We start from the raw sequence: 72,089 nt of genomic DNA on the forward strand, positions 1-72,089 counted from the left end.
ACCTATGAAATCAACATCAAACCATGCATATATGAATCAAAACAATACAGTAAAATCATGGTTATCAGATAGCACGCTCAGTAGATGTAATTCGGCTCATCCATTTGCCACGAAATATGCTTGCTCCTTTTTAGTTCATTGATACTCCTCTTTTTCTTTTGATGCTACAAATCCATATTTTAATATTAACAATAATTCAAAATCGGTTTTAAAAAAATATCTCCATGCATTTCTTCCTAGATGCAAATTCTCGCTTGAACTTTAGTGGGTAGATTGTCGGTCCGGTCATCATTTCGGTGCTTCAGTCGGTGGTTAGTCCTTCTAAGGCATCCTGACTTTGATACCACTTGTTGGCGCAGCGGGGCCGACATGAGGGGGTGAATTGCTTGTCGAAATAAAACAAACACCTTTCCCATTCTTTCGACTCTAATTAAAAGCAACAATAGTGATAAATTAAAATAACGACTAGAAAAAATAGCCACAAGGTTTACTTGGTTACAACCTAGATGGTTGTTAATCCAAGGCAAGTGAAAGCACAATAAAAATTTCCTTTGTTGAAGGCGGAGAAACCTCTTACACTTGTTGAAAAGCTCAAACAATTGTTAGGAAATGATTACAAGAGTTTATTTCTATTTCCTAGGTCCAGGGGTTGTTTTATAGCCCCTGGGAAAAGTTATCCGTGGCTAGAAAGCGCCTCCAATAGGCTGGAAGGTGCCTCCAACGAGGTACTGAAGGATAAAGCTTTATCCTTTGGCAACGACAATATCAGCTTGGTCGAAGGTGCCTTCCATAAGGCTGGAAGGCACCTTCATACTGTCCATTGAAGGAGCCTTCCAGCCATGGAAGGCGCCTTCCACAGTGAAAGTGCGACGGCGCGCAAAGGCGCCTTCAACTCCCTTTGAAGGTGCCTCCAGCATCATTTACAGCCACCTTTTGCTCTTCTGCTATTCCGATCGCCTGGGTGATCGTGCCCATCTGGGATATGGCTCATCTGAACCCATTTCCCGATCTTATCCTTGAGCAGACTTCATCTCTGACTTCTCATCCCTCGAAACATCGCGCACATCCTTCTCATCCATCGGTGTACTCTTCCGCAGCAGCTCATCCCTCGAATGCACAGAGTCCGTCGACTCTCTTCTCATGTCATCCTTCTCGCTAACTGCATCCTCTGCTCAACTTCTTATGTTCCTAATCTTCTGCACACTTAGACACAAGGTTTAAACATAACAGGACCTAATTTTAACTTGGTTGATCACATCAAAACTACCACGGAGTTCAAACAGGTTTTTCCTTCTTCCTTGTCTCATAGAATCCCTAACGGAGTGGTTACAAAGCTAGGGATTCAAGTAGAGGGAGCAACAACAAGCTCCAATCATTTCCATCTCACTGAAGTGGTTCTCCGGTGTTGGCCTCCACCTTCTGTTATCTCTTCAACAGTCCTTGCCTAATGTGGTTTGGAAGAGCAAGGAAATCGAGCACGATAGTGAGTTCACTTCCAATTCACCGGCTATAAACCAATCATGCACAGTCCATCATCTCTCTTTTGAAGACTCCCTTGCCGAAGTGGTTGTAAGGATAGGGGTGTTCTGAGGGAGTTCCATCAGTCACCTTCATCCGCCAGGTGAGTTTCCACAGTGTCGAGTTCCTCTCTGAGTCCATCCGATCTAGCCAAGCAAGCTCACCATGGTTCGCGTGGCCAGAAGTCCAGATCAACGAGTGAGGATAGCACCTTCGCATCTCCAATCAACTTCCATCAGAGGGGTTCTTCAGTGGAAGATTCACATTATCGTCGTTGTCGAAGCAAGCCCCGTCAGAATCTTCATTGTTGTCCACCGGAGTTGGTGGTTCAATCTCCGGGTTCCCTTGTGATGGAGGGGGTAGTCATTTGGAGTTGACCGTGGATTGTGGTTGAATAGTTTAGTTTACTTTTATGGTTGATTGTTTCATGTTTAGTTATAGTTTATTTTCGTGTTTGATTTTATGGTTGTTATGATGCATGTTAGATTTGCTAGTTTTGATATTCTGTTTAGTTTCGTTTGTGCATGATTGTAGATCTTGAATTATAGGGTGACAATGTCATACAAGTTTAGCTTTTATGTATAACTAGATTTTTTTAATTGCTGTTAGGTTTGTTTAGTCAACTTTCATAATTTAGTTATATGTCTTGTAATTCTATTTGTTTTCGTATTATGCATATTAATGATGATTCTTATGTCATAGCGTGACAATGCGGTGCAGGGATACTCATCGATAGTTAGATAGAATTTTAGTTTCATTTCTCACATGTTATTTCTGTTTATGGTGTTATTTATAGTATAGAGTGACACTGCGCTACGAATTCATTGTTGCTGGTTAGTCAGGATTTCATTTATAACATTAGGTTTAGAGAACAATCCCAAAACAAACCCACTTGGTTCAATTTGGTCTGAAAATAAATGTCCTACCATTAGTTCCATGTGAGAGACGACCCAGTCCTCTACTATACTACCTTAGTGTAGGTTAAGGGGTTCAATAAATTAGAAATTAATTAATTTGATCTGAGCAAGTGACAGTTGCGCACATTATCAAATTTTGACGTCGTTGATGGAGAACTCAGTGGTGTTCGTTTATTTTTGAACTGTACATAAGTTTTATCTTTATCTTGTTCTTACTTTTCTACTTTGTTATTTTATTTTTCTTTTATTGTAACTATCAGTATCTCCCTTTTTGCTCTTGAACTTTACAGGCTGAAGGAAAATGGAAAGGGGAGTAATACTACAGTTATATCATGAATAATGACTTATTTTGGTCAATTACATCATTTAGACAACTATTTCAATTTTTTAATATTTTACATTTCATTTTTTTTTATTTTATTCTCTCTTATTTCTGTTTCCTTGGTGGTTTAAAAAAAATCAAAAATGTTGTTAGGGCTTCATTATTCATCGCTTGTATGTATGTGTGTTATCATATATATTTCTTGAGTCCTTTGATTGTATTTGCATTAGTGTTTCAAGTAAGACTAGGAAATTCTTGTGTGTTATTAGCAGTTTCAGAGTTTCAGTGTGATCAAGAATTTAAATTTGATAAGCATTATAAAGGACAATACTGAAAAAACTCTTGGAGAGCTTTGAGTGCCAAATTTGTCAGATGATTCATTCCGCATTCAATATTCTGATTAGAGACAGATTTCGAGCTATGGAAAATTGTACATTTATTATCGAAGTTTCATGGACTATTTGGTGAGGATCCCAATAGACATATACAAGAATTGGATATAGTGAGCTCTACATGGAACCCACATGGCGTATCAGAAGAACATGTTAACCTTAGAGCATTTCCATTTTCACTGGCGGATTCAGCAAAAGATTGGTTATATTATCTTCCACCCAACTCTATCACCAGATGGTTTGAGATGAAAAAATTATTTCTAGTGAGGTTCTTTCCTGCTTCTAGACTACAGCTATTCGGAGGAGTATTTGTAGAGTTCAGCAATTCACAGTAGAACCGTTTCAAGAATTTTGGGAGAGATTTAAAGGACTTGTTGCTAGTTACCCTCAACACCATATTAGCAATCGGCTACTGATTATATACTTCTATGAGGGATTGCTTCTCATAGATATGAGTATGGTTGATGCAACACCTACTCAGCCCAAAGAATTTATTGATATTATAGCTGCAAATTATCAGCAGTATGAGACTAGACTGATGATTACCAAAGGTGTTCATTCCTTTACTAATATATTCCCGACCAGGATCCAGTATCATCAACTATTCCTCATATTATTAGACTTATTAGCAGGACAAATATAATTCATTTGAATGATTTAGTTATGGGAACTCACAACAAGGGATTTCTGAGTGGCGCTAATATTATCAGCCTTGCTTTTAGTACCATCAGCCTGAGCAAGATTTTAGGGAGTGGTCACAAAAATTTTGGAAACATCAAGAAACACAGCTCCAGCCAAGAACACATTCATCGACACAATTACAGTCGTTATCAGATCAACTTACCGCATCAATCTTCGATAAGATGGATTGTAGAGTTTGTGATATTCCTGACTTTGATTCTGCTACTCTGCATATCTCTTCTAGTTTTTTATATCGTGATGTTGTAGTTGATTCTAATAATACCATTGTTGATGATATTACTGTTCCAAAAATTCTTATTATTGTAGGTGTTGTTGATAGACATGGAAGTGTACGGACTAGTGCTATGGAGACAAAGCCCTAAAAATCACTTCCTTTAATTACATTACCTCCTAAGCCAGTTGAGTCAGCTATTCTACTTATTGACGATGAAACTGTAAAAATGACCCTAGAATCACTTCTGTTGATTGTATCTGATCCAGAGCTAGATCTTTTATCTAACCAAGAAAATGCCACATACACTATTCTAGACCCTCCAGTTACCTTTAAGTATGGTAAAATCAATATTTCTTCTGAATTTTTAGGAAATTCCATGGAGGTAATTAAGTTTGATTTTATTAGATGTGACACTTCTCTTGATTCATGCTCTATTAATATTAATATTATTTATAGTCCATCTGACACAACATGTGTGCAGAAATTGCATTCTATTTTAGTGCACAAGATTTCTATAGACATTTCTTTTGCAGTTAATCACGCAAGGATGCATTTTATTATTTGAAGAAGGTCTTAACACCTTATGAAATAATGAAGCTTTTGGAGTGGACACTTCAACTGAACCGTTTTTAGGCATTGAAGAAAATTTTTGAGGAGTCGATGGTGGAGGGAGTAGTCCTCACCTCACCTACATTTATCCCACTTCTAGCATGACTCAGGGAACTCAATCGACTCTGACCATCAAAAATTTAGGAGAGTCTGTTCCATCTCATTTCTTCTTTTTTCTTTCTACTTGTATATATATCTTTGCTTTGTTTGTTTTTGCTTGATAGTTTATTTTTAGTTTGTCTTGTTGGTTTTCATAATACATTTCCTATGTATTCTTTTTATCATCTTAGAAATTATGGAAGCTAGTTAAATTTAATTGTCGAGTTTGATGATTTATTGTCATGATTAGATTCATGGATTGCATGTGGTTACAACTTGATGATAGATTCTATGTTGGTAGATTGAGATGATAATTTTGTTATACGTAGTGAGGATTTTTAAGCTTATTTTTCATTTACGTGTGATGCACTTGTGGTTAATGTTACTCTAGAACTTACTTAATTCTTTTGAGACCAAATTATCGTAGGATTGTATGATTTTTATGAAAGCTATCTCACTTACTTTTATTCATTCTTTTTTTATCACATATTTCTTGAATAAAATCCATATCATCCATCATAGCATTTGTTTTTATTTCACTTTATTCTTGTTTTACATGTGGATAGTTTTGGATATTCCATGATGAGTGTTTTACCTGGGATGGACAAAAATTTTAGTGTGGAGGAGAGGAATAGCTTAGTAGAATTTAAGAGAAGCATAGGTAAACTATACTTGATCACCATAGGTAAGCCATGCTCTTTACCTTTTTATTTGAGCTGATGATGATGCTGCATAGGAAAGATGCACAATGTGTTGAAAGAAAAATGGGAAAAAAATCTAAAGAGAAAAAAGGGAAAAAAATCAAATCATAAAATGAAAATGAAAAAAAACAAAAGAAATGAAAGAAGAGAAACTCATGGGGAACAAATTAAAATAAAATAAAATAAAAAAGAAAATAGGGAGAGAGAAAAAAAATGCTTTTGACATGTTATGTCATTTTATACTGATTTGTGATAGAATTTTTTATGAGTGACAATCTTTATTGTAACACATTGAAATTTTATTATGTATCATGAGTGGATTTTTATTGTGAAAAACTATAGTAGAGGTTGTTCACATTTTTATTGAGTTATAAAAAACTAGCTTGGAAGTTTGGATGAGATATTTTTGGGGCAATATTATTTTCTTGTACTCATCTATGTAGCATTCCATTATGTCCATGTCTTCCACCATTACCTTGCTTTATCTTTCTCATTTCTTTTCTTACACTATTATTTGCTTTGATTTATGTTTCTCTTATATAATTAATGTCTTCATTATTTTATTGTGCACTCTTATATATATGGTAGTGGGGGAGATTAGAAGTAAAGCAAGCATATGGTAGTGTATAAATCATGAGTAGTTTGAGTGAGCTCCACTATTGCATGAATATGAGAGGAGAGCCACCATCACTTACCTTGTGAGGTTTAATTTGTTATCATTCTCAATTTATTTATTATGGATTGAAGTCATCATACTCATTAATTAGTATATGAATTGAATCCATGAATACTTGAGTCGTTGGAATTTGACAATCCTAGGTAATTTTCTTTTATTATTTTCTAAGCATTATTGGGAATTGCTAGGGGAATGCATATTAGTTATTTTCTTATTTTGTTCACTTGTTCGAGATGAGAAAGAATAAGAGTGGGGGATTTGATAACTAGCATTTGGACCTATTATTTTAGTATGATTTATCAGTATTTTTATCCTCTTATGTATCAAAATATGTGCTTTTAGTATGTTTCATGAGTTTAGATTTTTGTTAGTTTTCATTTCAATTCTTGTACATTTGATGGATATTATGGATATTATTTGATTATATTTAATTTTACAGGAATTGAGGGAGACAACAATTGAGGAGAAGAGCACCGATTTGGTCCAAAGATGGTCTGGATCAATTACCAAATAGTTAGAAGAGAGTAAGAGAAAAAGAGGTCAATTTAAAAGCCACTGTAGACCATAGACCATGTTTTGAACCAAGTGGGTATAAGACGAGTGAAAGGAACGAGACACGACTTACTGTAGCAACTGAAGGGTTTAGAATTAATTCTAAGATCAACTATGATTTTTTGACTAATTGGGGATCATGATGTACTACTAGGTGTCACTCATGATCTTTTTATAATTAAGTAGTTAATTATAGACGGTCAAAATAAATCGGGAACCTATTGGATCACACGCACTAACGAGTCTCTAAAAGACCTAAAACAAGTTAAAGAATATGATTCTTAGATCAAGAGATAAATGTTTGGTTGGACCATACATAAGATAAATATGGAAATATTTGTCACAATGGAAGCGCGGATGAGCCACATCTCTTAAGAAAGAGTTGGACCATATTTGGTTTAATCATGAATTAGTCATGAACCAACTTGGTTTAGTTGTGAACCAAACCAAGGGGTTAATGAGCTAATTTTTGGTTAAGGGATAATGAGTTGGATTTGAGCTTTCTAGTCTAATTCATTAATGAGGGCTATATATATTGATATAGTTGAGAGAAAATATACACATGAGGTCATTAATTGGTTTGTAAGGTTTTTGGAAAACCTTAACCCAATTTCACTTCTCCTCTCCCTCTCCCCTCTCTCTTTGCTACCGCCAACAAGGTGAAGCCCTTCCCCTTGTTGTTGTGACGGCCACAAGGAAGAAATCTTTTTCTTGTGTGCTTCTCTTCCTCTTCCTCTTGATTCCTCTTCTTCCCTCGTGGCTAGTAACTTCTGAAGAAGAAGCTTGTACTCAAGGAGTTGTCTTGAGGAGCTCGATGTGGATATGAATAGAGGTGAGGTTCGACAACGTCGCTACGGTTGATGCCCTTCTCGTTATAGGTCATCTGTAAGGTACACCTAGCATAAATTACATTGCAGAAAAAATTTAATTATGCGATCATGTTTGGCTTGTTGTATCCTCGTATTCACATGGTTTGTGTGATGTAATAATTTAAAAATTATTAGTTTTTTTATTTTCTGCTGCACATGTTTACGTAACATGTTTTAGCACACATCGCATTGGGCATATTCCAACAGTGGTATCAGAGCCTGATCATGCTTCAACATGATCATAAAATTATTTTACGGTTCGTAATTTGTGTTATAATTAATTTTAAATTTTTTTTTGAAATTATTAAGATTTTTCTATTTTTAGAAAATTTCCTAAATTGTTAGGAAATTCCATTTTTAGAAAGTTTCTGATATAATTAAAAAAAATAAATTTAGAAATATTCTGTTAATTTAGAAATTATCATTTCTAGAATTTTTTGAAATTTTAAGAAATATTCTATTTTTGAAAAAATTTCTAATTTGTTAGGTAATATCAAATAGAGAAAGATTTTGAAATTAAAAAAAAAATCAGATCTGAGATATTATAAATTAAATTATAGATTTAATTTTTTCTAGAATTTTCAGATTTATTAAAATATTCCATTTTTAGAAAGTTTCTTAAATTGTTAGGAAATACCAAATTTGGAAAGATTTTAAAAAATCATAAAAAAATATAAATTTGAGATATTCTAAATTAAATTATAGAATTAATATTTTCTGAAATTTTTTAATTTTTTAAAAATATTCCATTTTTGGAATGTTTCCTAAATTATGAGGAAATACCAAATTTGAAAAAAATTGAAAAATCACAAAAAAAAAAATCTAGATTTGAATTATTATGTTATAAATTATGAAATATTTATTATTTATTTCTTAAATGGTTAGGAAATTAATTTGAAAATTTATTTCCAAAATAATTAAAGATTCTTGATTGATAGAAAGATTCTAGATGAGAAATGTTAACTAAATTTGGAAATTAATTTCCTAATTTAATTAGATAAATATTAATTTATTAAAATCAAATTTATAATATATTTTTATTTCTAAAATAGAATTATAATATATATAAATTTATGCAATCAACACATCATATTGTATGTCATGTAGATGCATTAATTATGATATGATTAGATTTCGTCATGCATGTGATGTGATTAGATCTTACAATATGTATGATATGTCATGCTATGTCATGCGTGTGATGTGTCATGTTATCATTTATGTCATGCGTGCGATGTGTCATGTCATCATTTATATCATGCGTGTAATGTTATGTAGATAGAATTTTGCATGATGTAGATGAGACCTAAATCTCTTACTCAATATTAAAATCTACACCTTCCATTAATATGGTAAGAACCAGGGTTTAAGTTCTTGTTTGAGTTATTGGCCAAAGTCAAGCTCAACTTGAAATTAAACATGTTCAAACCATAAAGATACAATCTCATGATTAACGGATTGGTTTTAAACTTGAAGCATTGATTTGTTGTGCCAAAGTTATAATCAATATGGATAGAGGTGAAGTTGGATGATGTGCATTTGATGTATACTTGTTAATATGTTAACAACCCGATGTTTATGCGAAGATCAATTAGTTGCTAGCATAATGTGATAATTGCATATAAGTGATATGCAATCGGTAAATATGTTATCTACCGCTATAGCTAAGAATGGCTTGTTGGCCAAATTCAATATTATTCTTATCTATGGTGGATATCAACCCACTTAGAGAAAACCTATCATCTCCCGAATTCAAAATAAGGGTATTTGAATTTGATAAATAAGCAAACTTTTATGTAAATTATTTACATAAATAAAATCATGTCTCTTATACATTCTTGTTTTTTTTTTCTAGGTAAATCATTTAATTATGACTTTTGTTAATCTGCGTTCGATTTTAAAATCGAACAAACTGACTGGACTGAACTTCTTGGACTAGTTTTGAAATTTGAGAATTGTTCTCAAAACTAAGAAGCTAGCTTTTTTCCTTGATCAACTTCTTCCCACCAGTCTTGATGCCGATGCAACTGCGAACCAACTGTTGCCCCTTCAGAAATATAAGGATGATTCTGTACTTGCTAGTTCCACATGCTAGCCACTATGACTCTTGAATTACAAAAATAACATGAGCATTTGGATGCTTATGATATTATCTATCGTCTTCGTGAGCTATTTGATGAGCAAGCTAGATCCGAAAGGTTCGAGGTCTCCATGCTTCTCTGTTGCTCAAAGATGTAGGAGGGTTCGTCTGTAGTACAATACGTATTAAAGATGAACGGCTACATAGATCGTTTAGCATCACTCTTTTTTACGATGGATCATGAGTTAAGTATTGACTTAATTCTACATAGTTTATCGAAAAGTCATTCACAATTTGTGATGAACTATCAGATGATCAATTTGGAATTGACCATCCTCGAATGATAAATATGCTCAAGACTGTGGAGCCTTTTGTTAAGGGTGAATAAAAAACTGTGATGCTAGTAAACTCCTCCAAGAAAGGTTCTAAAATGAAGCCAAAATATCATGCTAAAGGGAAGAGCAAAAAGGCCAAGATAGTAGAACTGGCACAAAAGGGTCCATGCCATCATTGTGGCAAGATGGGACACTAGCGAAGAAACTACAAGATCTATCTTGAGTTCGTGAAGAAGAATAAGGCATCCGATGCCCCATCCTCTTCAAGTATTTTCATTATTGATTGTCATGTTATTTACTCACACACTTGGATATTGGATACTGGGTGTGACTCACATATATGTAATGACATACAAGGGCTAAGGAATAGCAAAAAACCCATCAAGGGAGAAACAAGTCTGCGAGTTAGGAATGGAGCAAAGGTTGTTGCAGTCACCATCGGAACATACTTGTTAAAGCTTCCTAGTGGACTTGTCTTAGAACTAGATAATTGTTATTTTGTTCTAGCATTAATAAAGGGCAGTGTTTCTATTTCTTGCTTTAATAGAAAATATTTTTATTTAACTTTTAGTAACAATTATTGTTATATAACCTTAAATGACGTTCTTTATGGCACTGGAACTTTATGCAATGACATCTACGCGTTACATATATCTAGTGACTTACTCAATATCGAAAAGAGAAATAAACGTGCTTGAATAGATAATCAATTAACCTCTTACTCGTGGCATTGTCGCTGTGGCCATATAAGTAAGAAACACATGTCCGAATTTCAAAAGATTGCAATTTTCAAATCATTTGAATTAGATACGTTTGATACATGTGATTCATGTTTAAAAGACAGGATGACAAAGTTACATTTTTTTTTGAAAGGGTGAATGAGTTGATGAGTTACTTGGGCTCGTTGTCACGCTCCGCAAGTGTACGGAAATGTCGCAAGTAATATAAAAGATTATCGTATCCACAGGGACTGGAATAAGCACTAGAAATGTCTCAATGCGAATTACCTAAACAACTATCCAATCGTTTCAAAAGCAAAGTAAAGGTAAACAAATCTAATATTAGAGATCAACAAACAAGAGTTTAGTGTTTTGTGTTATGATAAAGGGAGATTCTAGGAGTTTCGGTTTCTTTGTAAGATTTCTTGAATGTAAATGGTTCACCAATTCTTATTCCTCAATTGCCAAGCATGTAGAAAGTTGCCGGTTCCCTCTTGCAATAGACAACCGGCTAAGGACTGAGAAATGTATCTAAATAGGATTAATTAGACATGAACCTACGTTGTCCTTACACAGAAGCGCACCTATTACTATGCCTTCCTCGGATATCAACATAGAAGCCCACACCTTATTAATCTATAAAGATACAAGAAGCTAATCATAGAATTCATCCTACTCTCTTGAATATTCCTATTTCCTCTTCAAGATTATCTCTCAAACGTCCTTACACGGGCTTGCACCTGTCACGTGGATCCCTCGGATGATCGAGTGAGAGTTTATCTTTACTAAGTCCATAAGAAATCCAAACAATCAATCAAGAATGAGAATTAAGCACAAACCACCATCAATCATTCAAGATCTAATTGATACAAGCAAGATAATGTCATTGAAACAAGAAAATGGCAAATCCATAAGAGATTACATCAATCAATCATAACAATACTCCCTTAATCCTAGAATACAAGATCTACTCCATGAATCGAGGAAGAAAACCCGAAGAAATAGAGATTACAAGCATTCCTTGAATCCCCAATCCAAGAAAACAAGAAGAGGGGAAAAGAGAAAACTTATATACGAAGAAGCCTTGTCTTCGGATCCAATCCTCGCTCCGGAGTCGAAATCATCGAGATCTCCCTTAGAATTGCCCCGAAATCCTCCCAAGAATGGGAGGAAACCACCAAATCTTGCTTTCTCCCAAAGGGGGAGAGATCCCCTTTCAATTCATGAAGAAGGGTTTAAATAGAGGAGGGAATCGGGCGCCACACGGCCCCTCGACACGGCCGTGTGAGATCCACACGGCCATGTCCAGTTCCTTCTCTGCCAATGCTGCACGGCCGTGTGGTGCACACGGCCAAAGACCCTTCTGCTCTCTGGAAATGCTACACGGCCGTGTGGTGCACACTGCCACCACCTGCTTGGCCTCTGGAAACCTCACACGGTCGTGTAGATCCACACGGCCACCACCTGCTTGGCCTCTGGAAACCTCACATGGCCGTGTAGATTTACACGGCCATGTAAGGTTTCAGCACTAGATGCCATACATGGCCGTGTGCAGCTCACACCCCCTTGCATGGCCCTTGCACACCCTTTGTCTTAGCTTTGAATAGTTATGTTTCATTGCAACATCTTTTATGCCACCAAGATGGGGTTTCTCCTGTTTAAGTCTTCATCAAAGTTGTAGATCTTGAAGTTATCTACAAGTCGGTATAAAGAACAGCCCAAATCTCCAACCGAGCACAAAGTTATGACCGTTTTAGTTTCAGTCTGCAGTGCAGAAAACCTCACACGGCCTTCACACGGCCATGTGAGGTTCACACGGCCTTAACACGGTCGTGTGAGGTTCACACGGCCCCAACATGACCCCTACACGGCCTTAACACGCCCATGTGAGTTCTACACGGCCAGAACATGAAGAAAACATAGTTTTGCATGCCCATGTCACTCTGGAAGCTTTAGACTTCATTTAAACTCTGTTTTTACTCCAAATCACGTCCTGTCAATCAAAATAAGCAAAGAGTAGATCTCCGAACAGAATATAATGAAAGTATGACATTCTAATGAAATAGGGTGCAATAAACATAGATTATGTCAATGAAATACAAGTAGATGTGCGTCAAAGTATGCATAAAAGAGTATATAATCTACGCACATCACTCGTACATACCGATGTATGTGGAGCAATGATAACTCATGCATTAGGAGGTTATAACTACTTCATTACTTTCATTGATGATCACTCTCGTTATGGGTATGTGTATCTAATGAAACACAAGTCTGAAGCCTTTGAAAAGTTTAGGGAATTCATAAGTGAAGTAGAGAAATAACTTGGCAAAAATATTAAGGTACTTTGATCCGATCGAGGTGGTGAATATTTAAGCCAAGAGTTTCTAGATTATCTAAGGGATAATGGTATATTTTCTCAATGGACTCCATCTTATATGCCACAACATAATGGTGTATCAAAAAGGTGTAATCAAACCTTGTTAGATATGGTTAGATCAATGATGGATCATGCAGATCTTCCCAAGACATTTTGGGGTTATACACTCATGACAGATGTTTACTTGCTAAACTGAGTCCCGACGAAGGTAATCTCAACTACTCCATATGAGGTATGGACTAGTAAAAAACCCCTCATATCTTATTTGAAGATATGGGGATGTCCTGCTTATGTGAAGAGGACTACATCAGACAAGTTGGATGCCAAGTCTAATAAGTGTTTATTTATTGGATATCCTAAGGAAACTAAGGGTTACCAATTTTATCACCCCTTTGGACAAAAAGTATTTGTTTCAAAGCATCCTACCTTCCTAGAGAAAGAATTTCTCTTACAGAAAGTAAGTAGAAGTATGGTTGAACTTGATGAAATTCAAGGGACTCTAATAAACACTAATGAGATGTATAGTCAAGAACCGCAACCGATTATAACACAACCTCCTCGTAGATCAGGTAGGACACGTAATATTCCTAAAAGATATAGATCTCTTATAAGAGAATCGAATGATATGTTACTCATTGAGGATGAGAAACCTACTGATTATGAAGAGGCTCTGAATAGTTTAAAAAAGGACAAGTGGCTTATAGCCATGAAGTCAAAAATGGATTCTATGTATGAAAACCAAGTTTAGAACTTGGTAGACCCACGTGAAGGCATTACGCCTATTGAGTGCAAATGAGTTTTCAAGAAGAAAACTGACATGGATGGTAATATTATTACCTACAAGGCAAGGTTGGTGGTGAAAGACTATCGTTAAAGGCAAGACATTGACTATGACAAAACTTTCTCACCTGTAGTCATGCTTAAATCCATTCGGATACTCCTGGCCATATCAACTCATCATGATTATGAGATATGAGATATGACAGATGGATGTAAAAATAACTTTTCTTAATGGAAATCTGCTCGAGGATGTGTATATGACATAGCCCGAAGGCTTCACATCTGTTAACAAGAATAAAGTATGCAAGCTTCAATGGTTCATTTATGGACTAAAGCAAGCATCAAGGAGTTGGAATATCTGTTTTGATGAGGCGATTAAATAGTTTAATTTCTCACAAAATCCAAACAAACCTTGTGTGTATCAAAAGGTTAGTGAGAGTGTAGTTGTATTCCTAATATTATATGTTGATAACATATTGCTTATAGGAAATGATGTGTTAGTTCTACAGTCAGTTAAAGTTTGGTTATCCAATATATTCTCCATGAAAGACATGGGAGAAACAACTTATATCCTAGGGATGAAAATTTATAGAGATAGATCGAAAAGGTTGCTTGGTCTTTCACAGTTGACATATATAGACAAAGTGCTAAAACGGTTTAGCATGTCTGAATCCAAGAAATGTTTCATACCTATAAGGCATGAAATTCAACTTTCAAAATCTATATGCTCACACACAGAAGATGAGAGGATTTACATGGATAAGATACCTTATGCGTCCGTAATATGATCTATCATGTATGCTATGTTATGTACAAGACTCGATATATTATATGCTTTGAGTGTTATGAGCAGATACCAGTCTGATCCATAAATGGATCATTGGGTGGCTGTCAAGATGATCCTTAAGTACTTAAAAAGAACTAAGGATATGTTCTTAATTTATGGAGATGATGATATGACCATATGCGGATATACATATGGTAGTTTCTAGACGGATAAGGTTGATTCCAAGTCCTAGTCTGGGTTCACATTCATATTAAATGGAGGTGTAGTTAGTTAGAAAAGTTCCAAGCAAGACATTGTTGCAGATTCTACCTGTGAGGCAGAATACATTGCAGCTTCAAAAGCAGCAAAGGAAGCGGTTTGGATCAAGAAGTTCGTTACTAAACTTGGAGTGGTTTCATCCATTGTTGAAGCATTACCTATTTACTATGACAACATTGGAGCCATTATGCAAGCAAAGGAACCGAGGTTTTATCAACGATCAAAACATGCGCTTCGCTGTTATCATCTGATCAGGGAGATCGTTAATAGGAAAGAAATAAAACATGAGAAAATTCCCACTGAAAGGAATCTAGCGGATCCTTTGACAAAGACTCTACCACAAAGCAACTTTGAGAGTCATGTCTGTGCTTACGATTTAGGGCACCGTGGCGATTAGCTTTAAGCCAAGTGGAAGTGTTAAAATTTGAGGGATGTCCTAAGGCAATCGCTTTAATTTTTTTTCTATTTATTTGATAAGTATAGATTATATGTTTGATTGTCTTAAACTCATTTACTGAATGTTCGAAATATAATTTATAGCATGAGAGAATTTGTGATTAGATCGCAACTAGTGATTATCTCTACATGTGCAATTATGAATTTATTGAAATTTCTCTAGTCGTCGAATTGATGCATTTAGACATCATCAATTCTATAAGACTAGCACGGGTTATTCTCCTTAGTTCAACCAAGCAGTTGTTTTCTCACTGGCTAGAGACATTGGGATGTCGAGAGTTAAACGTGGATGCTGATTATAGTAACTAGTTCATTGGAGTGACTCGCTGTAAGACTTCATATGATTCTCTACATATATATATATATAGATATGTCTGTGAAGTTTTTACTGTAGTACGAGTGCAAGTTTCCTTCGACTTGAGGTGAGGTATACAAGTCATCTTGGTTATGGAGACTTATACTTTGACATCTTAAGCAAGAATCTCATTGAGGTGTGGACTCGGGATGATTGGGTATAAGTTGAAGTGCCCGAAGGTGTTTGGATAGCTCACAAAGGATTCATTGCTCCATGCGAGGAGATGTATACCATATGCCCACTCGTTAGGATTATCACTCAAAGCCTTTGACCAAAGCATCACATGTTAAGAGTACGAGACTCTTGTGCACATGTACGAATAATTTGAATCCATAGAACGAGGAAGTATTATTTGGACTAGGTGTGACGTAGTCAACCTAGTGGGGACAAGATACATAGACAATGTCATGAACCAAGTGAGTATAAAATGAGTGAAAGGAATGAGGCACAACTCACTGTAGTTGCTGAAGGGTTAGAATTAATTCTAAGATCAACTATGATTTTTCGACTAATTGGGGATCATGATGTACTAGTAGGTGCCACTCATGATCTTTTTATAATTAAGTAGTTAATTATAGATGGTCAAAATAAATTGGGAATCTATTGGGTCACACGCACTAACGAGTCTCTAAAAGACCTAAAACAAGTTAAAGAATATGGTTCTTAGATTAAGAGATAAATGTTTGGTTGGACCATACATAAGATAAATATGGAAATATTTGTAACAATGGAAGCGCGGATGAGCCATATCTCTTATGGAAGAGTTGGATCATGTTTGGTTTAATCATGAATTAGTCATGAACCAACTTGGTTTAGTTGTGAACCAAACCAAGGGGTTAATGGACTAATTTTTTGTTAAGAGATAATGGGTTAGATTTGGGCTTTCTAATCCAACTCATTAATGAGTGCTATATAAATTGATATGGTTAAGAGAAAATATATACATGAGATCATTAATTGGCTTATAAGGTTTTTGGAAAACCTTAACCCAATTTCTCTTCTCCTCTCCCTCTCCCTCTCCACTCTCTCTTTGCCGCTGCCAACAAGGGGATGCCCTTCCCCTTGTTGTCGTGACCACCACAAGGAAGAAATATTTTCCTTGTATACTTTTCTTCCTCTTCCTCTTGATCCCTCTTCTTCGCTCGTGGCTAGTAACTTCCGAAGGAGAGGCTTGTACTCAAGGAGTTGTCTTAAGGAGCTCAGCGTGGATATGAATAGAGGTGAGTTTTGACAATGTCGATATGGTTGATGCCCTTCTCATTACAGGTTATCCGTAAGGTATACCTAGCGTAAATTTACTTTTGGTAAAAAAAATAATTATGTGATCATGTTTGGCATGTTGTATCCTTGTATGCGTGTGGTGCGTCTGATGTAATAATTTAAAAATTATAATTATTTTATTTTCCACTGCGCATGTTTACGAAACGTGTTTTAGCACACACCACATCGGGTATATCCCAACGCAACGATCATGTCAATATCCCCTTGAGGCACATTATTACGGTTTTCCTCCTGTCACGTTGGGAGATTATCCTATTGCGCTTGGGCGGGGGCCTAGGTCCAGTTTTCTTGCTGTCGAGGTGTTCTTTGATGCTATATATATATATATCTATTGTTCACGGACCTTGCAGTACTAACATTAGAAATATTCAAATTAAATAAAACAACTTCAAATGATAATGTATTACAAATTGGTTCAACTTGAAACCAAAATAAATTTGAGTTTGAAGATCATAATAGTAAATAAAATCTTCAAAAGAATAGAGAGTGCAACTAATTATTGAAATGAACTCAATTGACTATCAAAACAAATAACTCAACTTCGACTAGAGGACTCAACATCCTACTATAAGTAGAAAAGTAGATTAATAAAAGAAGCCCTTGGGTGTGCATTGACAAGTATAAGGAGGCTCATCCATCAAGTTCTTCCGTCTCCTCATTACCTGCACCATATGGATCTAGTGTGTCTAAAGACATAGCAAGTTCAACCTTTATATAAATAGCATCTATTCACATTTAAGAGAAATATTTTGATAAATTACCATGTTAAATATCAACGGAGTATAACCTCTAACTTTAGTTTCATAAATCTCCAAACTACCCTAAATTAACATTTAATTTTAACCTTCATTATCTTTTATTTTACTTGCAAGATTTGTAAATTACAAGAATTTAGATCATCAGGTGGAGCTAATTTAGACCTTAACTTCTGATCGTTTGGCCAAATCGTTTATCCTAGTACTATATTGGTAAGGTTCATCGGACCCTTCTTAAGCCAGATTCACAAACCCCTTTGATTTTTGATAAGGTTCACCAGACCCTTCTTAAACCAAATTCCAGAACCCCTCTACTTTGGTAAGGTTCACCAGATCATTTTTAAGCTGGATTCTCAAACCTATACTTTGGTAAGGTTCACCGGACTCTTCTTAAGTCAGATTCCCCTACCGTTACAATGTCATATATGGATCACATTATTAAATAAAATATTATTACTTTTCATGCCTATCAAGCATTGTTACATAAGTTACTAGTTCACTTTGCATATCAAACGTCATTAGCTTGAATGCATTCACATCTTACTAACAATTACGGTAATAGAGTTCAAGGTACTAATACATGTAGGAAGTAAATAATAGCTTAGGACTGATGTGTTAGGACTCCAACCTTTTCCTACCTTACTCGACCAGCTCTAAACAAAATTCCTAGTTGAACCTCCCTACCCACCAAAACCGCCAAAAACAAAAATCCCCAAACATGACCTTCTCCTTCACCTGAATAGCCATGACAACATGCCCCAAACCGGACCTCCTTATTCACTAAAATAGCCCGGTAAAACTCCCCTAATAGAACCTTCTCCCTCACCCAAATAGCCATGAGATCATCTTCCCAGCTGGACCTCCTTACTCACTAAAAAACTCCCCAAAAAGGACCTTCTCCATCACCCAAACAACTATGTGATTCCCTTCTCAGCCGGACCTTCCTTACTCACTAAAACAACTAAAAAAAACTCCCCAAACAGCAGCAAAATCCTCCCTTCCAACTGAACATCCTCCCTCACCAAAACAGCCTTGAAAGCTCCCAAAATGTACCTTCTTCCTCACCCAACAACACCGAAATCAACCTAGAAATCAGAAGAAAAAAAACTATCACATCTTCATCGAAACGAATCCGATATTAAACCCATTATCCACATATCCCACAACAATCACAAAGACCTTTTTACTATGGTTCGTATACATCAGAAAACCATGTTAAAAAAATGTACGATATACATCAAAATATCATACTAAAATCCATAGGGTGCATAAATTCAAAATCAATAAAAGAGAACTTGCCTTGGTGTTTTACATATAGGAGATCACCCATGAGACGAAGAAAAGGTGACCTTAAGCGTTTTGACAAAGTTCTTCCTCTATCTCTTCCAAAGTCACTAGGATTTGGATAGAGGAGTGGGGAGGCCAATGACTTCAAGGGTGAGGGGAGGAGAAAAAATAAAACTTGTATTTAAAAGGATAAGCCAGGTCGGGTTCGTTAACCTATTAATACATTAATTACTTAAACTCTTTAGTATTAAACTATAACATAAATCTTGGTTTGTTTAAGTGAAACAATTTTTTTTATATGCTACAGTGTTATTCTCTTCAAGGCAGCTCGTCTGGCCTCCGATAGTGATGATAGTTGGGAGACGACGACCAATGGAAGAACGCTTTGTTGGTCGCCCGACGCACCTCCCGATTGTAATGATAATAATTTTGAGTGTTATGTGTCCCGGATTGATGATATGTATAGAATTTTGGTAGAGTCCATCTAGGAGGCTTAGAAAATCTTCTCTGCTCGACCTCCATGTGTTGTACAGCTTGAGACCGCAACTCTTGGTGACGAGGCTGAGGACCTGCTCAGGGTCCTTTATGAGGAAGAGGCGGAGGAGGAGCTCGACGCTCTACAATAGGCGATGGAGCGGGTATAGTGACCTCCTTCTGAGCGGATTAGGCTTCCTCTACATCAATATACTTGGTTGTCTAGCCAAGTAGCTGATTGAAGTTCCTTGGGACTTCCTAATCAGGGAGCGAAAAAACTCATTATTTGCAAGACCTTGAGAAAGGTGCTCATTAAAATCTCAAGGGTGGCCGAGGGAACATGTATGTCCATCTGATTGAACTTTTTTGATGTAGGCACTGAGTGTCTCCTTGGGCCCTTGCTTGAACGAAAAGAGGTTTAGGGTGATTTTGTGGTAATGTCGACTGTTGGCGAAATGGTGGAGAAAAGCTTTGCGAAAATCCTTAAAACAGTAGATGGATTCAGCCGACAGTCATTTGAACTACCTTTATGCTGCATTAGAGAGTGTGGTAAGGAACACTCGATACTTCACACCATCCGTATATTGATAAAGGAGGGTGGTGTTTTTAAATATAAAGAGGTGGTCTTCTGGATCAGTTGACCCTCCATATTCCCCTCTTGTCAGGAGGCGATAATATTTTGGCAGCTTGCCTCCCAATATTTCCTAGGAGAACGACATGCTTACTCTCTCGGGAGACCCACTGGGCCTCGATGTCTTTCCCCTTGTGCAAATCTCGCACAAGTGCCTCTCAGTAGACAACAATTGGGGTCTTTCCTCTCAGCCCATCTCCTCGAGAGGAGTGTAGAATATTGCTGGGTGATGTGCTATCGAGGATGGTGGCACAGGTGGTAGGTTAGCTCGTTGGATGGGTGGTTGTACGAACTCAGTTGCTGGTGGGGGGACCGGTTGAAACCTAGTCGGCCCTTCTACTCAAGTCCTTTCAATACGAGGACCCGTCCTAGACATAGCCCAATCATGCGATAAGGTACTAGCGACTGCTTGCTGCTGTTGCACTAACTTTTATGCTTGAGTGGCCACCAATAACTCAAAATCTTCTTGAGACAGGGTGACAGCGGTGAATCATCCAACTTCTTCCATCTTTACATTTCAGATTCAAGCAAAGTTCACATGGATGGTGCCAAATTTGATGCTGTTTGAAACTAGAGGAGATGATGCGTTGTGCAGGTGGCGATGTTGTTGACTGGAAGAAGACTTTGCACGGGAGAAAAAGATGATGAGCTAGAGCAGAAAAAGGGCTCTGAGTGCCTTCCTCCTCTTTGCACACACTTAAACGAGCCAACATAATGTTAGGACAAAACTAGGGAAGGGGTCCCTGACGTAGGCTCTCTAACGCTCAAGTTAGTAGATGACCCCCACTTTTATATGGTAAAATTGAGTGAGTGTAATAGAGAGAAAATCTTGTGCTTTGGTAAGTAAAATGTGTCAAAACGTACCTCCAGCGGAGAGAACCCTCTTTTTATATCACATCTGATAACCTTGTAATAATGAGGTGACAGGAATATTTGGTGTGAGAAAATGTCGGATAATAGAAGGTGTATAATTTAGCATTTATACAGTTATCCTCTGAGGATTTTTCTGTTATATGTATATAAACAGTCTCGTATAACCTCCGTAATAATGATAGAAGTTGTATAATCACCTTCGTAAGAAGGTTCTATTGAATGTATATATTGTAACTGAAGAATATTCTCTGACAAATGATTATTATTCCCTGATAAGTTGTTGTGATTCTCTAATAATGTTGTCTCTTGAAATTATCTTGGCTGGATCTTTGGCTGACCAGATGTATGTTATACTGCATATTGATATATGAGCACTTGGGTACCAAGTCCTGTAAGGTCGTTCGGCTCCTGAGACGTTCGGTTATATATTACGTGGTGCTGAGGATTTGACATTGAAGTAACAAGGGGTCAAGGCTCCAAGGTCCGACCGACTCTATGACCGACCGAACATATGCTGGGATACTTGCTTCTGAAGAAGGGGGGCAAGTCCCGGGAGAATCCAGTCGAATCTGTAATGAGAATTGCCTGGCTTCTGTTCTTGTATTCATATAAGAAACATGAATACTGAGATGTATAAATCTGACCTGCATTATGATCGGCCGACTATACGGAGGACTGGTATATGAAAAGACCCACAGGTTTAACTAGCTATTGAATCAACCATCTATATACTAAGAGTCATAGTATAAGTGGAGAGTTGTTTTGTATGCTCAATCGGATATATGCCTCATCGGTGTAGTAGTAGTCCGATCATCCCTTAAACCTAATCAGCTTACGATTGATTGGATATATAATAGGCATCAGTATAAGAGTGAAGCTCTAGGTCTCTCAAGTTAGACCGACTCTTGGTTTGGTTGTTCTCCCATTGAAGACTTTAGTACTGGATGAGGAGCAAAGTTCTATTGAAAGTAACACGCTGACTATCACCTCCTCTTAACTTTGACCGCTACTTCATTTTGACTTTGACTGCCATGCTATGTGTAGGTCTGCTAATAACACCCTGTATCAACGTCATAATATAATCGGCTATTAAAACGATGAGGAAGGGATGGTAGTGGCATGGAGAAAGTTAATTTAATAGTGTCGCATGATCTGATATCTTTTGAAACTTATCGATGTACTTTCCTTTGAAGGCATGGTATGATGATAAGCGGAAAGACAAATAACCTAGGCAGCAATGAGAGGATTTAATTCTTATGTAGCGCATTCTTGAATACACAATTATAGTTAAAAAGTGAAATTCATTATCCCAGCAATTTTATATGATCGATCAATAATCATCAATCAATAAAAAAAAAATTAAGAAGCTACAGTTAACTAATACTTAAAAGGGATTCTTCATTCGAACATCCTCGAATGCACAATGACCATTGGGCTGGAGACATTCGCTTTTCAAATTTACATAGCTAGTCAATAAAAACTGACGAGAAGGCAGAGAGCCTATCAAGAATTAATCGGATAGTAATATTGGGATCAAAATTAGGGGTGTAAACGAATCGAATAAAGCCGAATATGCAAAAAAATCTAAGGCTCGAATTGGGCTAGAAATAGGTATATTCGAGTTTGAGCTCGATTCGAAAAATTTAAAATCTTGTATTCGAGTTTCGTTCGAATTAGGGCTCGGGTTCGAGTTCGGCTCAAAAGATTCGAACATGTTCGTAAACTATTCGAATTATTACTCGAAAATAAGTACTCAAAAGACTCAAAATTTATTTATTTAATATATATTTAACTTATATTAATAAAATATTAAAACTCGTGAGTGGCTCGTGAATTATCGAATAATATAATTTGGGCTCAAGTTCGGTTCAAAAAAAAATTCGATCATTATTAAATTCAATTTGAATTCGATAAATTTAAATATAAATTAAATATTTTTTAAACCGACTTGAAAAACTTGAAAATCCATTTGCAACCCTAATCAAAACCTTTTAAATAACCAAAGACGAAATGGTCACTGAACCCAGATGCGATCCGGTGTCGCCTCATCCCCGTATAAGATGATGAGCGTTGGTAGCCGCGCACCCTCTCCCATTTCTCCACCCCTTCGCTGCGCAGGCAAATTCCTCTTCCGGAGACTCGTTTGTTGCCATCTCAGTCACCGCGGATCCTTTTCCTCTGGCCGATAGTAGAAATCAAGGATTCTTAGGAAGTGGGCGAGATAAGCGTTCTTGCTACCAGGGTTCGTTTCTTTTCATCCTTTTTTTTTTTTCCTTCCGGATTCCCAGAGCGTTTTAGGGTTTTCCGTCTGTGCTGTTTTTGAACGTCTTGCTCACTTGGGGTTCTGAGACGAACTGTGCTTCCTTTGAAATTTTTGCATCTTCGGCGATTTGTTATGGTTGGTGGGTTTTGGCAGGTAAATTGCTGGAGCTTCTGGCCTTCTTTTTTTTCTTGCGGGGTTCTTTGATCGGGTGAGTTAGGCTTCCAGTGAGGGCGTTTTTCTAGGTGAATTTTCTTAGAGAAGACGGAAGAATCTGGTCTCATGAGAATTGTCAGGGGAACTCAGAGATTGGTTTACGGCAAGGGGGAAACCGTGCTGGGACAAGACGAATCAATTGGTTGGGATTTCGCGATCGGTTCTGCTAAGGTCAAAACTCGTGATAAAGGGATCATTTGGGCTGTGGATCTCTAAGTAGGGAAGCGTTTGAAGGAAATCAAGAGCAGCAGACGAGATACTTTATACAGAGAACAATGACTAGAATCTTTGTTCAGCGTGGTTCTTCTTCCTCAAATTCTAATCGATCTCAATCAAATTCGGGATCGCACTCTTCCCAGGATTCCTCTAGTTCTAGGGAGGACTCAGAAAAACAGATTGTTGAAGATCGGAATCCAATAGAAGATTCTGGAGATCGCTTAGAGAATGTCGAGGATAAAATCTTGAACTCTGATGGATCTTCTCAAGGAATTAATGTTGAGGGTGGGACTAATATATGTGCTGAAGAAGTCAAGTTTTCAACTAATGATGTCCTGGATTCTGCTGTTTGTAAGGGAGAAACTAGTGAGCATCATTTGGGCCAAGAAGCTGCTGTTCGATCCAGCATAGCTACATTAGTAATTGGTTCATCTCAGATTGCTACAAGTGCTTCCTACCCTCCACCGCCTCCAGCCCCACCATTGAATCCTTTTTCAACTAATCAGAGTTCTAGGAGAATGGGATTAGGATTGTCAAACTCTGTGAGGATTGGTTCTTCAAGAAGGCAATCAGCTTGGCCAGTTGTTGGAACACGTTCACCTTCAAACTCTCATCCTTCTTCCCCCAGGTTATATGGTGAAGGGGACGGTTACAACAGTGCTGATGAGCAAGGCCCTGGCTATGTGGCCTCATATGGTGATCCGGTATGATACCTTCTAATAGTGATTTTTTAATGAAATTTCATTTCACGCTAAAAAAATCTTATATGTGCCTTTATAACATGTAAATGTAATTGAAGTCTGCATTTGAATAAGGTGCACTTCACTAGTATATGAGAATTCTTGCATTCAATAACTTATGCACATCATAATAGTAAATAATTACTGGTATAATTTTCTACTTTGCATGTTGTGTTAGGGGAATGTAGTATGGTCACTGAAAAACATTCCACCCATTTGATAATTTATAAATATTTCTGTAGAGAATTAGGCAATTCGCCAACCAAAAATAACTTAGGACTCATTTTTTCTATTTATATACTAAATAATGTTCATTTGTTCCATTCAGTGAATATTTAATAGTAGTGACTGCTTGTTTATATCAACTTTAATTCTTTTTCTTTCACTCTCCCATGTTTGATGTCAAATTCTAAATCGTTTTGCTTGTCAGGAGAGAGAAAGACTGTTTGAATTTGAGATACGACGGACAAAAGGTTTTGAAGTGAAAAAGATGTTGGAGGATGGAAATTGCCTTTTTCGAGCTGTTGCGGACCAAGTTTATGGTGATGTAGAAGCATATGATATGACACGGCAAATGTGTGTTGATTACATGGTATATATTGTGATTATAGCAAAAAAAAACATTTTAGAATAGTAGCAATTCTTATATATATATGTCTACATGATATTTAGTTTGCAATATGATGCAATATGATGGAACAAATTATATACTACAATTGTTACAAAAGATAAAGAATCAAACAAATTTTGTTGCAAATGTCGGCAGTCAAATAGTTAAGGTTGATGATCATGAAATTCCTAGAAATTGTAGTTTAGTTAAGGTTGACGATCATGAAATTCCTAGAAATTGTAGTTTGCATATATTGAGTATATATTATTCAACAATAAGGTTGATAAAAATGAGTAATCAAGATGGAATGGAGCATTTTTTGTTGTGCATCTTAAGCTCAAAGGAAAATTTTATAAACTATTGTCAGTGTACTATTCTCCATATTTTATAGAGTTAAGAGTGTTGGACTTTAAAGAAGCAACAAATTTAAAAAGTTGATGTACCTGTGATATGAATGCTAAGATAAATGTGTGGAGATTTAGAAAGAGTAAAACAAAAGTACTAACATCCAAGAGCAATTAGGTCTAACTCTAATATGTTGTAAAATGAGAGCAGATAGGTTGAGAAGGGATGAACATGTTGAAAGAGTTGAAAGAGTTGAATCTATTAGACATGAAGATGAAAACAGTGGAGGGAGAGTAAACAAAACAAACATCAAGCAATATAATTAAAAATGCCTTAATTGATTTGAATATTAATAATCATATAGCCTTGCATAGAGTTCAATAGACAGATAAGATTCACTTAGACGGCTCCAACTAATTGGGACCAATATGACTTGATGACAATGCTGGCAATTTGAGTATTAATAGTCATATAGCTTTGCATGGAGTTCTATTGATGGATAAGATTCATGTAGACATCTCCAAATAGTCGGGACCAACATGTCTTGATGACGATGTCATGACTTGATGACGATGATGACACTAGGGTTATCCCCCACCCTTGTATTTTTTCAATTCATCTATATTCTATGTGTTGTATATAATAATTTCTATCAAACTGTTAGCAAACTCTTATTTTGTTATCATTATTATGAATCCACTAAATGCATTATAGTTCATGACCATGAAGTTATTATTTAAGTCATGTGAAAATTTTGGTGCAAACCAAATTATTCCAATATTGTTTCAAGTAGTGCTTTGGCAATATCTTTAATGTTACATCATATTTTCCTACTTTCCCTTGGCAACATGGTGCTTTCTATGCCCTGGTGATTCTCTATCTAGTTGATACTTTACATTAATAGGATTTAATTCACACAATTTGACTTGTTGTGGAAAGATAGATGTTCCATTAAGCAGGATTATGTTTATACTATTTGGTTTGGTGTGGAAGTGTGATAATGGAAGTTCACATTGAGCTTTTTATCAAAACAAGATACTTCATCTATTAGGCAGTCTTTTCTTGTTTGGGCAGCTCGAATTAATTAGGACAATAGAATCTTGGTAGCACACCTCATTGTTCATGGAATCTTGTGGTTATTTCAATTTATGCTGTGATCCCTGACATTTGATTAGGCTATTGAAATTCTGAATACATGCACCAATGGTTTTAGAAAGTGATTAATGTAGCTGCCTATGCAATTTAGTCTTTTTTGGTTCATCTGTGAGCTAGTTTGGTTCAGACTGAACTAAATTGGCTTAAACTCTAAGCTAATTTATTTGTCACCTTATAACCTGGAGCCTTAGTTTTGTATAAATATATTTCATGTGATATGAAATTGTATAATTGGCACATGTTTCTTTTTAGAACCATAAACTAGATGTGTTTTTAAGATGATTTATTATATATATACTACTATAATTCGCTATGTTTTAATATGATTCACATGCTCGTCCATACTATTATGAACTATGCAATGAGTTTACTTCAAGCATCCTGCATCTACTGTTGTGAACCTTGCATGCACCTCTATGTTGATGATATGGCATGAGTTTACTGAAGTTTCTTTTGTATCTAGGATTATTTTTATTCAGGCTATTGGTAGAATTTCTCTAATATATTTGTTTTTTCAAAAGTGAAGTTAACTTTTGAAAAACTTGCAAGTACAAAATTTCACCACCAGGATGAGCATAAAGTTATAGGAAAGCTACCATTACTAATCAAGTCATTAAGAAGTTTTGTGCATGGCAAACTCCTTTAGCTATCCAGTGCTCTTGTAATGCTCACATGAATGACCAAGTTGATCATAACCATGCATTAATCATCCTCATCTTTTTTAATTTTCTTGCATGTTCTGCACTTTTTTTACATCAGTATTGTAGATGTTTTATATCTATTTGTACCTTTTCTGGCACAATTTGATGCCATCATTTTTTTTGTTATAATGCTTCCATTTACTTAGCATTTATTACTTTTATTTGTTTGCATTCTTGCATTTATACCATTCCTTGAGATATCACAAGCATCTTTGCAATTTCTTCATTTTGGAATCCGTAAGTAGCAATTCCACATTTTTATCTGTAATTTTGGTGAAGTCACTGTGCTAGGTTGGGATTTTTCTGCTACTGTCTGAGACATACTCTCACAACCTTGGTCATGATGAAATTTGTAACTTTAAGATGTCTCTTGTGTAAAATGGATTTTGTTATTATTATTTAGTAACTATGCTACTGATCTGTCATATTTTCCATTTTATCAATTTCTTAAACAACTACAAGTTTCAATTTTTAAAACTGAGGCATATATCTACCAGAGCAGTATGTTATACCCAGATATTGCATTTCAAACAGAAACTTTTTATTAAAAATTTGGTTCTTTTAGTTTTGCAAGCCTACACTCCTGAGCTTGCCTCTATTTTCTTTTCTCATCAGGAAAAGGAACGGGATCATTTTTCTCAGTTTGTAATTGAAGGCTTCACATCATACTGCAAAAGAAAAAGAAGAGACAAGGTATTTGGTGCACTGCCTCATCATTTTGATCATTGCTTATGTGATTTTCTTTGTCTTTATGCTAGCCATTCAAGCAATGCCAAATCCCTGGCTATTTTGTTACAAGCTTGTATCCAGTATTATGTTTTTGCATGTGGTCCACATTCTGCAATGCAGTCCATGTTTTTCTGTAAAACAATGAACTAGTTTCATGATTTTATACCTTTTGTGCTCCAGCCGTTTGTGGGCTTTAGCTGTTCATCTAGATTTAGAGCTTATAGCATTTCACCAGTCACACCAGAAAAATAAAGTAGAAGCTATTTCATAAATTAAAAGGATTTTGTGCTAATATTTTGAAAGGGAGCCTTGGCGCAACGGTAAAGTTGTTGCTATGTGACTAAAAGGTCACGGGTTCGAATCCTGGAAACAGTCTCTTGCAAAAAGCTGGGTAAGGCTGCGTACAATGGATCCTTCCCTGGGACCGTATGGCGGGAGCTTGCACCGGGCTGCCCTTTTTTTTTTTTTGTGCTAATATTTTGTTGTCTATCCAATTATATTCATATTCATGAATGTTACTCAATCGTCATGAGAGCCATGTTCAAGAATGATCTTTGGTTATGAAGAAACTTTGAGATCATAGACTTGTATTCATTTACACACTAAGGAAATTCAGCATGATTATTAGGATACTAAATTTGTGTATAGGTATCATTGTATAGAAACACTTCTTAAATATCAATGTTTCTTTTTCCTTGTTGCTATTTTTACCATAGTTATTAGAGCTGGACAATTTGCTAATCATATCTTAACACGTACATGGATCAGATGTTTGTACTATATATATGAAACAGAATTTGTTAGGACAGCGTCAATTCCATCTGGGTTAATAAAACTTGTTGTATTACTGGCTTATTTTAGGTCCATGGAAACAACATTGAGATCCAGGCATTTGCAGAAATGTACAACCGCCCTATACATATCTACTCCTATAGCCCTGGTATGATCTGATTTGTTGTTTTTTCCAATTGATAGTGAATTTCTTGTAATTTCCACCTTTTATTTCTATATGCAGAACCTATTAACATCTTTCAAGGGAGTTATGTCACTGATGTTCCTCCTATTCGGTTAAGTTATCATCATGGCAACCATTACAACTCACTTGTTGATCCACGTAGGACGACAGTGGGTGCAGGTCTTGGATTCAGTAGTCTTCGAGGAGTAAGTTACTTTTTTTGCATCATTCGCAGTTTTTCAACAAATTATTCTCTGTAAGTCTGTAACCTCTTGCATTTTTGCAATTATAAAGAGAAGTGGGGAGTACAAGGTCATGCTCTGAGTTATTTTCAGCTTTATCATGCTTTTGTTTGCTCCCAGTCATATTCTAACTAGCTTTGCTCTTACATTCTTCCCAATTGATCTTCCTTTCTTTTTAGAGAAACATAAACACGGATCAGGTGAAGGCTGCCATTAAAGCACAGCAAGACCAGCAAATTGATAATGTGTGTATAGTTTCTTCTAAATTTGTTTTTCTGGTAGATCCTTTGTTTATCATCTTGTTGAACTTAATTGTAGTTGTATATTTTTCATAAGCTGTTCTGACTTGCAAACTAGAAGTTTGCCTTTTCAAATGATAAGAACCATAATTATTTCTAACCATCATTGTTTTTGCTTAATATCTAAATCTTTTGATGTTGATGTAATGCCATTTCACAGTAGTCCTCACTTGCTCACTAGTTGGTATTAATATAAATATCATGGTTGCTTATGATATCTTTTTTATTTTTATTTTCTGTTTCAATCAAACTTTTACATGTACCTTAGTAAACACCTTTCAGTTGTAAAGGATTTGATTACATGTGCTTCGAATGCAAAAAAACATCCTAGACAGTTAATTGATGCATATTAAACTTTTCTTGCCAGGTACTTGTGTAGGAATTAAATTTGTAGACGTAATTTGAACCCTTAAATTTTTATCAAATATCGGATGAATTTCTAATTTAAACCAGTGTATTCAAGAACTTTGCAACTTCTTAGGCTATAGCAAACAGTTTCTCCCCATATCAAAGAACTTCGATATTTTGATAATCTTGAGCCCCCTTTAATATATTGCAAAAAAATTGATGTACTACATAAATACACTGGAATCTCATTAAATCTCAAATGCCTTCCAAAACTCATCTTTAGGGTAATTACAATGCAGGTTATTAAAATTCGTTTAATTTGTCAATTAAATGTCCTAAAGCTGTAATTAATGCATAAATATTGCTTCCTTCCTACTCATGAACCAAACACTGTAAATCTTGATAAAAATCTGTTTACTAAATCCACTAAGTCAACTTTGCAGTTTCAGTATAATGTGGTTAGACTCAGGCTCTTTTACTTTCAGGCACTTGTGGCTGAGGGGCGCTTCTACTCTGATCTGGAACTAACCGAGAAGGAAATTGAGAGGATGGTGATGGAGGCTTCACGAGCTGAGTATTTGGCTAAGAAGGTGAAGCAGTATCCATCCTTTATCGAGTCATCGACATCCAGGGCAGAACCATCATCTTCTGTGGCTAGTATGTCCCTTTCTGTTCCTGCCAACTATACTGGTTCATTTTTCATCTACTGATGGTGGAAACTCATCTTTGTGCAGAAACAGGGTCGTCACAATCTTTATTAGAGGGCGAGGATGAGGTCTTGTTGCCAGAGATGATGCTGACCAGCAGCATGCAGGCGGTTCTGTCCATGGGCTTCGGCTACATGCAGGCAAGGGAAGCCTATAGCATCTTTGGCGACGATGTGGATTCAATGATCTGCTACCTGCTGGAGATGGGCAACAGTGGCACTTCACTGGCCGAGGGGAAGAATGGACACAAGGGGAAAGCAGCGGAGTGAGCCGATTTAAAGCTGGGATTTTGTAGTCGGTGGGAGTCATACGGACACATGAGAAGTGTTTTTCCTACAAAGAAACAGAGATATGGGCAAGACAAGTCTCTTATGTTTCACGTGTTTTTCAGTTTTTGTGGTAGTAGCCAGAACCAGTCCGGTAAAATGCTTTAGGGGACTTTAAATGCATCAACTCCGTGAGCGCGTTTGTGAAAATCCTACTAAGTCGTGTATATAGTGCAGTCGCAAGAAGTTATGGATTTTCCAGGCCTACCAAGTCAAAGATAGTAAGTTGTGGTAGTCCGTCATCAGAAATAACTTCGGTTTGGTCAAGTAGTAATACGAAGTCACCACTGTTTAAATGCAATGCCCAGAAAGATTAACAGCAACGAAGCCCGAACTAAGAGCTGGAAGCCAACTCAGGCACCATAGCATCCATCTATGGCCGTCGTATTTGTCATGGTAACTGACTCGTGCCACAACATCCGTTGCTTGGCGTCGTCGTACGGTTCAGTTGTTCACCCATGGATAAGGTAAGTGGTGGTGATTTGACAATTATACCCAGACGTTTCCTTGAATTTGTATAATCGTCCTCGCCAAATCTTTGTAAATTAATATTTAATACTAAACACTAGTCGAAACCATTTGAGCCCTTCTCTCATCATTTTGGCCTCGAGATCACGGTCATGGCGGCCTCTAGCATTCGCCTCTCACCTGCGATGACGAAGAAACCCCGATTGCCTTCAGCCCTGACATCTTGTTCGCTCAGATTCAGTACGGTCGATCTTTGCTTTTTGAGGTCGCGGCGTAGCGTCCTCGTCATCAAGGCGCGCGGCCTTCCGGAGCACAACGGCGAGCAGTCGGCGCCCATATTGAACCCGATGCAGTCTCCGGTTTCCCCCAAATCGTAATGCTTCCTCCTTTCTAGCTTTTTGGCGGGCTTTGTTCTCGTGGCGTGTCTAAATTCAGTTGTTTTGTTGAATTTTCCGTTTACTCTTACCAACGGGTACTTGTGTCGTTCTTCCTTTTTTTGATCAGTTTCTATGCCATCTTCATATGTTTTCTCGATCATATATTTTCTACGCACGACAATTAGTAAAATATACAAATAGGGTATGTTCCTCAATTGGGTGCTTCTGCATTTTAAATCTTTTCGATTCCGTTAGTTTATGAGTTAAAAGCTGAAATAGAAATTGCCATCTCTTCTGAATGCAAAATCGGTTTGAGATCTTATCGCGGAGCTACAAGATTTCTGTTCTGTGGCGAAAATTTTAGCAGCATTCGTTAACTCAAGTTTGCTCCATTTGTTAGAGAATATTTATCATGGAGAAACAAAAATTGTACTAGGAACAAACGGGGAAATCGTGCCTAAAAGTAACTTTCAATATTGAAATGCTTAGAAACGTGGTTCTGAATTCCTTATTCCGATCCTTGTTTTGAACTTCATTTTTATTTAATCCAATCTTGAGGAGTTCAAGTCGAATCAAACTATTGTGGTTATGAATAGATTACGGAAATAACGAATAGGGGATGATTTTATCAGAAACACCTAAAATCTTAATTTAAACAGATAACGAACTGAAAACCATAAATTATAAACAAAGCAATAAAAAGAAAACAAAAACAAAAACAAAAGTGTTAGAAAATAGTAATCTTGTTGAAGTGCTGACAAACTGATTCTCTTTAGACATAATATTACCTCCCATCAATGCTTGGAATCCACAAACTTCTCTGAATATCAAAAATCCAATTTTGCTATTTGTAGGTGCACTTCAAGACAAAGATGAAGATGAATTTCACAATTGCAAGAGCCTTAAGGAAGGAGGAAAACACTAGGTTTTTGGTTAACACTAGTACAATTTAGAGATAAATCAACAATGAAGACCTTAACTCATTTTATAATCATGAAATGGTTTTAATTTGGGTGACACCCATTCAATAAAACTAGTTCTACAGAAGAAATCTACTCAAAATATGATCTTGAAAAAAGATTCAAAGATAAGTTATAACTTTTCCAAATATAAATATTAAAATTATGTTCCAGAAGTTCCTTGTCGCACAGGTGAGGAACCAACTCAGCTATTTGGCCTAAGCAACATGCCCTGTCCCACCTAGAATTGTAATACATAATACATCTTACCAGGCAACAGGGAGCAAATAATATATGATAATGACATAGATAATCTCTATATTTGAATTTTTCATGTGCCCTAGTTTGGCTAGGTTCTAATTCATTAGAGAGATCAATCATAGTTTCAGTAACAAAAATAACCCTATATGGACATGATTCGGGTGGGTCAAATAAAACTGCATCTGTTGTTGCCAATATTTAAAGTTATGGTCTAGCTGATAACTTTTTGAGGTTGACATCAACCTCTTATATGGACATGATTTGGGTGGACAACATGGTTAAAACACTCAATAATATTGTAAAATTGTTATTTACAACGTAAGAAAATAACTACAAAAATAGCAAAAGAAAAAAAAGAGGGATTTAGAAAATAGTTATTTGGTTCATGCACCTACAAACTATCTTTCGTCAATGTGAATATTGCCTCCCATTAATACACATGATTTAGAAAATCTCCTCCAAAATTTGATAACCAATTCACTTTGTGTAGGTGCACTCCAAAACAGATGAATACGAGCTTCCTATCGTGAAAGTTTTAAGGGGAAAGCTAGGATTTTTTTGGTTGTTAGCGGATGATCCTGTTTGAAAGCGAAGAAGATGGTGCGCTGGTTAGGTGACTCCAATGTTGACTGTGAGAAGACGAAGACCCTGATGAAGCGGATGAACCTGCGCGGCAAAACCAAGAACTGGGAGAAGAAAGCATTAGTCACCGGGCCAGGGAGGGGTCCCTGACGCAAGCACTCTGACGCTCAAGTTAGAATAGTAGTCGGGTGAAAATGGAGAAGAAGAAGATGAACAGTAGAACAGTAGCAGGGATGCTTGCATACGTGAAAGTGCGGATGCTTATGCGTACCTAGCTAACGGAGAGGACCCCTTTTTATACCATCTCTCATAACCTCCGCAATAATGAGACATCAGAGAATGTCTGGTGTCAACATATGTTGGATAATGGAAGATGTAAGACAGCCTTCCTCTAGGCAGAGGAAGGTTTCATTTGTCAAAGTAATGGAATATTCTATGGTGAGTAGTCGTAGAGGAAGGTTCTGTTGCGTGTGTCTATCAGAATAATGGAATATTCTTTGACGAGTAGCCGTTGTTTAGGTGATTACGATTCTTTGACAATGCTGTCTCCTAGAAGAAGTCCGACCGACTCTGGGACCGTTCATATTTATGCTGGGAGTCATGCCTCTGAGAAGTGGGGAGTTGAGTCTCGTGGGTTAGACCGGCTCTGGGGCCGCTCGGGTTTATGCCAGGAGGCTTGCTCTGAGCCCCATACTGACTCTGGGGCCGCTTGGGTTTATGTTGGGAACCTTGGTTCTGAGAAGTGGGAAACTGAGTCTGTAAGTCCGACCAACTCTGGGGCGACTCGGGTTTAGGCTGGGAGCCCTGCTTTTGAGAAGTGGGGAATTGAGCCCGTAAGTCCGACCGACTCTGGGGTTGCTCGAGTTTAAGTTGGAAGCCTTGCCTCTGAGAAGTGGGGAACTAAATCCCAAAGTCCGACCGGCTCTGTAATCGCTCGGGTTTGGTTGGGAGCCCGTAAGTCCGACCGGCTTTGGGGCCGCTCGGGTTTAGGTTGGAAGCCCTGCTTTTGAGAAGTGGGGAACTGAGTCCCGTAAGTCCGACAGATTTTGGGGCCGCTCGGGTTTAGGCTGGGAGCCCAACTTTTGATAAGTGAGGAACTGAGTCCCATAAATCCTACAGGCTTTGGGACCGATCAGGTTTATGCTGGGAGCCGTGTCCATGAGGAGCAGGGAGCTGAGCCCCGTGTAAAGCGGTCCGTTCGACTACGTACACCCTAATGTTGATTGCCATCTCACCTTGACTTTGACGGGCATATCACCTTGACTAACCCCACATTACCTTTGGATCCACTCACAACCCACCGTATCAGTGGAATTTAGATATAAAATGACAATGGATACCTACAATCCTTTCATAAACACCAAATGACTTCAAATTTCATATTACAGCCATTCAATAAAAACAGTTCAGTGGAAAAAAAAAAAATAATTCCAAAGCTCTAGATGACTCAAACGGGACAATGAACTTCTATAACCTGGTCTGGTGCCTGTGCTTTTGATCCAATTCCTTTAGTCAGTTCGGGACAGGGATGTTGATTAAGAAAGTGATTAGTCCTTGCTTTCTGCTTTTTTCTCCTAGGCTGCTTTCTGTTGCAGATACTGCTTCCTGTGTTTGGCTGTATAAGCTCTTGTTTTCCTCTTGCTTGAGGCAGGGTTCAAGTTAAAAAGATCAGATTCAAGGCATACAACAGACTAAGTCAACACTTAAGACTTGAAAAAGAAAGCTGGTTCCAGTTGCTAAGTAGCTTAAATAATTGTTTATCCGGTTGCAGTGTTGAGAAAGACTCTTTCAAAGAAAAGTTAGACCTTTCCAAATTAAAATCATTGGAAATTGTTTTGCAAAAATAAATCCTTGTTGCACTTGTAACCAACTACTTGGTCGCACACGCTCCTCGTCTAGCTTGGTTTGGTGGGATGGTGCATTTTAATGTCTTTTTCACTTGAGGATGTGAGACTAAAGGGAAATAAAGAATATGCACTTAGTTGAGATCTTCAATACCAACAACTGTGACATGAAATATTCTATATTGTTCAGAATCTCATGTTAATTTTTTACGTACTACTTTTAAATGAATGTTTCTTCTACCTATTTTGTTTATAATTTATTTACAAATATAGGGTGAGACGCCATACAGTCTCAGTATTTGTTGGGGATGAAAGTGGAATGATAAATCGTATAGCTGGTGTCTTTGCTAGAAGAGGATACAATATTGAATCACTTGCAGTTGGCTTGAATAAAGATAAGGCTTTGTTCACCATTGTGGTCTCTGGCACTGAGAAAGTCTTGCAACAGGTTGTAGAGCAGCTTCATAAGCTTGCAAATGTTATAAAGGTATTGTTTTCCTTATCTAATTTGTTATTTATAATACCTGCATTTGCTCATTTGTTTTATTTTTATTTTTTAGGTCTCAATATTTAGTCTGTTTTGCTAAATGGAGATTACAAATTACATTTACAATATCTATCCAAATCAGTATTCATTCAGAGGCAAATTGAGTGAACTAAATCTCATGTGGATCAATCTTTGGTCAATATTCTCTTGCTTTATATAGTTCCATACTAATTATGAATGAACAGGCAATAGATGGTTGCTTGGTCAATCATGTACACAAGGTAGGTCAATCATGTACACAAGGTATTCCATATACGTGTTTACTGTAAAGAAAATTTGTGTATCAGTACTAGTAATTTGTGTATCAGTACTAGTTAATATTTCTTCCATTACATTTTTATCAGTAGCTTAGGCTTCTTATTTATGTTCTTATCTAAACACTTGAGTTCAACAAACTAATTCTGTCATCATCTACATTTTTTCCTCTGGAGATTACAAATTACATATATAATATCTATCAACATGTGGATCGATCTGTTAAAATTCTCTTGCTTTATATAGTTCCATATTAATTATGAATGATCTTTTACTGGCTAGGTGATAGCTGGTTAGTTTATCATGTGCTTGAGGTATTCCGTATAAGTTATTGCTGTAAAAAAAATCATGCGTTGATACTGGTTAACATTTCTTCCATAACATTTTTATCAGTAGCTGTCATGATCTTCTTTTTTTCCCACTATAAGCTACTCAACAAATATTCCATTGTCAATGCTTGTCAACTTTATGACTCTCTTGTGACTACCACCTGCTAGGTGGAAAATTTGTCAAGAGAGCCGCAAATTGAAAGGGAATTGATGCTTATAAAACTCAGTGTTGACCCTCTTAAGCGCCAAGAGGTACATCTTTGTCAAGCTCATTTTTTTTTTTGTATTTGCAATTTTTGGGTTCAAATAATCCTGTCAACTATTTAATGAAGATTGAGTTTGTTATAACTGAAAAACATATTATTTCAGAAGTGCGTTAGTTATTTTCTTCTCCAAAATTCTGTTCAAAATTTTCACTTATAGTAAAAACTGCATTGGAAGGCTGAAATACAAAAGCTGCTACCCATTGTTGAGCTATTTTTTTTAATAGTAATATATTTTGGATGTTTTAACCTAATATATTCAAGATATAATATCTTATTTGAAGCTATGTTTTCTATCTACTTTTTCCATCCACCTCTCTTGCACTCACCATCTCATATTATAGATGGAATTAAACAAGTATGTTTTACATGATTTTTTGTCATAATATTGCTATATAATTAAAGACTACTAATGATTTATCACTTAATTTTGTGTTCTTTCATGCCGCTCTACTGAACTTTTGTTACTAATTTACCCAAGGCTTTAACTAAGAAATCCTTATTCCCTTACATGTTTCCAGATGCATTATCAGGGTTTCCCACTGCTGTTTGCTCATAGTTTCTTCATTACTGATTTCACACAGCTTCACATGATTTCACACAGCTTCACATGTTTTTTCCATTTTAGGCCTAAATTGAAGAGAATAGATGCTGTATGAGTTTGACATGCTAACCAAGTTTTTCTATCAGGTTTCCATCCTAATTAGAACTCTAATAATTGTAGTTATGTGGAATAGATAAAGTCAAATTGAAACTAAATGTAAAAATTCATTTTTATTTAGGCTTTATCAAACAAAATACAATAATGTTTAATAGTCAAAATTATTATCAGATGCTAATGAATACAATTATTACTAATAAAAAATATACATTCATTTTAAACAAAATTACATTCTCAATAATGAATGTCTCTCAAGCCAATGTTGTTGAATTTGAAAACAAAACATGCTTCAGGTTATAGAAGATTAGAAAAAAGTCTTTTCTTATTGTTTATTCTAACATTATACCTTCAAAAGTTGAATAAATTATAACTTATATAAGTAAAATTAATAATGTATGTCACAATCATATGATCACTAGTGGATAAAGGTGGTTAGGATAGTGGAGGGATGATAGGGGACTACAATAGCGACTTTAGATTGGTGAGAATGGACAGTAGGGGTGACTTAAGTGCACGGTTCAAAATTTCATTTCGTGCTGGGCAGAATGGGCAAAACTTACCGTTCCGTCTGCACACTGAAACCAACACCAGACTAGCGACAATTTCATCGCGTCATTGCGTGTGTCACACGACAGAAGGAATTGCGCGCGCGACAGAAGGAATCACGCGCGCTTGTCGTCGCGTGACAGAAGGAATCATGACAGTGTGGACCATAGTTTGTAGAATCGCGATCCTACGCAGAATCGATTTAGGGTCAGGATCGGATCGGTCAGGATCGGATCGTAGAATCGTACGATCCTACCAAAAACCCTTAAAATCTTATCATACATGATTAATAATTTGAAAAAATACCTAAAAAACTCATTTACATATAAATAAATAACTAATTTTGTATATATATGCAATCATTTACACTCAACACCTTAAATTACATTACTACATGTATAAATTTAAATTAACTTGTAATTCAACTATCATTCTCTTATAGTAATAATATTTATATTTTCATATCATAAAATGAAAAAATATAAAATTTCTATTAATACAATAATAATAACATATTCAATGTCACAAATATTTCCTTGGTTTATAAGATAATTCAATTTACAGGCCAACAAAGCACCTAACGTATATAACAGAAACTATTGAATCCTTTGATTCAAATATGAACGCCGAAAATAATCTTCTAAACACTGGTTGATGTCACACAATACTAGATAATAGACATCCAAAAACTCATTATTTTGGGGAAAAGGAATGACAGAATATTATTGATAAAAAACTAATTCAAAAATAGTTAAACATATGTTTAAATAATTTAAAACCCTAATAAGATGAAAAAAAGATAATAAAAAAAAAAGATAAAATCTTCTAGACATCTGAAAAGGATTTAAATGATATTTTTTGGGTTTGAAATAGGGTGGTTAAGGATAAACTTTGAAATTTATTAAAGATCTCTGAACGAGCTTTGATTTTATATATTATAGGCCCCGTGATTCAATCCGAGTCAAAAGTTATGACCTCTCAAAGCTTCAATCGATCCTGCTCCAATCCTACCGATTCTGTTCCGATCCTGCTGATCCTGCTGCGATCCTACTGTAAAACTCGATTCTGCACGATCCTGGATCGATTTTGGGTTTCCGGATCGTAGAATCGTACGATCCTACGATCCGGATCGCGATTTTGCAAACTATGTTGTGGACAACGTGTCTCTATTCCATCGCGACCGAAGGAATCGATTCCTTTTGTCGATTAATCGATCCCTTCAGTCAATTAATAAAAAAAGAGGTTATATAATGTAGGGGAGGGGCAGCGACGAAGGCATCCAGCGGGCTATCAGTGGCGAAGACATCCAGCGAGTGATTAGTAGCAAAGGCGATTAGGGCCGAAGGCATCCAGCAACCATCCGGACATGTATGATTTCAATTCGAGCAAAATGCAAGTGGAGGCACCCCGGAAGCATACGGAGGTGTCGTGGGACGCCTCCGACACCACCGGAAGCATTGGGGACCAAGGCATCCCGGAGGTGCCTCCAACGGTCCAACCACACTTCGCTGATGTCCCGAGGCATCCCAGACGCCTCGCAGGTTGCGCCGGAGGAGTCCTGCAGCTCCTCCAGTGGCGTTGGAGGCATCTCATGACTCTCCGGTGCCGCCGGAAGAGCATGCCGTGAAGATCGTGAAAACATTAATGTTAAAAATTAAATATTTCGATTTAATTAATTCAAACATTTCCTAACTTAAGTGTGATATCTTTTATAAAAGCTAATTAAATTATCCTAATAAAATATAAATATATTTAACATTTAAAAAAGTTAATAACTTTTATTAATTAATATTCTGAAAATTAATTTTACTGATTTAAATTTTATTTAAAAATTCTAAAAAAAATCTAAAAAAGTTTTAAAAGATTCTAATAAATCAGATTAATATTCTGATATTTTTTAAAATTATTTTACATTTTTTTTACAATTTTACTATTTAATTAATATTCTGATTTTTTAAATCATTTTAAATATATATTATTTAAAATAATAATTAATTTAAATAATTAAATAAATAGTTAATTTATATAATTATTATACATAACGTAGTATTTTTTAATTAATTTATATGTTTATTATAGATAATTTTTTTTTTGTCTTAGAATCAATTTAAAATTTAGATCCGTGAATATTAAGATATTTAGTTTTTTACTTTTAGAATTTTTGCTTCCTGAACATATGGAACATATATTTTAATCTTAGAATGTCTCTACTGATTTGCCTAGGAAATATTATGTCCTTTATTTAAGAAATTTTGATAAAGGTCTGTCAAGTATATGAATCCTAATAAAATACTTATAATCTTGCGTACCTCTGATCATTCTAAATTGAGATAGTTGAATTATTATTATTAGAAGATTGTTGCAAGTTTACCTTATAAAAATGTGTTATAGAAGATTGCTTGTAGGAAGTTGCTCTTTATATACTTAATTTGTAAACTTACAATGATAAAAATATTTTTGACATTATAAAATGATGATCATTATTTGGAAATGTGTATTATTTTTAATTTTTTATAATGCATATGTAATGACACGAAAACAACAATCGCATGATCTAGCTTGGAGACCCACATGTTGATTAGAAAATCGATTTCAGTCCCGTGCTAAGGTTTCGGTCCAGACCGGAACGATACGGTTTCAGTATCATATCGTGCCGTGCCGATATGATTTCGGTATTTTTTATTTATATATAGTAATTATTAGATAAATATATTTATTGTGTATAATTTAAAAATAAGTTGTATATTGATTTTATATAAATTCTTAATTATTGGACAACTTAATATGGTTAGAAAAAATAATTAAATATAGTTTTCTTTAAAGAAAATTAATCTATCAATAACTTGAATTAAAATTGATGTATCATAAGATATTACCTTATTAATACCAAAAGGAGTGACGTGAATTAGATGGAATGTCACGCCCCTAGTGGAGTTCCTGCCAGACAAAAATCCGGCAACATCTCCCCTGTATCGGTGACAATCTGAGGCATACATACATACAAAATACATCAGCCACATACGGCTGGAATATATACACAACCACGCAGTTATATAATCAGCCCACTCGGCTGGAACAAGAATAAACACAACCACGCAGTTATATATATATGAAACAACCCACACGGCTGAAAGTAAAACCACAGCGGAAATCACAAATAACGATCACAAAACCACAATACAACTAACTGCGAGCCGGCTTGGCTTGACACGACAACCACCACATCAAACCAAATACAAGATACTGCAAAGTCAAACTCCATATAAAAGATACAAATACACGAATAAGTACAAAACCAAAATAAGCGTATAGAAGCACTAACGGTATGGGAAGCTCAGTGTGACATGGTCCAAGCGACTCCATAAATCCTTTACCTGCTACCTGGCGAAATAACCAGTTTACGGGGTGGTGAGTATAAAGACTCAGCGGGTAATAGACAGATAGTGCATGAGTATAGTAAAGAACTAGAGATACAAAGGTATATAGTCTCATAGGGAAAATAGCAGATACTACCGTAATATCAAGATAAATGTCCATACCTGAAACCATATCCTAGGCTAGTAATAGGAGGTCAGGTGTAGCAAAGACCTGCTACAATACTGCTCATAAATACATGGGTAACATGTGAGGTATATACTTATTAACAATAAGTAAGCCAGTGTTTAAACACATACCACAGGTATATAACTCAACATAAGTAAGCATATCTAACATATGGATATACTAATGCCACAGGATAAGTAAGCAACAACAGTATAAATAATCAACAGCAGAATAAGTATGCAACAATAGCATAAGTAAGCAACAGCAGCATAAGTATAATAACAACAAGGTATGCACGGATGGTTACCCCGCCCACCTCTCTGCACCACGACCCCTGTATGGTCGAGAGGCCGGATCAATGACAACTATACAACACTCCAGCCGCCACTACTCTCGAGTGATTGAGTGGACAATTTGCATAGTAGTTATCTAGCTACGTAGCAATAGGGTCCCTGCTGCTCGCAACTTCAGCCGCCACTACCCATGAGTGGCCGAGTGCGGCACGACAGGACAAGCGACATGCTCCAGCTACCACTACCCATGAGTGGCTGAGCGTGCGGCCCTGACCAACGACCCTTTCAACCACAAGGGAGACCTAGTCATCATATATATATAAACAGAAACAGGTATGCTACATGAAGCCAGCATGCTCAATAAGAAACATGAATAAATAGCAGTCAAAGCAAGTAAACATGGTATCTGATATCTATATATCCAGTATCTAGTATCTAGTGTCCGGTATCTGCTAAATATCATGGATAGCAATGAGAGACTGTATAGATAAAGAAACGAGTAGCTCAAAAGGTTGAGTGGAAGTATCAAACGCAGGAAAAATAAGAGTGGAGTCAAGGTAAAAACAATTTCTATCCAAAGATAGCTCATGCACTAAGATCGATATATACTAAAGAGATAAAGCAAGAAGTACCCGCCTTTATACGTAGATCGAGTCAAACCATCCCATGCCGAGACGCTCGTCTCGACTCAAAGTCCTGCAAATCCATGATATACAGATTTAGCTAATTTCATATAAATTAAATAGCTAAATCAAATCTCCTAATCTATTAAGGGTAATTATAAATCGAATACGATCCTCGATTAACCACTTAACTAAAGTTAAGTCAGCTTAACTCTAATTAATCCACCATCCTCCTTAGATTAGGTTTAATCTCTCTAATTAACCCTAACCATTCCACCGCCCAAGTAAATTAAGTTTATACATGCATATCTCCAAAACTCACCTAATTTCATACTCATTCAAATGATCACTCATATCTAATCATTTAATCCCTTGATCTAACTACTAGCCATCATGAATTAAACCAAACTCACCCAAATCCGGAAGATCAGTCGGTGATCCACAGCCGAAGATGTACTTGCTGCCGGAACCAAAGCTGGAGCTACAATAGTTGATCCAGCACTGCACACATTTCAAATCAATTAACATAATCTTAATCACTTCATAACCATCACAACTTATCCTAATTTTACTCCACAGTCACCTGGTGAAAGGCTTCCGTTGCAACAACGTAGATAAAGGAGTTCCCCACTCGGAACCAGTAGCGATCGAGGCAACCCGCGAGTGCAAGGAAGTAACGACGAGGTAGAACTGTTTCGGATGCGCTGAAACAACATTTCTTGCACTCGTGTGGCCGGAGGTGGGAGAGGATTGTCCTGCCGACAGTGGCTCGGCTCTCCTCCGGTCATCTAATACCCTAGTAGAGAAGGCGATGAACCTCCCTGTTACAAGATCCAGTGAAGAAGAGGTGGTGTACCTTTCTGATGCAAGAACTGCTACTCTTTCCGATTCCACAAGCAAGGGAACGGAATTGCCCTAATACCCTTGTTGATTCTCCTTCTCCCGGAGTCGGTGACGCGATCAAGCGAAGCAGCTGGAAGTGTAGGGCATCGGCGTTCTTCGGTCGATTCTCACGGCAGCTGGTGGCCGATGTCGGCTGTGGTGGTCGACGACGACACAGAGAAGAGGGGATAGAGAGTTGCGGCGTCGGGTGAGGCGGAATGCAATGTCGCGATGGAGAGGAGGCGACGTCGACGGTTAGGTGAGGGGAAATCGCGAGAGGCACAGGAAAGAAGGGAGATCGGGAGAGGGGTTCGACGGCACAACCCTCAAGGCGGCGATGGCAGTGGCACTGGGCCATCGACGAGGCGAAAATGCTCAAGCGGTGACGTCACGGGGCTTGAGCAAAGGGAAAAGGGAAACGGCGATGGAATGAGCATGGGGAAACTTAGGTTAGGATTTTTAAACCTAAGTTTTAATACTTATACATTAATTTAATTAATCAACTCCCAACTAAATGGGTATTTCAAACAGGCATTCCCCTAGCCTCACTGATTCATCCCCTCGAAACGAGTCATACGGACTCCATTTAAATTTTGAAAATTTCCTAAAAAATTCTCGAAAAATCCAATAAGATTATTTGTCAAATAACCTTATTATTTTGTTATTATTTGGGCACCATATTTTACATGGAAATATTGATTCTTGCAACATTCTACTTAGGTCAATTCCATAGGTCTCCATCGCCCAAATTATATAATCATCTCATGGCATGCAATATTGATATTGATTTCTCCACATGTCCATCAATGCGTCTCGATTCATCACTAGAAGTTGAATTTGAACTAGCCCCACTTAAATCGGAATGGGTACAGGTACAAGCACGGGTTAAGGATAAGCATATGTCCCCGAGTTCTGGTATGATGGATTGCCATATGATGCATTAGAGTTATAATAAGATGGTTGCGAGTATGATAGACTTCAGCCAGAATCAATCTCAGCTAAACTCTCCCGCATATCTTGATAATTATGAGTTTTCTTTTGTTTGTCACTCTTGTATCGACGTTGATATTAAATATTGCTACTTCTAGTTCTATGATCATAATCTTGAGTTGCATGTGCGTATTCTGTCTCACATGTCCATGGCTTCGGTATTAGAGTAGAGGGAACATAATTTTTACCACCAGATGGATCAGCACTGTCATTACTTCCATGAATACTTGCACTGCTATCAACGTCACTATCCTCATTTCGAACTTCTTGTCGGATGACAGTGTCAGAAGGCGATGATGTTTCATCAGTGTCATCATGTTCTTGCTCATCAATTGCATCAAGTGGATTTTTTCTAATTCTCAATTGATTCCTTCCTGTAAAAGCAGGAGGTTTGACTTTTTCTTTCTTTTTAGTAAAAATTGCATGAGTTTTTCCTTTGCTTTTTTCCTTTATCTATGGACATTGGTTGGGTTTGGAGTTAGGATGTTTGAGAATGTCTAGACCGAGATCTAGAAAATCGAAAATCTTGATCAAAAGCTTCATTATCTTCTTCCTCACAAATATCTCCTTTAGCTTGTATTTTCAATCTATTGAGTAAGAAATTGAGATGGTCGTAGTGGGTCTCCTGCTTCATCAAATAATGGATTCTCAGTCTCAACATCGCTTCACCAATCCATCATTAGATTATTCTCAGTTTGGACAAATCCAATATCAAATGGGTTTATATTACCATACTCTTGTTCTTCATTCTCTTCTGTTATTACTCTTAGTTGAAGATACATATTATAATGAACGTAGACCATCTTCTCCAAGCAACGATAAGAAAGACGATTTCGTACTTTTGTATGAATGAGGGAGAAAGTTGAACAATTTCTTTTACAACCACTTGAAGATGTTGTAGAGAATTCGTACAACAATCTTTTTCAAATTTGGAGCTGATCCTCCATATTGTAACCACCACAAGATGAATAAGAACAAAATTAAAATAGTATTTATATTTGTTGACAATAATTAGGAATAATTTTTACTGTATTTTCCTACATCCATTTTATATCTGCATAACACTGCAATAGGAACGCTAAAAGATCCATATGCCTCTCAAAATAATAGACTTTTCATTAATGGTCTCATCAATTGATTCTCTATTTGTATGTAGTCTTGATATTACATGTTGGAGGGCCACTAATAAATCATCGTTTGTGCCAAGATTATAATGGTATTGATATGCCGGATTCAGATAATAACCTACAATAATTAAACATATATAATTATTAATAACAATATTAAAAATTCTTTATCATTAAAAAATACGTACCGACTAAATGAATATATTTTCCCATTTGATCATCCCATCTAGTAGTGATTATATTAATGTAATGTTAATACTTGGTGGGTGATTGTAGATGTCTCTTAATTTTCTCGTTTGCTTCATGAATTATGTAGTAAACACTGTCCATTTGTGGCTTCTTGTCCATATCGATTTTATATAGAACAACGTATAATGGTTATACTGCTATAAAAATATCTGCGATATAGTCCCAAAATCTAACCGATGTAATAATTTTTTGCACCTCTTTATCTTCAATCGTGTTAGAATATCGAGAGACTTCCCAATCTTTAAAAGAGAACATGACCATCAATCCGACTTTTTTTCGATTCAACGATTTCAATAGGAAAAAGTGAGTGACAAACTTAGTCGTTCCTGGTTGTAGAATCTCTCCATCAATAAATTTCTTCATTAATCCATGAACCCAATATGATTATAGAGAAATTTGGTTAAAGATTGATCTTTTTTCACTACCTTCTTCACTGTATCGAGCTTATCAATATTTGTCATCATCAAATCGATATAGTGTGTTGCACATAGTGTCCAAAATAATATTTGATACTTTTGCTCCAATAACTCTCCAGTCCTTTTAAAGTTGGCACTATTATCTGTAATCACCTGCATTATATGTTTTGCACCTATCTCTTGAACTACATTATCCATTAAACGATATATATAGGGTGAATCATGATAGTTTGTAGTTGCATCAATAGATTTATGAAATATCACCTTTTTATTGCAATATAGTAGAAAGTCGATAATGCTCATCCATGTAGGTCCTGTCCAGCCATTACGCATCAACGTAATCCTATATAAGCTTCATTGCTTCTTACATCATAGGATCCAAGTCTTGATCTCCTCTACTTGTTCATCTAAATATGGATTGACAATTTCATATGCAGTCAGAGGTTGAATACTAGTATCAGATTTTTGGATGTTGGATACCATGCTACGGTAATATGTGTTGTTTGCTGCATTAGGGGGAATATAATTAAAATGAAAAAATTTAGCAATACTTTGACCGATTGATTTTTTCTTCTTGTTTGTATATGCATCATCAATCCTAGTCTGTTTGCTAGTTTGGTCCGGGAATGCAGTGGATCAATATCAGCAATATCAACTGCACGTTTTCATCTTATAGAAGGAAAACAATGACCAATACCACCTTATGTTGAAGGAATACAAGCACTTGCACTCCTTCCCAATGTTGCTGCAGTTGAGCCACTTCCACGGGCACCAGTTGAGCCATTTCTATGTTGTATATTTTGCTGATATTCATATTGAGTTCGAGAGGCATTGAAAGCTGCTAATAAATCTTCGTCATTTAAAACTTCCCCGTGACCTTCAAATTCATCATAGATTGGTTCTTTAGAGCTTTGGCTTATCAACAAGTTCACGTTGTCGTTGTTGTTTATACTTTAATGTTTTTTTATCATCAAGTTCCTCTTTCATTGCATAATGAACTTCTTGAGAAACTTTTGGACAATCAGAAACATTCGGATATTTACTAGCAAGATGTTATTTTAGGCATGTGACCCTACCGCCATGTCCAATCATATCACAATGCAAACATTGCTAATGAAATCGATTTTTTAATCGACGTGCGTGTATCCAAGCTGGATTATAAGATTGTTGTTTTGGTACCATTACCAATATATAAAGAGCAACTTTCTGTAAGCAATCTTCTATAACACATTTTTATAAACTTGAAACAATCTTCTAATAATAATAATTCAACTATCTCAATTTAGAATGATCAAAGGTGCACAAGATTATAAGTGTTTTATTAGAAATCATAAACTTGATAGACCTTTATCAAAATTTCTTAAATAAAGGACATATATTATTTCCTAGGCGGATAGATATTCTAAGATAAAAATATATGTTTCATATGGAAGCAAGAATTCTAAAAGTAAAAAGCTAAATATCTTAATATTCATGAATCTAAATTTTAAATTGATTCTAAGAAAAAAAATATTATCTATAATAAGTATATAAAATTAATTAAAAAACGCTACGTTATGTATAATAATTATATAAATTAACTATTTATTTAAATTAATTTTTATTTTAAATAATATATATTTAAAATAATAAAAAATATCAGAATATTAATTATATAGTAAAACAGTAAAAAAATAAGATAATAAAAAAAATCAGAAAATTAATCTGATTTGTTAGAATTTTTTAGATTTTTTTTATAATTTTTAAATCAGTAAAATTAATTTCCAAAATATTAATTAATAAAATTTATTATATTTTTAAATTTTAAATATATTTATAGTATTGGGATAATTTAATTAGCTTTTATAAAAGTCTCTTCGAGATATCACACTTAAGTTAGGAAATGTTTGAATTAATTACATCGAAATATTTAATTTTTAACAGTAATGTCTTCACGATCTTGACGGTACGCTCGTCTGGCGACGTCGGAGAGTCACAGGACACCTCTGGTGCTATCGGAGGAGTCACAGGACTCCTTTGGTGCCGCTGGAGGAGTCCTACGATTCCTCCGGTGTCACCAAAGGTGTCCCGCAACTCCTCCGGCAGTGCATGCGAGGCGCCCGGGACCATCTAGTTGTGCCGGAGGCGTCCCATGACTCTTCCCGTAGCGCCGGAGGATTCATGCGACTCCGGCGCCGCCTACGAGGTGTCCGGGATGCCTTGGGACATCAGCGAAGCATGGTTGGACTGTTGGAGGCCCCTTCCGGATGCCTTGGTTCCCAACGCTTCTAGTGGTGCCAGAGGCGTCCCGCGACGTCTCCGGTACGCTTCCGGGGTGCCTCTACTTGCGTTTTGCTCGAATTGAGATCATACCTATCCAGATGGTCGCTAGATGCCTTTGTCGTTGATCGTTCGTTGGATGCCTTCGCCGCTGAAGGAATTGATTCCTTCGGTCGCGATGGAATTGCGACACGTTGTCCACGTTGTCGTGATTCCTTCGATCACGTGACAATGAGCGCGCGTGATTCCTCCTGTTGCGTGACGCATGGGATAATGTGATGAAATCGTCGCTAGTCTGGTGTCAGTTTTGGTGCGCAGGTTGAATGGTATGTTTCGCCCTTTCCGCTCAGCATGGAACAAAATTTTAAACCGTGCCTATGATCTCTTGTCAGGAATATTACTCATAAGTCTTTGGTCAAAGTAAACATGTTAAGAAGATGGTCTTCTTGGACGTGTTTTTCTTTTTGAGTAATTTGAATTTACAGGACAAGGAACTACAACTTGGGCTAGGTGTGACATAGTTAGCCTAGTGGGGATTGACACATAGACCATATCCTAAACTAAGTGAGTATAAAATGTGTGAAAGGAATAGAAGCATTGATAATTGTAGCTGTTGAAGGGTTTAGAATATATTCTGAAGTCAATTGTGATTTTCCGATCACTTGGGGTCTACTATGTGCCACTCATAATCTATTCATAATTAATGATTAATTATGAATAACCAACATAACCGGGAACCTATTGGCTACACACACTATGAGTATTTATTGAAGACATAAAAACAATTTAGAGAATATGATTCTTAAAGAGAGAGATTAAGTCTTGTTGGACCAGGCAAAGGGCAAATATGGAAAGTATTTGTCATGCCGAAAGAGGTTGTGGTCACGCCTCTTGTAGGCGAGTCGGGCCTACTCATGCGACATAGGCAGATAGGCTTGGATTTTTGGCCACGCCTCTTGCAGGCGAGTCGGACCTACACATGTGGTATGGGCTTGTTGCTCAAGCTATAATGAAGAGGTATAAAAGACCTCTCCATGAAATAAAAAAAAAGAGTTTTTTTTTTTCTGAATGCCGCCCAACCCTTGGCCGGTCAACCCTAGTGCCACCGCCCCTTGTTTTCTTCCCTCTCTCGGATTGTCCACAAAGGGAAGATCTCTTAGTGCCACCAGCCTCTCTCTTCGATTGTGCTGTCTCCTTCATTCGGCTAGTACCAAACAAAAACGCGACTTGTGGCTTACGAAGTTGTCTTGAAGATATCTCGATGTGGATACTAATAATAGAGGCAAGTCTTGTGAAGTTTGTTAGGTGATTTCTTTTCATCTAAATATCATCAAAAGGTATAACTTCTAAACAACCTTTTGATCTATGTTTATGTCTTGCACACGTGTGATCTTGTTTATTTGGGATGAGTGAAAACCTTCTTAAAAATCGTCTTGCTTCTATTGCATGTTTTTGTATAAAACACATGTATTTTATCCCGAAATATCCAACAGCCCCTCTTCTCAGGACTTGTTGGGGCGAGCAACAACTCCTCATGTGTCATGGAAGGGTAGGCGACACCTACCTTCAACGCTCAAAGGGGCAAGGTGATGCCCCCTTCGCATGTGACACTTGCTTACTCACAATGCTCCTTCATGAGTGGGCGAGGTGTTGCTCATGAGGGGTATCCTCACCTTTAATATTTTAACAAGTTCAGTCGCTAATCAAATTTTCTTCCAACTAACTCATCCTAACTCTAGCTTTGTTTTTGTCTTTTATATTTGAAATTATATTGGAAGCTACAAGTTCAATTTGATACTTCAAATTTAAAATTCAAAAATAATAGAAGGGGAGCCTTGGTGCAACGGTAAAGTTGTTGCCATGTGACCAAAAAGGTTACGGGTTCGAATCCTGGAAACAACCTCTTGCAAAAAACAGGGTAAAGCTGCATACAATGGATTCTTCCCCGGGACCCCGCATGACGGGACCTTTGTGCACCGGACTGCCCTTTTAATAGAAAACTAGATAAAATGGGAATCAGTAGACCAATGAACCTTTTTTTTTTTTTACAGAAAACTACTTTTAAATGGAGATATTAAGTTCGATAAAATTTATCTTTATTTGTTTCACTCAATTCTTCTCTTAATGGTGATTTAGTGACAAAGTTCCCAAGCATATTATGATATTTCACATTTAATTCTTTAATCTCCCTTTGCAAAGGAAAATTTTCTATTTGCCATTAATCATCATAGTTATTACTGGTAATATTCTATGATGGCTATAATGCACTAGTAATATTCTATTAATTAGATCACTATATATATATTGTTTCCTAGTTTTCTGAAACTATAGTCCATAAAACATGAAACAATAGAAACATTCTGTAAATTTGATATCTGCCGAACTTCAAAGTCCTTCTGAGGTCTCTACTACCAAATTAGGGTTCATGATTATTGGATGTCTGATTTTGATTTACTTGGCATCAATTTTGGACTTAATACTGCCACAGTATAAATTATTCCCTTTTGTGCATTTGTTTTTTATAAATATGCAGGTTCTGGGTTTGGTTGATGTTTTTAGAGCAAAAGTAGTTGATATTTCTGAAAGCTCCATCACAATTGAGGTCATCACCTTTTGAACAACTTGTACATAAACTGTAGCATCATTTAAGACGCTTCTGTATCATTTCGTTAGTGTATTAGTCTTAATTACTAAACACTCATGAATATAGGTAACTGGAGATCCTGGGAAAATCGTTGCAGTGCAGAGGAGCCTAACCAAGTTCGGAATCAAAGAAATTGCTCGGACTGGCAAGGTTACAGCCATAGATTTATTTAATTTGGACAATTAACACTTTTGTTCCTTCTGAGAGATAAATCCCTTAGTTCTAGATTTTGAAGTTTGCTTTTCTGTAGATTGCTTTGAAAAGGGAGAAAATGGGAGACACTGCCCCTTTCTGGAGATTCTCTGCTGCTTCTTACCCAGATCTTGAGAGCATTAACCATATAACTACACTTATTCAGTCTACTAATACACCAATGCAAGGAAATCTGGAACAATCATCAGGAGTGAGTGATATTTTCATATCATTCTCAGCACTGAATGATTTAAATAATCTTATGTTTCATGATATATGATCAACTGTTTCATAAAGAAATTTATATGGAAACTTGTGTTACGGACATTCCTATGGGTGATGCTGAATAGAAAAGCTTTTTTTTGTGAGTACCTTATGGTTGATTTTAAATCTACTTTATGATGTAGATAATTACCGAAGATGACAGGTCTACAGGTATAATATCTGCATTCAACATATTTTAGTGTTCACAAGTGGTTTTCCTTTTTAGCCTATTTTAGGAATTCCCTAATTGGAGGATAAAGACTGCTTCAATTCTGGTTCTAAATCCAACTCTGGACCAGGTTGGGATTCAAGTCTAGGTTTAGATTCAAGATACGATTGATGTGGTTTGATTGTGGTGGGTAGCTCAAGAAGAAAATGCTTATCTTCCATTGTTGTTCTCTATTTGAAGATAAATTTCTGTGAAGTATAATATCATCTGACAAACGATACATTAACAGAGTTGAGGAATTTTTTGTTGGTTGATGATAACATTTGCACCCCTTGTGTTGAAGAATATCCCACTGATGGTTTTGGGAGCTCTTAGATCCAGTTCCTCTTGAGTTTTGGCTATGAACATAAATGATTAGGTGTATGTGGCATAGATATTTATACTCTAGGTTTAGAAACATTAGGAATTGTGGATGATCTTCATATTTCACTCTGAATCAATTCAAAGGGAACAGATTTTTTTAATTGGTAATGGGAAAGATGCATGGTTGTGTTTGCGACCTCACATACATCACAAACACAAGATTTATTCTCTATTTCTTTAAACAAAAGAGGAACATGATTTCATGAGTTTTAAAGGAGGGAAAGTCCAGCCTATGGTGATAAAGTGAGATCAAATTTTCTTTATTGGAGTGGTGTTGCTTGGATATGAGGATTGGAGACCGAACTACAACAAATCATCCTTGTACAATAATTCTCATGGGACCAAATGTAACATTTAGTCCTGCCGCAGAATCATAGGTTTATTACTTTTCACTAAATTCCTTTAACACGGATGGGCTCTATACTATTTTTTGGTATCACCTGGTATTGGGTCATCTCCAGCCACAACCACTTTAGCAGATTAACCTACTTTGTGAGGTTGACATTGTTTGGATCCACAACCCATAGATTGAGTATCATCTTTTACTTTGGAACAGCTTTGTTGAATTGATTCCTAATCCTCTCTTGTGGTTGGTAGAAACCTGCACGTGTCACTGATTTCCCATGACATAGAATTCTAGAGTCACGCCATAATCAGTGAATCTTGTTCATCTCATGATATGAATTAGGGTTTCCTTCTTTGGTCTTGGTTCTTATTATGTGAGGGGACTTTGCCTTTTTCCTATAAGATGGTCTTGATTGATTGGCCGTTTTAAATATATGGCAGCATTGATCTATTGTAATTCTCCAGATAATGGAGTTGCTAGTGCCCCTTCAGTGCTGCAGATGATGACTTTATTAGGACTTGAGGTGGTTGACATCTTAATGGTGATGAATGCCTCAACAGATGTCAGTGGCGATAAAGGATGGCCGGAGTAGATCCAACAATGAGGACTGATGGAAGTTTCTGCTTCATCTACAATGAAGGAAATGCTTCCCATAGTCGATAACCCTAGGGCTTTTGATACCTTAAAGAAATTGAGCAAGAAACTTCTATATATTTCTTTTATATCATAAGGCTACTGTATGGCTACACATACATTGCCTATACAAATTTTAGGAGAAAAAAATATCCTTCAATTAAGGAATTCCTATAATGATGGAGAATCAGGGATTCCCATAATTGGATTACTGAATACTAAAAACAAAATAAAAGAATTCCCAAACAAATAACCACAAATTAATCTCTAAACAATCCTTTTTTTTTATAGTCAAATACTATTTTGGCTTAAAGATGCAAAAACAAATTAAGCAACTTCCCCTTTGTGTAGATAATTGAATGTTTGAATAAGATTCAAATTGCATTTTTTTCTTACAGTGATGCAGGTAATTTCCCTTTTCTGTTCTTATTAATAAAAGATAGTTCAACTACTAAAATACTATGCTGTTGTTCTTCCAAATGCACATATATAAATGTTAAATGTTAATTAGTATGGCAGCTTAAGTGGAACTTGGGATAATAACTAATGCATTTAATTACCTGAAGGGAGATGTCTATCCAGTGGATACTTCTGATAGTAGTGAAGCCACTCAAATTCTAGATGCACATTGGGGTGTCCTTGATGATGAAGATGTAAGTTCACTCTCTCTTGCCTTATTATTAACTTTTGGAAAGTTTAGTGCATCCTTGGACCAAGATGTTAGAGATGCATGTATGTGTTTGGTGTCCGAAGTAATAACATATTTCCATTTTTAAAACACTGTTATCTTCAAGAAGTTTGATACATTTCTATTATTTTTGTTTATCTATTGGTGTTAGCTGATAAAGTCAGTTATATATATATATATATATAAAGGGCAGCCCGGTACACGAAGCTCCCGCTATGCGGGGTCCCGAGGAAGGATCCATTGTACGCAGCCTTACCCTGCTCTTTGCAAGAGGTTGTTTCCAGTAAGGCTGTTTTTTTTTTAGGTAAAAAACAACTGAATTTAAAATTTCGAGTAAAATTTGATCTATCTTTGTAACAAATAAGAACCTTTTGGTTTATTGTGTGATTTTGCTGGCAGGTTTATTGCATTTAAAATTTGGAAGTTCTTGAATTTATTATGTTCATTCATTCATCATTGTTAATTATTTTTTATCTGAAATTTGATATCTACCTATGTGAAGCATACTAAGATGTCCGAATTAAATTACTACAGTCAGGAGGGCTTCGTTCACATACTCTATCCATCCTTGTAAATGATGTTCCTGGAGTCCTCAACATTGTAACAGGGGTGTTTTCTCGAAGGGGCTACAATATTCAGGTTCTTTTTAGCAAAGAGTTTCATTTTCTCCTGTATGTACTGTTGTTAATGTGATGTGCTTATCACTACTCTTGACAGAGTCTTGCTGTTGGTCCAGCTGAAAAAGAAGGTACCTCTCGCATTACTACTGTGGTCCCTGCTACTGATGAGTCTATTGGCAAACTACTACAACAGATCTACAAGCTTATTGATGTTCATGAGGTAAAACAAATTTGAATATTGCTGATAAGTCTTAACGACTTAACCCTCTTTTTGGTCTCTTAAACGGAGAACATTCAGGTTCATGACATCACTCATATTCCTTTTGCTGAAAGAGAGTTGATGCTTATAAAGGTTGCTGTGAACACTGCAGCGCGAAGAGATATCCTAGACATTGCTGAGATTTTTAGAGCCAAAACTGTAGATGTTTCTGATCATACAATCACACTTCAGGTAGCATCAATACTGCTCGTTGGTGTCCGAATCTGCATTATTTGGTTATCATATGAGCTATCTGATTCACAAATATTTAACTAGAATTATTTTTCATTGTGAAAACTATTTCTATCAAATATAAGGACAGTTATTCCATGTCTATTTTCTAAACCAAACTAATGAATACTTGTTCGCATTTTCAGTGACCCAAGCACAGTATGACTTTGAATTTTATCAGAAGTCCTATGTATAGTGTATACTATGGAAAATGACTCTTGGGAATCCAAATAACACAATACTTTCATCCAAATTCTATAGTTCCATCTTCTAGTCCATCCTGTCCGTGGTCTCAGTAGTTAGGAATTGATATAACTCTGTTTTCTGCTAATTCGAATACCTTGCCTTCTGCACAACTATTTTAGTTGGTGAGAAAAAACTATATAAATATTTCTTTAAAATTTACCCTGGAAATGTCTACATAGATAGAGATTGTTACTTGGAAGCACTTTGTGGAATGCAGAAAAGAAAAAAAAATATTGCAAATTCTTTTGACACCAACATTTGTTGCTTAATGTAGATCAGTGGAGATTTTAACAAGATGGTGGCAGTGCAAAGATTACTGGAGCCATATGGAATCTGTGAGGTATGGTTCCAGCCATTCAGTTATTTCTTTCTTCAAAGTGTAGCATTAAACTTTGATGCAATATTTCTATTTCCATCTAGAAATTTCACAACCTTGCAGTTGAAAGCAGTAAATTTTAATTGACTGGATTCAATTTGTTTGGGCCTGCAATTTTTTGAGTACGCTCGGTTCACAGGAAAAAAAAAAATTGCATTCTAAATGCGTATAAGTATTGTTATATTTGATTGCAAAAATAAACTCAGATAATTTCCATAAAATTTTGATTCCAAATCATCCTTGTTAGTTACTTCTTTTGAGGAATATTTATTTCTTTTCTATTCCACTTTTAGGAATGTCTATTTTTACTCTATTTAATTCTTCAAGAAATATATATTTGAATGAGTTAGACCATCTAGGCCAATCGGGTTGGTCCAACCAATTAGGCAAATGGGTAGTCATGCAGACATAGCTGTGGAGTATTCTCGAACTGATTTAAAGTAGGAACAATTCTTGCTGTTGAAACACAAATGAAATTATTATTATTATTTTGCTGTTGTGTCTTAATATTTCTTTTGGCATCCTTTTCAGGTAGCTCGAACTGGACGAGTTGCTCTAGTTAGAGAATCCGGAGTAAATTCCAAATATTTACGTGGTTATTCTCTTCCCATATAGCTCTTTTTCATGAAACCAACGTCACCCAAAGCAACCAAAATTCTGCATGATCAATGGCGTCTGTTCTTGCTGAAAGAATTTCTGGCCTGTTAATGGCTTCTCATATGTGCATGTGAAGTCCTTTTTCTTAGGGAAATCAACAAGATAAAGTGGCTGAAATTTTGGCATTTGGAGGTAAAATTAAGGTAAAATTAAGTTTCGTTTGTGAGGAATCTATCGTGCTCAATGTATCCCCTTTCTTTTTTTTTTTTTTTTGTGTTCACTCTTCTAATTCATCAAGATTTGTGTTTGAGTCAAACTAATCGAGCATTTTCTTCAGATTCATCCTTGGCAAAGGGTATAAAGGCATAAGTAAGAAGGTAGAGTGTTTTTCTTTAGTTATTTCTAAGTTTTCTCTAGCGAAATATCTTCGCGGAAGAGCATTGCTTAATTGGCTCCAATCCTCTTTTAAACTGAAGATGAATCAGAAACCAATTTAACTAAAATTTAATATATATTTCACTTGAAACTATAATCACATTTATATGCATATCCCAGATACACAACACATAAAAGGTAAATGTTTCGAATGGATTCGTCTATCAAACAATAGGAATTGATTTCAAGTAGTTTACTCAGTTTAACAGTGTAGCGAAAAGCCTATACTTCAGAAATCTCATTTCCTCTACTTCCTATAGTAGTTTCATGGCCAACATTCCGCAACATAACACCTTCAGATTCATCAGGCTTCTTGTGTCCTTTCACTGCCGTACCTTTAGCGTTCTTCTTCACCCCTTCAGCCCAGCGGAGAAGACTTGTTTGCACATTTTCGTTGAATATGACCTTATTGAATGAGTTCCCCATCTAAATTACAAAAGAAATTTTGATATTGAAAGACTAAATTTTGCAAAAATGAAGCCAAAGCTCACCTGAGTAACAATGGCATAGAGGGGAAGAGTGCTATAGCCGCAGAGGAGCTGGATCAACACACTGGAAGGCAGCAGATGATGAATTAAAAGATGCGGTTTTTATGAACTGAACACGTTTCGGACCCACCTGATCACAATTCGGGGGATTATTAAGCCTATCTTCCCCATGATGCATGAATCGAAGCCCAATGTTATCTGAATGACCAAAAGAATCGTTAATGAGTATCCTAATCGATCGACTAATACTAGTGTTTTTTGCTCGCTAGAGTAGCAATATCAAATGTCTTGGAAGAAACTTGTGGCATGGATCAACGCAAACACAAGGAATTAAGAGTTGAGAACTTGTAGAAGAAAGAAAGAAGTTATAGCATGAGAATGAGCATAAAATTATATAGTCTGATTTTTAAAGAATCTCTACGAAACTGAAGCATATGTAGGAGCAAATTGAAGTATAATTATGGACTCGTGTTGCTTACCAATATCCAAAAGAAAACTGAAATCTCGAAGGCATTTTGGAAAAGGATAAAATGAATCAAGGAGATGACAATTTTCGGTCTGTGAAACCAGAAGAGATGGTTCGAAGGAGTAACCACCAAGTCACCTTCTATTGCAGAATGTTTCTCAGCAACCTCAAGGGCCAACTGAGTAATGATATATTCTAATTTGGTGCCAACAGCAAGCAGAAGCTGTAACATGACAAACAAAGTCTATATTTCAACAATTAATCAAATTAATGAACGATGAACTCAAGATGCAAACATTGATGAGAATTTCTCTCGAAAAGTATCATGTGGATCTTTTGTGGTTATACTTACAATTAGAGGTATAAATGATATCCAAAAATATGCATTCCAACCTGCACAAAAGAGAAGCAATCTAAGATGGAACAAAGTACATGAGACTAGATAAGAGATGAACTTGCTGAAGAACAGTTTAATCCAACTGACAAAGAATTGAGTAATTATGTGAAAACGCACAAGTACATAAGTGTCTTTGTTTCAAACAAGTTCTATACTAATAAAATTCTCCTTTAGTTCCCTTCTCTGGTTCTCTCCTCCTCTGCGAGATCACTGCCTACTGTATTTCTATGACACCCAAAAGAAATATCTAGAACAAGTTCAACTTACCAGCAATATTCAATGCTAAGAATATCACGACAAAAATCCACAAGTTCCAACTGCACAACAAAGAGAGAAAGTAGATTTGGTCAAATATTATTAAGTGATCTTTAAACTTCAGTTTTTAAACAAGCATGCTTGTTCCATTGGCAAATACCTTATACCGACCACCTTCTTAAAATCAGATTCGAGGACTCGTATCATATATTTGTAGAAGTTGAATTTAGGACTACCCTTACAGTGAGTCTGCGATAAATAGATTCAGATTAAAAGAAGACATATGTAAAGAAAAGGAAGCTGTTTAAACTTGTAAATGCACCTAATAGTTCATTTTCTTACCATGATAAATCTTAGTCTCATAGTAGTATAATCTGTCTTGGTGATCGATCCATAGAATTGCTTAAAAAAAGAATGCTGAAATGAACACATTCATATCAGAAGTTAGAGACCTAGTACATGACAACAAAACCTTCTTCCTAGAAGCAGATAATACTTCAATTTTTTCCTAGTTCAACAAAAACATGTATATTCGGAGTTTCTCAAACAAGTACAAAGGATTGTAGTCAATTATATGAATAATGAAATTGAAAATTTTTTGAATCTTGTTTTTGGTCTTTAACAATATTCTTAAAGTGAGGCCTAACTGTTTTCCTTGCCGAGCAGTTCTGAGTATCAAAAAGATCTTACATACCAACCAACTTGATATGAATGAATCCCTTCCCAAGCCCTTGAAACGCTTTCTAATAGATTCAAATTGCAGCACATTGTTGATCTTTAAGGGAGCTACACAAAACCAAAAAGTGATGTTGGGTCAGCAAATCTTGTTCCCTTTCTTTTCACATATACAGACAAAAAAAATCCTTTTGGAGCTGAAATCCCAAACTCATGAAGTTATGACTCAGTGTTACACTCATACCATTCCCTTGAGAATTCTGAGCCAAATCCTCCCAGTTTCTCCATGTGCGCATCTAAAATATCAAAATGGAGTTGAATTCTTAAAGATAACAAATAAGTATTTGAGAAGAACCATAGCAAAATTTAAAACGGATATCACTCTTACCTGTGCAAGTCCTAGAACAACAGTGGTAGCACTGAGTACTACATGATTGAATACCAAAACAAAGATAAATAGATGTAGCTCATGGATTGCCTCAATTGATAGTAATGGAACTTTTCCCTGAATAGACAAAGAGGTGAAAGAAATAAAGGTACAGTCTTGCATTCAAGGAATAAATTCTATAGAATTAATGTTTCTTTAGGCAATTGAAACTACATAGGAGAAGCTGTAACAAACGACTAGAGGAATTTGTGCACTAGTATCAAGCAGATTATACCATCTCAGGAATAACAACTGTTGACAGCATCTGAAAGGTAAATATTTACTTCATTCTACCTTAATAAATTCAACATTAGGAGAATTGTATCTAAGAAAGATTCCAGATTATGATTAGAATAAGGATCATAAAACAACTCTGCAAAGCAAGACACCGTTAGGCATCATCATCTCCTGATTGGTATAAAGCGATTGGGGTTTCATGAAAATTAAAGGAGAATAAACCTGTAATTAAAGTAATAAATTATACATGCAACACAAATGATCTTGACAACTAAAACAAGAGGAGAGGTACATACATTATTTAGATATATGACCAACTACTAAGTGATGAACAACTAGTAGTGGTATAAGAATTTCCCCACTTGAATCAATTCATTTTAACTTAAACAGTCATATTATCTAACTATATCTACGAATTCCAAGAAAATTATATTATATTGCAGGAATTAAGAGAGATCTTCACCTTCTTCTGACAGTGAGTCGAATCTCCTCCACCGGCCAACAGACGACGACCATCCCCGACTCTTCCACCAGAGGAGGTCACGGAATAGGGGGCAGTCGAAGTTGCAGCATTATGCCTCTTGCATGGACGTAAATGGTGCGTGAGGCTCTCGGAGATGCATATTTGTTCTATCAACCCCTGGAACACCACCAGCAGCAGAGAGATGAACCCCAACAGCATCAACTCTGCGAAGATACTCTTTCCCTCTCGTAACTACGTCAAAGCAGAGTATAAACATCTAGAGGAAGGGAAGGAATGAATAGAACTGACCTTCTTTGATTTTCCGGAGGGCGTTGAACAAAGGCATTTTGTTCTTCTTCTTGAGGACCTGCAAGATCAAATTTTTATCAGCATGCTCAGAGCAGAATGGGCAAAGTAAAAGTTGCACCTTTCCGAGGTGATGGAGCAGGCGCTCGAAGACTACGGAGATGAAGACAATAACAGTGAAGACTAGAGCAACAATCCATGTGGTGGGAGTGTACTCCAACGTTGGCGCCGACTCGCCGCCACCTCCTGCCATTGCTGCCCCCGCCCGTACGTGTTCTTGGTGACTGCATATAGAGCGCAGAGGAAGATGATCAATTGGAACGCGATGGAGGAGTGGAAAAGTCTTGGTCGAGAGGGGAAGGTGGACTTCCATGGGAGCTCCAGTCCACTAGGAATAAAATTGCTGTCAAGAGAAACCAAATCAAACCAGAGTGGCGCGACGTGCATACGAAAATGCATGTGATATCATGAAACTGACGTTCATTTGATGATCAAAAGTTTTTTTTTTTTTTTTTGCATTAAGTTAATTGGTCTGAATACAATTGGCGTGTGAATTAGAGTGTAAACCGGATCATGTCAGCCACATAATTTAATGTAGTTCCAACTGGTGGTGCCTAGCCTAGTAACCTATCAATGAAATGATTAATCAGATTAGATAATGTCGAGTCTGGGATGATCAATCTGATCCCACAGAAGTTTTTCACTGGTCACGCGAGAAGCGCTTGTAGCAGGCAGTCCAGGAGCCCAAAATCCTTTAGTTGTGTGCCCCATTTGGAAGAAAAATTTCTACAAATTCATCATAATTGAGGCTCAAACCGTGAATATCTGGATGACAACCTGGATGCTCTACCGCTCCTAGTAGCCTATCAATGAGTTCAATTAGTTGGGTGCATGAATGAATTGTTGCCTCGGAGCCCTAACCAGTCGGGTCCGGCCCATGGGCAGTGCCCGACCTAGTTTTTATTTTATAAAATTTTAAATCATTAATAATTTTCTAAGCTCAGCTCAACTCATCTGAGCAACCAGACCACAAACAAATTGAGCGGAATTGAATCCATGCTTAGTGTTGTCTATTTGAAATTGAATTAAGCTAGACGCATCAAAATGAGTTGGGTGGAATCAAGTATTATGTCCACCCCAAGTATTATCTATTGACCCCAAGCATAACTTTGAGTGTTTAAGATGACCTAGAGCATCATGTTACTTTCAAAAATGGAGACAAGTCTATTTTTCTAAATAATGCTAAACATAATTCTTGTTTTGAATGGAAATTGGATGGAAATTGGGAGGTGGAAGAAAAAAATAATAAAACAAATATTTATATTTATTCTTATTTCACTTTCTCTTATTTATTTGATTGTCACACATTTGACCATTTCTATGTAATGATGCCTAAAAGAATAGATCGTTGGCAAGTGACATAGAACGTATGCGTATGTTAGGGGGTGAATGACACTTTCTTTTTCTTCGTATCATTCTTATTTTTTGGAAAAGAATAAAATATAAGATACACATTAGGTTTTATTTGGTTCACAACCCCTAGGTTTCTATATCTAAGGTTATGTTTTAAGGGAAAATTTGCATGCAGTTCTCATTGGCAAACATAACTTTACATGCACTCTCCATTAGAAAAATTCTTTGTTTTCACTCCCTAGTCTAATATACTTACCTAATTGCCCCTGATATTTTAAGTATAAAAAGTCTAAAAAAGAGTATAAATCCTCTTAAATTCAGTACATTAAACTAGAATCTAGTATATTTTCTATCAAATTGAGTATGATTCTTTTTTCACCTCAATTGGATGAAAAATATACTAGATTTTCTTTAAATGGTACTCAATTGGATGGAAAATATACTATATTTTCTTTAAATGATACTCAATTGGATAAAAAATATACTGGATTTTTTTTCAAATGACACTGAATTTAGGAGGAATTATATTAAATAGGAAAAAAGTCGTACTCAATTAAATAGAAAATATACTCAATTCTAGTTTAAAATGCTGAATTTAATAGGAATTATACTCATTTTTAGACTATTTATACCTAAAAAATATGAAGGACAATTTTAATAGAAAATATACTCGAATATACTAGATTTTCTTTAAATGATACTCAATTGGATAGAAAATATACTAGATTTTATTTAAATGATACTTAATTGGATAGAAAATATACTAGATTTTCTTTTTACATGGTGCTGAATTTAAGAGAAATTATATTAAAATAGGAAGAAAAATATACTCAATTTAATAAAAAATATACTCGATTCTAATGTAAAGTGCTGAATTTAAGAGGAATTATACTCATTTTTGGATCCTTTGTACCTAAAAATCTGAGGGGCAATTAGGTCACAATATTTGCATGAGGGAGTTGAAGCAAATAAAACTTTGCATGCAGGGAGTGGAAATAAAGTTTTTTATGAATGGGGATTGCATGCAAAATTCAAGTTATCATTGGAGATTTTTTTCTACTTTACCGATGTTTTAACGTGAACATTATTACTTTTTCCTTTTTAGACACTTTTCCATAGTAAAGAAACCTCTTGCAAATTATAGGCAAACAAACAATTGATCAAATAATAGACAAGAGTAATAGAACAATCAAACTTTTCTAAATCCCCTCTAGAATTCCCGAATGCAACAACATTCTTCTTAGCACTTCCTGTATCTCACAACTAAAACTTGTGAGCATAAAGTCGCATGAGAGCTTGGGATGAATTGATGATGATAATGAAGAACCTTGAACCTTTACCTCTATTTATAACATTTTGTTGATCTATTGACATGACACTTGTCCGGTCACCTGGAGGCCTTTGAGCACTTGGACTTCTGCTGACTCAACTCTTAATCTAATCCACTTCAACTTCAGATCTGATGACTTGGCAACTTTTGGTCACCTGGAACACCTCCTTTCACGTGGACTTAGTCAAACATGATCCATTAACCACCTCACTCAGATCTGATCTCGCCTAGTCATTTCGGTTGCTCAAAACTTTGGGTCAATCGAGTTACCTCCAATCGCCCAAGAGAAGTCCGCCATCAACTTCTTACAAGACAAAGTTAAACAAACATACAAAATATATTAAGTCTAGTATATTGTCTACCTGACCTACTGGGTTTCTTACTTAATTTAAGTTCACTTCTTCAAAATTTCTCATAATTACTTAGGGTTCACTCCTCTAAAATTTTCCCTTTGCCAAATATCAAGTCATTCTTAACCTCTTTGAACTTTTTCCTTGCTAGAAATTCACTCACCCTTGACATGTCCAGACTTTCTCTTTTGCCTAATCAAGAAATTTAACTTTTTTACCAAGCATTTGGTCACCCTTGATCTACTTAGATCTTGCCATTTATTTCTAAGCATCTGGTCAACTTTGACATACTTAGATCAACCCTTGCAGAGGCGGATCCAAGATTTTAGGTTTGATGGAGGGGCATACTAAGTGACGAAAATAATTATTATACATTATATATAACTTTCAATAACAAAAATGTAATAATTAAAAAATAAATAGAATATTCAAAGTTAATATTAGTATATTTCTAAAAGAGGAAAGCTAAAAGTTCCTTAAAAGTATATTCAATTAATTATCAAATATAATTCTCTAACTACAAGGAATTTGATGTTCTTTTTAATTTTTGAAGTATTCAATGATAGCTTCTATGCTCACTTTTTTAGAGATCTCTCTCATAATATATACCATTAATGTGTTTGATAGAAAAGAATCCTCCATTTTACTTTGAAGTTTTGTTTTCACGATATTCATTATTTCAAAAAATGATAGTTCTATAGTAGCAGTTGAAATCGGAAGAGTAAGCACAAGTACAATCACTCTAAAAATGAGGTTATATGTAACAGACTTGTTAGTTTTCATCAATTATTGACATAACTCTGAAATGGTTAAAGATTTTTATAGTCAGGCCCTTTGACTACATTATACTAGTAATGCTTCAATTGCATCACCAATTACTTTTTTTCATCTCTTGAAAAATCTAGGGCATAAAACTTTTATAGTAATTTACATATATCCACAAATTTGAAAGACTCCATTGCATTTTGAGGATCTAAGACATTAATAAGAATGAGCAATTACATAGCATCATCACTAAAGCACCCCATTAATTTCTTGCAACTGTGAATTTATCGAATGATAAAAGAGGTCTACTTGATAATGATACTCAATGTTGATTTCGTATTGATGAGAATAGACTCAACCTCATCTATTAATATACAGAGCACTGAAATTAAGAATGCTAATGTTTCAAAGTGCACAAAAAGATTCACTTTTACAAGCAAATCCCCCCCCCCCCCCCCCCCCCCCTCCCCTCCCCCAACAAAAAAAAAAACTTGCTATCTCTCATCTGTTGAAGTAAATTTTTGATAGATAAAACAAGCTCCATTGCATTTTAATATCTTGTCACTTACTTTGTAAATCCCGACAAAGGATATTTGTGATCTCCATAATCTCTTTCATAGGATGCAAGATGAATACAAAATCAAAAGAAGTCATTTCATCATAAATATATGTTACATCTGTTGTTGAGAATGACGCTCATCCTCCATAGCCTTGAGCAATACCGTACATGATGCACTAATCATCTTAATTAGGTCTGCCAATTATCTTAAATGAGAACTTCAACACATATTAGCAGCTCGCTACAAAGTACCTATCTGATTAAGTTCATTCCCCGTCTTGAGTTTATTAACAATCAAATGTGCAATGTCATCCACATGAGCATTCTTCAATTCATCATTATGCTTACATGAAATCAACAATATTAACTATAAAGGTTAATCTATCAAAAAAAATTGATGAATAGGTGTGACATTTTTAATGTTGTAACTAAAGTCAATTGTAATCGATGAGCAAAACAATGAACATTATAAGCACTTCTACAACCTTTTATCACCAAATATTGCAATCCATTAAACTAGCCCCTCATATTACTAGCACCATCGTAGCCTTTGTAAATAAAGCAAACAACGAAAACAAAATGCAAAAGACGATGCAAAGAGAAGGAGAAAGAGATGAGAGAAAAAAAAAACAATGGAGACTAGCAAATTGTGTTCCAAAAATTAGGGTTTACAAAGGAAAAGTAGATATAAATAGACAATAACAATAATAATAAAAGACTAATCTACCCTTACATAATAATTTAACATATATTAACACCCCCCCTCAAACTCATGATACACTAATAAAAAATATCGAGAGTTTGTTAATCATAAATTGAAAATGTGTGGTAGAATGCATTTTGGTGAGCAAGTCTCCAATTTGCATGGAAGATAAGATAAATGTCAAGGTGATGGTGTCATTTTGATAGTGATGGAGAGTAAGATGACAAACAATCTCGATATGCTTGGTGCACTCATAAAAGATAGAATTGCAAGTAATTTGAATGGCACTGGAGTTGCCATAATGCATAAGGATAGGGTTCGAGAGAAAGACACTCATATCAGTAAGTAACCAATACAACCAAACAATTTCAACAGTAGTAGAGTCCATCGCACGATATTTTGCTTCAGTAGAAGAACAAAAGACAATACTTTACTTTTTACTCTTCCAAGAGATATGAGAATCTCCTAAGAAAACACAAAATCCTATGGTATACTTACAATCTATAGAATCACTACCCTAATATGCATCTGAATAGGTGTGCAACTGTAAGGTAGAAATGGAAGGATAAAAAAGACTGAAACTAGGTACCTTAAAGATATTGAAGGATGCAAAGTACAACTCTCCAATGTACTAAAGTGGGAGAAACAATAAACTGACTGACAATGTTGACAACATAAGCAATGTCAGGTCTAGTCATGGTGAGATTCACTAGACTGGCAACTAGAGTGCAATATAAAGAAAGATCTAGCAAGGCAACACCATCAATAGAAGAGTACCAAGCATTAATCTTAAGCAGAGTATTAATAGTGTGAGTGTCAGATAGATGAGCTTGCTCTAGAATGTCACCAATATATTTAGTTTATGAGAGAAGATAGCCACGAGGAGAATAAGCTACTTCAAGTTCCAAAAATTAACGCAAAGGATCTAATTCATCTCAAACTCATGAGCCAAATGCAGTTTCAACTCTTCTATTCGACTTATATCATTCCTTGTAATAATCATATCATCAACATAACGAGAGAGTAACATACGACCTAATGAAGTAACACGAATAAAAAGGGTGGAGTCATGCTAGTTAGGAAGAAATCAATAGATCCAATCACAATGGAGAACTTATCAAACCAAGCTCAAGGAGATTGTTTGAGGCTGTAAAGAGCCTTCTTTAGTTTACAAACTTCACTAGTGTTATGAGTGACACCTGGTGGGGGAACCATGTAAACTTCTTGCAGATCTCCATTTAAAAAGATATTTTTAACATCCATCTAGAAAATAGGCCACTGATGAATTGATGCAACTGCAATGAGAGTATGGATAGTAACAAGCTTGGAAATTGGTGTAAAAGTTTCCTCATAATCCATATCATATTGTTGGAAAAATCCTTTAGCAACCAAACCATCTTTATACCACTCAAATGTCCATGATGCATATCAGCTCGCAACCGGAAGTTGAGTCCACCACTTGGTCGATGCAGGATAAGGGATAATAATCCTTCATACATGCCTTGTTTAAATCCTTAAAGTCCACACAAACGCACCACTTGTTCTTGGGTTTAGCCACCAGGATTACATTGGCCAACTAGTTCTGGAACTGCACTTCCTGAATGTGCCTGACCTCAAGCAATGTATCGACTTTCGCTCAGATGATCTTATTTTGCTCGGATCCAAAGTTTCTCTTTCGCCATTTGACAGGCCGAGCATCTAGGAGGACATGAAGCATGTACTCTATAACACTTGGAGAGATACCAGTGATCTCCTGAGGCATTCAAGCGAACATATCATTGTTATGCGTTAGACACATGACTAAATCAGTCTTGAACTCTAGGGCCAGATCGGCAACTATTTGGGTGGTGGCCTCCGATAGACCCTGATGGATCTGCACTTCCACCTTATCTTCATAAATAAGTGTTGGGGGTACTTCATGAAAAGAATTGACTTCTACTCATTGAGTCTTCCAAGATGCACAAGCTTCAGTCTTAATTATATCTAAGTAGCACTTGCATGCTACTAGCTAGTTTCCCTTCACGTCTCCCACCAAGTCATCGACTGAAAACTTGATCTTCTAGTAGAAGGTAGAGACGACGACTCAAAATTCGTTCAACTTCAATCAGTCAAAAATCATGTTGTAGGCTAAAGGTACCTCCACTATAATGAAAGTCGATTGACATATTCTCATAAGGGGATCATCTTTTAGAGAGATAGCCAATTGGATTTATTTGATCGGCTGCACCTTGTTGTTGGTGAATCTATACTGGGGCATTGTCATAGGTTGAAGCTCTCTCTTCTCTATCTGTAATTGCTCTAACGCCTTCTTGAAGATGATGTTGACAAAGCTTCCTGTGTCTACAAAAGTTTGGTGGATGTTGTAGTTAGCAATAACAACCTTGATGATTAAGGCATGATCATGTGGTACTCCACTCCTTCCAAGTCCTTGGGACCAAAGTTGATTTCGGTCCCTTGTCTATGCTCTCGGCTACACCTGACTGCGTGGATTTCTAGTCGATGAGCGTGCAACTTTCTAGCTTCATTGGAGTCTCCGTCAATCGGGTCACCTGCTATCATGCCTATGTCTCCCCAAGTGGCGTTGCTGAGATTTTCTTTTTCACGGGTCAATTGGCACAATGGCTCATCAGGTGCCTGAGCTGGGGCTCGATTGTGTCGTTGCTAGGGTGGCTACTGACTCCGATTAGCACTCCTAGGGCCTCTCCCTGGGGGTCCATTTGATCATTGATAAAGCTGATTGTTGGGAGACAGCGAATGCTAGCAAAACCTTGGTTGGTTGCCTGATGCATCTCCTGGTTATACTGATAACAGTCTTCAATTGTGTGGGTTCACGATTGATGGTAAGTACAGAATGACAAGGTCTATTGGCCGGCTTGGGGAATCCCATTCGTTCGACTTCCACATGTTGGACTGTGCTTGACCTCTGCTCATGGGGACATAGTGGATAACCCGCTCAAGGTTCTTTTTATGGTATAGGAGCGAGAGGGGCTCAACGCTCTGAGGTAGGGATACGAGCAGGAGCAATCACTTCCTTCTTTTGAGAACTGTGCCTCCTCCACGTTGATGTACTTGGTTTCCCTCCCTAGTAGATGATCAAAGTTTCTAGGTGCCTTCTTGATCAAGGACTGGAAGAAGTCCCCGTCTGTGAACCTTTGGGAGAAAGCACTTACTAGAATCTCTAGAATGATTGAAGGGACATCCATGACCATTTAGAACCATTTGATGTATGCCCTCAGCATCTACTTGGGCCCTTGCTTGAGGGAAAATAAATGCAGCATAGTCTTGTGGTAACTGCGGTTTCTGGTGAAGTGGTGGAGGAACACCTTGAGGAAATATTTGAAATAGAAAATAGAGTCGGCTGATAGCCGGTTGAACCATCTCTGTGCCAAGCCTGAAAGGGTAGTCAAGAACATTTGACACTTAACGTCATTTGTGTATTGGTGGAGAATAGTATTGGACCCGTTGAGGCCGACAAGAGGAGGTGAATTGTAGGATATCGAGCTAGTCGGGACAATACTAGAACTCTCCCTGTCCATTCGTTTGCTGTCATTAAGGGTTTTTGGCACTCCTCCTTTAGGGTCTAGCTCTCTTATTGACCCCCATCGTTATTTCAAACAATCTTGTATATTACCATCCCAACAAGGGTTGGGGGTCACTGCCTCATTTTCATACGGGGGTATTGAAGCTAGGAGGTCCATTAGCCGAATCCTGGGTAAAAGCACGAAAACAGTCGAAAGGGTCCACAATGTTGGCGCGCACAAATGAACATGGTCAAAATGCTATTGTGGTAAGCTCCTAACTTGGCCTACCTTATGAATTAAGACGTCAATATTATTCTTTTTAGCTTTATGCTTTGTGGCTGAACTTAAGCCAATTGGTTGCCGACTTAGAGCGGGATAACAAAATCCTGAGAGAACAGGTCGAGGAGTTAGAGGCTTCCGTGTCCGCTCCAAACACCGAGACAGCTAACTTACAAAATGAGGTAAAGGATCAGGCCAGACTTCTCTTGAGTATGGAGAAGACCTTGAAGGAATATCAACAACTAGTGGGGTGTCTCAACAAATGGATAAGAAAAAAATTAGAAATCTTGTTGCAGGCCGGTGAAAGTAAGCTCCGAGCAGAAAGTGCTATGAGGGCCAAGGTCACTTCTGACCTAGCTCAAAAAAACTACTCTGTTAGGGGAGTTGAGACTTTCTCATACTTCCAGATCCTCTGAATAAGCCAAGGAGTTGTCATCTAAGGACTTATTGATCTTAGAACAACATAGGGAATTGGACACACAAGAAGTCCAACTAGAATCGATGTAGGTCGAGTTAGACGTTGCAAAAGCCGAACTAACAACTTACAAGGCTGGGGAGGATGAGCACTTTGAAGTTAAATGGAGGGCCTATCTCGACTCCCATAAATTTGGTCAAATATTTGCCAAGCATATTTCAAGAACACTCACCCTTGTGACTGAAGGAGCAACCCAACAATTACGGGAGAGTAGTTATCTATCGGTAGAACTTCCTCCACGATTCATAGATCATCAACAACTTCTTAGAGAGCTCCTAAAAAACCTCTTGAGAAGATTTGATTAAGTGTGTGACAACATTTTCATGTTGTGTAATCATTGAAGAAAACAAAATTTAAATGTCAAGATACGTATGAAACATTATTAAATCACACCTGTTTTCTTATATGCCTTCAGAATCACCCGTATTTCTTGTAAAATAGATTCCCTGTGCATCATACGTGAAATATTTATTAGTCTAAATAATGAACTAGGCGGGCTAATAATGCCGAATAAAATAATCAGGTTGAGTGAATGAATTATTGTAGGACCATTGCGGCCGGCTAGAATGGGGGTTGAATAGCCCTGTAAAACAACAAAACAAAAATACCCTTCTCGAACTTTCAACAAAACACTTGCATAAAATAAATTGAACAGAAAATAAAGAAAGGAAGAGGTAAAAGGATTTACTTGGTTACAACCAAGGAGGTTGTTAATCCAAGGAATGCCGCACTAGGATCTCCTTCAGGCGGAGAAGCCTCTTACAGCAGTGAAAGCGCAAAACAAAGAAGCTAATCTAAAACTGAAGCGTACAAACATTGGAAATGAATTGCTCTGAGTTGTTCTAAAGCTTCTGGACCAAGGCTATAATTATAGCCTTGGTCGGGGCGCTTGGAGGGTTCCGGGTGCCCTAGGGGGGATAAATTTTATCCCCCAACGTTCAGATCGAGTTTTGACTCGATCTGGTCAAATATCAACTTTCGGGCGCCCCGGACCCAAAAGTCAACTCTAGTTGACTTTTTCGATCCGGGTCCTCTGCTCCGGCTCTGGTCGCCTCGATCCGAGTCTTCAACTCCAGATCCGCTCGCTTAGGTGATCTCGGCCATCCGGAAAAGGGCTCACCCGAACCCAACTTCCGGTCTTCTCGAGTGGGCTTCCGCTCCGGCTTCTCGTTCCTCGGAATCGCCGCGTGTTTCCTTCTCGTCCGCCGGCATACTCATCCGCAGTCTTCATCCCTCGGACGCACCACGTGTCGTCCTTCTCGCTAGCTGCGTCTCTTGCTCCTCGAGCAGTCTTCCGCTCCGGCTTTCGTCCCTCGGAACCACCGCACGCTTCCTTCTCGTTTGTCGGTATACTCTTCCGCAGCGCTTCATCCCTCAAACGCACCACATGTCGTCCTTCTCGCTAGCTACGTCTTCCACTCGACTACCTGTGCTCCTAAGCTCCTGCACACTTAGACACAAGGTTAGAAACACACAGGATCTAACTTAACTTGTTGATTACACCAAAACAACCTTAGAGTTCCAACAATCTCCCCCTTTTTGGTGTGAGCAACCCAAGTTAAGCTAGGGTAAAAATAGACATAAAATTAACTTAACTAAATTTGCAATTAAGTGCAAAATAATAAAACAATTTAAAATTTTGGTCTACCTATCTCCCCCTAGACTTATACTTTTCCTTCTCGCCCTTTGATCACATAAAAAATGGGGTTGTAAGAAAAAATCTAAGCGTAAAAACTTAGAAAATTTTGATATCCTTAAATATTTGCAATAATTTTCACATAACAGTCTCTGAAAAAAAAAATTTAAGTAAAATTTTAAGAAAATATTCTAAGTGAAATTATAAGTAAAAAAAATTCTAACTTAAAAAGCTTTGCAAAACTATTTTTTTTTGAAAATCTTTCTAAAAAATTTAAGCAGAAATTTTCAACTTTTTAACTTAGGCAAAAAAATATCTTCTGAAAATTTGTCTAAGTATAAAAGAGAAGTTTTCTAAGAAAGAAAAAAATACTCAAAAATTTTTCTAAGTTAAAAAAAAATATTTTAAAAATTTTTTTTTAAGTCTTTGCAAAAATTATTCTTGAGAAAAAAATCCTAACTTAAGATTTTTCACGTAAGAGTATTTTTCTAAGTATAAAACTATTTTGAAACAAACGTTTGAAAAATTTTAAAAGTATTAATTAATTCTAATTTTAATGCTTTGACAGAAAGTTAATTAAACATTAATTTCAATATTTTAGCTTCTAGGTCGTGGCAAGGCACTAGGCCTTCTTGGTTATTGGAGCAACAACTACTTCCTTAGACAAAGTCTCATAAAGAATTTCAATGTTTAATTTTCTCGCTGAAAAGCTCTATGTCTAATCAATAGTTTAATATAAACAGGACTTAGGAACCTAATATAGGTTCCAACTTACTGGATTGATTAAAATTTCTTAGGGACATATTTTCTAGAGATATTCCTAATTTGCCCCTAGTGATATCTATAATACCAATTCAAATTTTTAAATGTTCTAAA

General features: G+C 36.4%; 3 protein-coding genes across 3 annotated transcripts; 2 read left to right on the forward strand and 1 right to left on the reverse strand.

The window, feature by feature from the left end:
- The first annotated feature begins 23,059 nt into the window (after positions 1-23,059).
- LOC122024843 (OVARIAN TUMOR DOMAIN-containing deubiquitinating enzyme 6-like) lies at positions 23,060-31,021 on the forward strand. Its single transcript, XM_042583564.1, has 9 exons — positions 23,060-23,264; positions 23,439-24,418; positions 24,885-25,046; positions 27,881-27,958; positions 28,856-28,934; positions 29,010-29,155; positions 29,371-29,436; positions 30,324-30,495; positions 30,573-31,021. Exons 2-9 carry the CDS (start codon positions 23,774-23,776, stop codon positions 30,812-30,814), a joined length of 1,590 nt encoding a protein of 529 aa, XP_042439498.1. The 5' UTR covers positions 23,060-23,264; positions 23,439-23,773; the 3' UTR covers positions 30,815-31,021.
- Positions 31,022-31,424: 403 nt separating this feature from the next.
- Positions 31,425-56,349, forward strand: LOC122024844 (acetolactate synthase small subunit 2, chloroplastic-like). Its single transcript, XM_042583566.1, has 12 exons — positions 31,425-31,712; positions 35,636-35,849; positions 36,662-36,745; positions 50,879-50,947; positions 51,056-51,139; positions 51,240-51,392; positions 53,583-53,669; positions 54,239-54,343; positions 54,422-54,544; positions 54,623-54,775; positions 55,335-55,400; positions 55,968-56,349. The coding sequence occupies exons 1-12, from the start codon at positions 31,492-31,494 to the stop codon at positions 56,049-56,051; spliced, it is 1,443 nt and encodes a 480-aa protein (XP_042439500.1). The 5' UTR covers positions 31,425-31,491; the 3' UTR covers positions 56,052-56,349.
- A 341-nt stretch (positions 56,350-56,690) lies between these two features.
- Positions 56,691-60,435, reverse strand: LOC122023272 (MLO-like protein 1). The gene is made up of 14 exons (XM_042581335.1): positions 60,304-60,435; positions 60,186-60,243; positions 59,877-60,100; positions 59,138-59,254; positions 58,994-59,045; positions 58,769-58,860; positions 58,417-58,491; positions 58,235-58,323; positions 58,087-58,136; positions 57,775-57,815; positions 57,436-57,645; positions 57,087-57,154; positions 56,960-57,020; positions 56,691-56,894 (listed from the first exon to the last, which is right to left on the reverse strand). Exons 1-14 carry the CDS (start codon positions 60,433-60,435, stop codon positions 56,691-56,693), a joined length of 1,473 nt encoding a protein of 490 aa, XP_042437269.1.
- Positions 60,436-72,089: the final 11,654 nt, after the last annotated feature.

The sequence above is a fragment of the Zingiber officinale genome, chromosome 9B, assembly GCF_018446385.1.
Source record: "Zingiber officinale cultivar Zhangliang chromosome 9B, Zo_v1.1, whole genome shotgun sequence".
Taxonomy (NCBI): domain Eukaryota; kingdom Viridiplantae; phylum Streptophyta; class Magnoliopsida; order Zingiberales; family Zingiberaceae; genus Zingiber; species Zingiber officinale.

Excerpts from the sequence above, each read along its gene's own strand:
- LOC122024843 (XM_042583564.1), top strand. The coding sequence starts at position 23,774 with ATGACTAGAATCTTTGTTCAGCGTGGTTCTTCTTCCTCAAATTCTAAT. Across the intron at positions 28,935-29,009 it reads TATCTACTCCTATAGCCCTG|AACCTATTAACATCTTTCAA; the intron begins GTATGATCTGAT and ends TTCTATATGCAG. Across the intron at positions 29,437-30,323 it reads AAGACCAGCAAATTGATAAT|GCACTTGTGGCTGAGGGGCG; the intron begins GTGTGTATAGTT and ends TTTTACTTTCAG.
- LOC122024844 (XM_042583566.1), top strand. The coding sequence starts at position 31,492 with ATGGCGGCCTCTAGCATTCGCCTCTCACCTGCGATGACGAAGAAACCC. Across the intron at positions 53,670-54,238 it reads GTGTCCTTGATGATGAAGAT|TCAGGAGGGCTTCGTTCACA; the intron begins GTAAGTTCACTC and ends AAATTACTACAG. Across the intron at positions 54,545-54,622 it reads AGCTTATTGATGTTCATGAG|GTTCATGACATCACTCATAT; the intron begins GTAAAACAAATT and ends GAGAACATTCAG.
- LOC122023272 (XM_042581335.1), bottom strand. The coding sequence starts at position 60,435 with ATGGCAGGAGGTGGCGGCGAGTCGGCGCCAACGTTGGAGTACACTCCC. Across the intron at positions 59,255-59,876 it reads CGACTCACTGTCAGAAGAAG|GGAAAAGTTCCATTACTATC; the intron begins GTGAAGATCTCT and ends TTGTCTATTCAG. Across the intron at positions 59,046-59,137 it reads TTGTTCTAGGACTTGCACAG|ATGCGCACATGGAGAAACTG; the intron begins GTAAGAGTGATA and ends TTGATATTTTAG.